Consider the following 71,793-nt stretch of genomic DNA (forward strand, 5'->3'; position numbering starts at 1 on the left):
TGTCTTTATCAGCAGAGTAAAAATGGACTAATACACCACACTAGGCAATACCTATGTTTGCTCAGCTATTTCCCCTTTCTGTGTGTCCTCTCTCCCTGCCTAAGCCACGGTAAGCAGAATATGACAGATATCATCAATACTTTTATGTGAGCTTCCATACAGAACATTTACCTTTTAAAAAAGAACAATAAAAAGATGCCAAATAAATAAATTTCTAATGCAGGAATTCCAAATATTGTAGCATGTGGTTAGAGGACATGCTTTGGAGTTGCCGAACCTTCTTGGAATTCTTTGAACTGTCAGTTCTGAGCACTAGGTCCAATATTTATTTCTAAGATTATGAGAGAAATTACTGAAAAATCCTGAAATGTGTCTCTCATATAACAAAGTTTAGAGCAGTGGTTTTCAGACTTCAGTGTGCATTAGAGTTACTGGAAAGCTTATTAAAACACAGATCAGGCCTGGCACAGTGGCTCACGCCTGTAATCCCAGCACTTTGGGAGGCCGAGGCGGGTGGATCACTTGAACCCAGAAGTTTGAGACGAGCCTGGGCAACATGGCAAAACCCCATCTCTACTAAAAACACAAAAATTAGCCGGGCTACTCGGGAGGCTGAGGCAGAAGAATCACTTGAAACTTCTGCTGCCGTGGAGGTTTCTGTGAGCCGAGATTGCATCACTGCATTCCAGCCTGGGCAACAGAGTGAGACTCGGTCTCAACAAAACAAAACAAAACACAGATTGCTGAGCCCCATCCTAGAGTTTCAGATCTGGTGGGTCTGGAATGAGGCCTGAGAATGTGCATTTCCAACAAGCTCCCAAGTGATGCTGATGCCGCAGGTCCGGGCACCACACTTTAAAGATCACTTTTTATATGTAAGAATAAACTGAGAAAGGTCGACCATGTGACGTAAAACCTCAACACTGCTTTGCTACAGTGCCAGAAGTTAAGCCTCACCCAGCAAAGATATGGGCTAGGGCTCCTTGAGACACAGCCTGGGCAATGGAGGGTGGGGGCTGGTGTCCTGCAGGTGAACCCACTTGTGAATCACAAGCCAGACTACAGCCAGGAGTCCATGAGTGCTCGGACCAGCTGAGGCTTGGGTAGGGTAGTGGGAAAACTTTTTGAAGTACAAATTTAGGGTTTCCCCCTTTCCCATAATTCCTATTACTCTAGAAGCTGTCCTACCTGTGCTTCTTTCCCCCAACTCTCCATTCCAGGCCACAGCTAGAATAGCTCTATTCTCGTTGCATCAGGGAAGGGATGATGTAATACAAGTAAAAGAAGAAGTCTATTCCCTGGCTTTCGTATATCTAAGTATGCAGGCAAGCTGGCTTGTGAGTGTATGGACAGGGCACCACACTCAGAGGGGCTCTGAGCCTGGGGTTTAATGCTCCTTGGTGACTGTCTGGATATTTTTAATGCTTTAATCTTTGATTTTGTATCTTGTAAAATCCAATGGGACAATGGCATGTGCTCCAGGGGCTTGGAGTCTTGACTTTCCTTCAGTCTTGCCTCCCACTTCCTCCAGGAATGGGTTCTCTGCCACTCACTCCCCTGTCTCTGGGTGCCACAGGCCCTACCTGCTTGGTCTGCCTCTCCTTGAGTCCTGCTCTCTGTCTCCTTCCATGCCTGTCTGTGGCCTTTTGGCTCCAGGCTGCTGGTGCCACAGCAATTTGGTGGACAATTCTGCAGAGTCTCTTGCCATTTCCAACCCAGGGGCTAAGTGTGTGCAAGCAGGAAGGTTGCAATCCCTTGGTGTTGCCTGCCTGCCCTGGATTGGTCCTGTGGGTCCATAGGAAGGGGAGACTGATTTTGTAATCCCCAACCTGAAATTTTCATTTTTCACCCGTTTCAAAAATGGCATAGCTGGCCTGAAACAGCCCGAGGAAACGTCTGCATTTTAGAGTGGCAGTCATGTAACAAAGTGTCAGCAATAACTCCACTGAGATTTTTCACTTTTCTAGTATTGCATGGGAACAGAAGACTCATCCTTTTCCCCTCAAAGAAGTAAAGAAATGAGCAGAGAGAGAGCTGGAACTATGGAGCCTTGGGTCAGAGATGACTTAGCCAGACTAAAGTCAAAATAGAAACAGCGATGCCTCAGGGGATGCCAGTACGGATAGAGAGTGACTCAGACTAGGTGAACCCCACAAGTGTGTACATGGTGTAAATTCCATCTTGACAGATTAAATTCCTGCCATGAGATGAAATGGGGTTTTGAAGTAGAAAATGAGTTGCATTACAGAAAAATAAAGAATATTAAATTTCTTAGCCAGGCATGGTGGTTCATGCCTGTAAATCCCGGCACTTTGGGAGATTGAGACAGGCAGATTGCTTGAGTCCAGGAGTTTGAGACCAGCCTGGGCAATATGGTGAAACCCTGTCTCTACAAAAGATACAAAAATTAGCTGGGTATGGTGGTGCCTGCTAGTAGTCCCAGCTACTTGGGAGGCTGAGGTGGGAGGATTGCTTCAGCCCAGGAGGTGGAGGCTGCAGTGAGCTGCAGTTACACCACTGCACTCCAGGCTGGGTGACAGAGCGAAACCCTGTCTAAAAAAAAAAAATTAATTTCTGCCACACCTGCCCCCAAAATGAGAAGAGGAGTTTTCATGCGTTAAGAGCATGCAAGAAAAGGAAACCTCTTACAGGCATGAGAGCTGGGAGAGATTGGTCAGACCTGGCAAGAAACCACTGTTCAGGAGACTTAAAAGAGAGCTCTAAAAGTCAGCCACAAAGGCCAAATTACCCCAGGGGTCAAAAAACATAAAGACTGAGGCTGGTCAGAGGAAGCCTACCAAAGAAGCAGTAAGTATGGATGCACAGTTTTCTTATAAGAGAGCTGTGTAAATTGCTCTTTAGAATATTTTGTTGTATTACAGACATATGTTCCTTTTGTACTTATCTGGGAGGAAACTTTCCTTAAAGCCATGTAGATAAATGGTTTGGAAAAAAAAAAATGCTGGTTGTTAAGGGCAATGCCGGGACACAGGGGAAAAATACTTGAAGAAAATTAACAAGAACTGAGTCTCAGAAAGACTGAAAAGAGTGAAGTGACCAAGAAGCCTGATTTGTATTGGAGAAAATTTTGTTTGATTGATTTTTTCTTTTGATCAATATCTTCTAATTTTTTCTTTTTATCGATATCTTCTAATTTTTCTACAACAAACATGCTTTAGTTGTGCAATTTTTACAAGCAGAGAGACCTCTACAGTGCAAGGGGACTCATAGTGCTTGTGGTAAAGAGGCATTTATGATTCTAATCTCCCTTTCTCTGCATTTGAGAGAAGAGGAGGAAAAAAAGGAGGAGGAAAAAAAAAGACAGAAAAAAACCCATAGTTTCATTTTCTTCCCCATTAGTTGAGTCCAGACGTAAATGAAAGAGCAAACATCTCCAGTGAGGAACCAGGAAGAAAGCAGAGGCAGGGAGGTCCCAAAGGGGACCAGGTCTTTAGAGGCCCAAAGCCTACCCTTAGGAGCCCTCCTCAAGGAGTTACTGCAGACTCAATAACAGCCTACCTGGAGGATGAACCACAGCAGGTTACTGTGCTTTTGGGATTGTACTGGTGGTGACAGGAGATGGATTTTGTGACCAGACTAATTCCATGCCAATAAAAATTCTCATATAACCAAATATGTTCCAGATTGCAGTAAATAATACAAAGCTCAGATAAAACAGAAACCACTGCATTGAAAGTGCAGGAATGGTTCCCCGGAGCTCCCTGGAACTGGATTTGACTAATGGAAGGTTTTAACTTCTCCAATGAGTGCCAAACCAGCCATAAGAGAGAACTCCTGATATGAACGCAATGCATACCTGTGACAGACCAAGACAGAATAAGCCATTCCAAAAGCTGAAGCACCCAGGGAAAACCAAAAGGGAGAAGAGAAATACAGACGCAGAAAAAAAAAAAAAATGGTATTTGATGACTCAGAGTAGATAACTGATTTGTTCTTAGGAATCAGGTAGGGTGACAAGAGGTTCTTCAGAAGGGGGTCAAATCTTGACCCATTCGAGAGTGTACACGCTACTTGGCCAGGTGCCCTTCTGTATTGGGGTGGCCTCTATGCGAAGAGAACTGGATTCTGGCTCTCAGAAGCTCATATTTCCTCTCTGTCAGGGATCTTGTTTAGCTCATGATGGAAATTTTGTCCTCATCAGCATCAGTTTTCAAAATTCTACACACTGATACAAAATCAAGAGGGAGGGAAGAGTCCCTTTGGGATGTTTCATATCATGAATCATCAGTCCCTTCCTAACTTTCCTGGGAATTTCATCCACATACAGAGGTCCCATTGACTTCTGTGGTTCCTGTCAAAGCCAAATTCAAGACTGGAAAAGATGAGCTGGAGTCAATTTCATGTTTTGGACTCATCAGCTAAGTTCTGTTGCAGTCAGGGGTCAGAGCAGCTTAGCTTTAAAGAGGCAGAAATAAAAGAGCTTGCTATTCAAATAGCTGGGGGTTTCTAGCCTGCTGATTGTAAATGGATCCAATGATTTACATGCAGACCATTGAGCAGGGGATGAATGAACAGCAGAGCTCTGCAGTGTCTTTTAAAATATGCAGTTCAGCCTGTTTTGGTGGTAAATGTAAACATGTGCAACTAAAGGAAGTGCTGGTGTCAAAAAGCCTTGCCAATTTTATTTTATTTTAACTCTACAACACACAAGGGAGAAACAGAGTTTAAGAAAGTTCATTCAAACCTGTGCAATCCAAGTGCTTTCTAGAGACATAAAACATTGGGAGTTTGAAAGACTTCTCTGACTTAAAGATGCAATAAGAAAAGTTATAGTTTTTTATTCACTTAGGCTAAAGCCTCTCTGTATAATATTGCTCACTCTTCCAGGAAGAGAATGGAGGAAAATTGACCATGGCATAGTTATCATAAATTTGTCCCTTGGAGGCATGTGTTCTATGTTATCTGTAAATAAGTCATAATACTTTGCTTCATTCACTCATTCATTCATAGATTCACTTTGTTCATTCAAAGAACATCTATTCACTCCCTTCTCTTTACCAGGCACTGTGCTAGGCACAGGACGTACAAAATTAAATAAGATGGATTCAGTTTCATGTCAGGTAGAGTAAGTAATATCTCTCCCACCAAATGCAGCTATAAAACCTGGATACATTGAGCAGGTATTTAAATATTATGAGAAGTAAATATTAGCAGGTAGATTGAGGAAAAGACCATAATTTGAAGTACCACTAAACTGATGGTGAGCTTGTGACTTTTTTTCTTCTGGTATTCCCTGGCCTAGATTTAAGGCAGCCTAAAACCTAGACGTGAGCATTGCCAAGAACAGAGAAGAGCTCCAGGAAAACCTTTTAGTCCTGACATGAGGAGTCCAAAAGGAGTCTCCTAAATTCTCCATTTTCTTTTGTCCTTCTTTTTCTTTTTTCTAATCACTCACATCACCCAGCCTGTGATGGATGGTAGGCACCTACAACTCAGGGAGAGGAACTTCCTTTCTGATTGGAAGAACTGTGGTTCCCAAACGGTGGCGCAAATGCCTGTTGTTTTTTTCTCTACCCTCCCACCACTTGGCGCCTGTATTAAAGAGTCTGACTCTATTTTTGATGTTTGACTGCTGACAGCTTTCAAACCTCACCACTCCCCCTTCCCCTTTGGCCCCACATCTGGGCAGGCTGATGTAAGAGCTCAGCTACTCCCTTGGCACTGGATAGAAGTTCAAACTATGTAAGAAACTCTCACATGCAGAAACTCTCACCCAGCCTCGCCTGCTAGCCATCATAAAAACAAGCCTGTACTCTTTGTTGGCTCTCTCAAGCCATTTTCAGATCAACTTGGGGACTCTTTCTGCTTTCCCCAGAAAGCTTCATTATGTGTGTGATAAACCTCTTCTTACTCTCTTGTTGCATGTGTGGCATCATTGATCTCAATATCCAAACCAAATTTTGTTTTGGGGAGGAGCCCATTTCATTTTGGTTGAGTGACCACAACAACCCTAGACACAGGCCCAGTTATGGGAAATGCAGAGCAGATTAGGCTCAAAGAGGGACACTCTAGGGAACCAGAATGTACCAGGGAGATCTCAGAGAGGAGAGAGCTGGGAAAGCAACCCCAATAAGTTGTTTTAAAACTTGAGAGTGGGTGCAGTGGCTCACACCTGTAATCTCAGCACTTCAAGAGGCTGAGCAGGGAGGATCCCTTGAGTCTAGGAGCTCGATACTAGCCTGGACAACATAGTGAGACTCTGTGCCTACAAAAAAAATTAAAATTAGCTGGGCATGGTGGCGTACATTTGTAGTCCCAGCTACTTGAGAGGCTGAGGTGGGAGGACTGCCTGAGTCCGGGAGTTCCAGGTTGCAGTGAGCTATGATCGTGACATTGCACTCCAGCTTAGGTGAGACAGCAAGACCCTGTCTCAGAAAAAGAAAAGGCAAAAAAAGAAGGAAAGAAAAGGAAAGAAAGAAAGAAAGAAGGAAGGAAGGAAAGAAAGAAAGAAAGAAAGAAAGAAAGAAAGAAAGAAAGAAAGAAAGAAAGAAAGAAAGAAAGAAAAAACTTGGGCTTAATCCCAAATGGTGCATGCATAGATCTTATCATAAAAAGCATATCTTTAGACTTTGAGAACTGAACTATGGGAGAGACGTGGGTAACCACGTGCCAGACTGGCCACTAGGTGGCATATACATCAGCAGGATCTGCATTGCACTGCAAAGCCTTTGCAAACAGAACTGACATTGAAGCTGCAACCCACAGAAGGCTGGTCAGAACTTGGAGCTTGAAATCAGCTGGTTTGACTGATGGCTAACGCAAAAATGTCAACGTTCCATCTGATTAAAATAACACCAAGAGTCTCATAAGATAATATTCAAAATGCCCAGGATATGATCCAAAGTTATTCAGCATACAAAGAACCAAGAAAATATCAATTTACGTGTGTTAAAATTTACAAAATTCACAAACTGTACACCAAAGAAAGTCAGTTTTACTGTATATTAATTTAAAAAATGATGCCATTTGCTTGCAGGAAGTACACAATCTAGTTAGGGAGATAGAATCATAAATGAATAACGACATGATGTTTAGAACCTTATGATGATTTAAAACAAAAACATGGATAGGATAATGTGGGAGAACAGAGGGATACCTAGCCCAATCTGGGATGTGGGGATCAGGAGGTTGAGATCAGTTTTCAGGAAGAACAGATGCTTTAGTTGATTCTGAAAGAACAAGTAGAAGAAGTTAGGCAAAGTAGAAGGTATTCACACCTAAATGAGGGGAAAAGTAGGGGTGGGAAATACAAACGGTTCTATTTTATTGGGGTACTAGCTGACAGGCAGGGAGTGACAGAAAAGATGGAGGATGCCCCAGGACCAGGTCATGGAAGGCTTCAAATACCATCTTATACCACATTTAACCTTATTAGAAATCCTACTGGGAATAAGTTCTTAGTTTTGTTAACATAAACATGATGGTCACGACACAATCATGGCACCCCTGTGGGCCTTGATCTCTCGTGGCAGAAACTATTGGTAAGCACCAGCATCTGTGTGGTCTTCTCTGTTTTGCAGCTTCCCTTGCAATGAGGTTGGCTGTGTGATCAATCCTGCCTATGGATGTGAGGGAAAGTGCTGCATGCCATGCTCTGGGTTTGGATGATAAGTATCTAGGGTGCCTTTCCAGAAGTTTGTTTCCCTTTCACATTGACCTTAGAGGCCATGTGTTGAAGGGCCATGAGACAAGATGGAAGGAACCTGGATCACTGAGTCATCACTTGACTGACCAGGAACATTTATGAAGTGGTTTGCACAAGTGTGCAATAAACTATCCTCCTGTTAAGCCACTGAGATTCCATACTTTGTTTTTTTAACACATTATAGCCCAGCTTATTTGACTAATAGTTTCTCCATCTCTTTTTCAAGAGCATGAATAGCATTCCTCCAAAGTCTTTTCCAGCTCCATAAATCCAACTTATTCTAAGGAGGCCCTCCTCCAGTCAGCTGGCTCCTTCCTGGTGCTTTGTTCAGGCTTCTTGGGATCTGTCCTACCTGTGTTCTTCCTCTCCAGGACAGTTCTATATCTTACCTTGGAGAAGGATCATGACACCAGAGGCACTCAGGATTGGATAGGCTCTCAAAGCTCACCTAGTCTACCTCACTTTCTAGTTTCCGAGTCACCTCTACAACATCCCTGCCAAGTGGTGGTCCAGGGTCTGGTTATTGAAAACCTCCAGTACCCAGAAACTCATTGCTTTGACCATACAAAAGTTCTTTCTCTCTCTACATTCTAAAAAGCACATTACACTGCCCATAATGACTAATCACCATGGACTGCGCCTAAGTTCTCCTTATTTTACTTTTTAAACGAATAAATACTGACTCCATTTAAATGAATGAGTAGTAATTGCATTTGAGATATCTGAGCCTATTCCTGACCTCTTCCCATTATGGTGAGATTGTTTCTTTTTGTTTGTTTGTTTACACAATGACTGTTTCTTTGATGAATTTGTGTGGCCTGTGTATGAATTCAGAAATTATCCTTTTTTTTTAAATCGAGATGGAGTCTCGCCCTGTCGCCCAGGCTGGAATGCAGTGGCAGGATTTTGGCTCACTACAAGCTCTGCCTCCCAGGTTCAAGCCATTCTCCTGCTTCAGCGTCCTGAGTAGCTGGGACTACAGGTGCCTACCACCACGCCTGGCTAATTTTTTTGTATTTTTTTTTTTTTTTTTTTTTTGAGACGGAGTCTCGCTCTGTCGCCCAGGCTGGAGTACAGTGGCCGGATCTCAGCTCACTGCAAGCTCCGCCTCCCGGGTTTATGCCATTCTCCTGCCTCAGCCTCCCGAGTAGCTGGGACTACAGGCGCCCGCCACCTCGCCCGGCTAGTTTTTTGTATTTTTTAGTAGAGATGGGGTTTCACCGTGTTAGCCAGGATGGTCTCGATCTCCTGACCTCGTGATCCGCCCGTCTCGGCCTCCCAAAGTGCTGGGATTACAGGCTTGAGCCACCGCGCCTGGCCTTTTTTGTATTTTTTAATAGAGACGGGGTTTCACCGTGTTAGCCAGAATGGTCTCAATCTCCTGACCTCATGATCCGCCCACCTCAGCCTCCCAAAGTGTTGAGATTACAGGCGTGAGCCACCGCGCCCGGCCAGAAATTATCCTTATGTCCATCAACTCCATGTGCCCACTAGCAGAGAGCTCTTTCTTTGAGAATATCTTGTCTGTAATGTCAAGGACAAAGTCCGATAATAAGTCATAGCTGTCCTGCAGTTCAAATCTTTGGAATCTTTAAGTCTCTATATGTCCACGGGAAATCTCTAAAACCACAAACATTTTTAAAAAGTCAATACAATGGAAGAAGAAAACAAAAATGAATATCCTTATCTGGATGGAAAGTTTTAACATGAAAGCTTTTTGTAGTGAGGGACTCTCTGCTATACAGGCTATTCAGTTCATAATGCTGGTTAATCAAACACAAAAGTACAAAAGGAAAAATTGACCTGGCGCATCAAAATTTCAAACTTATACCTTGCAAAAGGCTGCTGACAGCATGAAAATACAGACTGGAAGAAAACATTTGCAAACCGCATGTGACAAAGGACTAGTGTTTAGAATATATAAAGAACTCCCAAAACTAACAGTAAGAGAAAAAAATCCAGTTAGAAAATGGGCAAAAGACATTAATATAGTTTGGATATTTTCTTCCACACAAATCCCATGTTGAAATGTAATTCCCAATGCTGGAAGTGGGGTCTGGTAGGAGGTGTTTGGATCATGGGGGCACATCCCTCATGGCTTGGTGCTATCTTCATGACAGTGAGTTCCCATGAGATCTGGTCATTTGAAAGGTGTGTGGCACCTCCCCTACCTTGCTCCTGCTTTTGCCATGTGAAGCGGCTGCTCCTACTTTGCCTTCCACCATGATTGTAAGCTTCCTGAGGCCTCCCTAGAAGCTGATGCCGGAGCTATGCTTCCTGTACAGCTTGTAGAACTGTGAGCCAATTAAACCTCTTTTCTTTATAAATTACCCAGTCTCAGGTATTTCTTTAAAGCAATGCAAGAATGGCCTAATGCAGATATAAAGAGACATTTCACTGAATAGTGGCAAATAAGCCCACGAAAATCTCATCGTTAGCCATTAGAGAAATGCAAATTAAAACCACGATGAAGTCTTCTTATAGTGCAGCTGCCATTACCGCTGCCCTCTGCCCTCTGGCCCATCAATCTATCTGCAGCACGAGCAGCCTGCACCTCTACAGCACATCGGTCACTGGCTCCCGTAAAATCAAGTCCCAGCAGAGTGAGGTGACCTGAATCCTGAATAGGAAGCGCATCCAATACCAGCTAGTGGACATCTCCCAGGACAATGCCGTGAGGGATGAGATGCAAGTCTTGGTGGGCAACCCCAAGGCTGCCCCACCCCACATTGTCATGAGGACCACTACTGTGGGGACTTTGAGCTCTTCGTGGAGGCTGTGGAACAAAACATGCTGCAAGAGTTCCTGAAACTGGCCTGAGTCAAGCTGGCCCACAGTTCCCCTGCTGGACTCTATTACTACACTCTACTTACAGCTCTCACCTGGCCATGAAGGACCTTGTGACCAACTCCCTGTCATTCCTAACTTGACCTTAGAGTCCCTATCCACAACACAAACCACTTCTCCCTCCTTCTAAATGTAGTCTCCTCTTCTCCATTCAAAGGCAACATTCCTTACCCACTAGTCTCAGAAATTGTCTTAAGCAACAGCCCCAAATGCTGGCTGTCCCCAGCCAAGCGCGGGGCTGCTATCCTGCCTGGTACTGGCTGATGGGCACCCCTGTTGGTTCCATCAGCGAGAGCTTAGGTCCCAGGAGGACCCTAAGGACAATTAAATGTCCTGTTCCATTGGAAAACACACATACACACACACACAAACACACACACAAAACAAAAGAGAAAACCATGATGCAGTATCACTACACACCTAGCAGAAGGGCTAAAGTACAAAATAGTGACACCACCAAATGCTGACAAGAATGTGGAGGAACTGGATCACTCATCCATTGCTGGTAGGAATATAAAATGGTACAGCTACTCTGGAAAACAGTTTGGCAGTGTCTTAAAAAAACTAAACATGTACTTGTTACATAATTCCACTCAGAGACATTTATCTCAGGGAAATAAAAATGTATCTTCACAAAAACTATCTGTACACAAATGTTTATAGCAGGTTTATTCTTAACAGCCCAAATCTGGAAATAATTCAGATGGTTAAACAAACTGTGGCATATCCATACAGTGGAATACTGCTTAGCAATAAAAAGGAATGAACTATTGATACATGCAACGACCTGGATGAATCTCCAGAAAATTATGCTGAGTGAACAAAGCTAATCCCTAAAGGTTGCTCATGGTATGATTATATTTATATAACATTCTTGAAATGACAAAATTATAAAAATGGAGAACAATGAGTGCTTACCAGAGGATAAAGAGAAAGTTGCAGTGGGTGGGGAAGTGGGTGTGGTTATAAAAGACCCACAGGAGGAAAGGATCTCTGTGGTGATGAAAATGTTCTGTATCTTGATGGTATCAATGTCAATGTCCTGTTTGTGATATTGTATTAGAATTTTGGAAGATATTAACATTGGGGGAAACACCACTGAGGGAAACTCTTTGTATTATTTCTTATAACTGCATGTAATTCTACAACTATCTCAATATTAAAAAATTGATTTTAAAAACACTCCCCAGCCAGGCACGGTGGCCCACGCCTATAATCCCAACACTCTGGGAGGCTGAGGAGGGTGGATCATCTGACATCAGCAGTTTGAGACCAGCTGGACAACATAGTGAAACCCCGTTTCTACTAAAAATACAAAAATCAGCTGGGTGTGTGACAGGTACCTATAATCCCAGCTACTCGAGAGGCTGAGTCAGGAGTACCACTTGAACCCAGGAGAAGGAGGTTGCAGCGAGCCAAGATTTCACCATTGCATTCCAGCCTAGGCGACAAGATCAAAACTGTCTCAAAACAACAACAACAAAACAAAACAAAAAAACCCCACTTTTCACACCTAGGTTGCAGCCCATACCAATTAAATTACAATATCGGGAGAAGAAGTTAGACATCAGTATTTTAAAACATGTCCAGGTGATCCCATAGGCAGCAAATCTGGGAACCACTGAATTAGGCATCTCAGAAGCCTCTGAGATGTTTAAGAAGAGAAAGAAACAAAAGTTTTCCTGAAGTTCTCTTTATAGAGATATCTTTGTAAAAAGGAACAACATAGACACATCCTATTACATTTTGGCCATAGCCTCAGTCAGTATGAGGGAGAAGCCTTGGACATTTCTTATTCATCTGACTTCACTAATGAAAAACTTAAGCCTAAAAGTCAACATTACTAACTACTTTGCTACTGGAATAATTTACCAAAAATGTTTTGTTTATTTATTTATTTATTTATTTATTTATTTATTTTTTGAGGTGGAGTCTCACTCTGTGCCCAGGCTGGAGTGCAGTGGCGCGATCTCCACTCACTGCAACCTCTGCCTTCCAGGTTCAAGCAATTCTCCTACCTCAGCCTCCCCAGTAGTTGGGATTACAGGTGCGTGCCACCACACCCGGCTAATGTTTTCTTTTTTTAAAATTTTTAGTAGGGATGGGGTTTCACCATGTTGGCCTGGCTGGTCTCGATCTCCTAACCTCAAATCATCCGCCCGCCTTGGCCTCCCAAAGTGCTGGGATTACAGGCGTGAGCCACCGTACCTGGCCCCAAAAATGTCTTAAAAAGCCATTTCATGAATAATGCAATTTCTTCCCCTTCATCTTCATCCCAATACAGTAGATTTACAGTTTCTCTTTCTGGGGTTTTAGCCAGTGGTTGTCCAAAAATATTAAATGGGAAAATTCCAGAAATAATAAGTTTTAAATTGTGCACCATTCTGAGTAGTATGATAAAATCTCACACCATCTGCTCCAGTCCATTTGAGATGAAAATCATCCCTTTGTCCAGCATATCCATGCTGTATATGTTACCCTTTGTTTAGTCACTTAGTAGCCCTCTTGGTTACCAGATTAAAAAAACATAGTAGAATGTAATACAGTTCAATACTATTCAGTTTCAGGCATCCACTAGGGGTCCTGGAATGTACTCTCCAAGGACGAGAGGGCTACTGTAATCTTTATGAAGTGTAGCCTGAGAGGTGAGCTATAAAAATGCTCCTAGGTGTTCCACAGCCTGTGTAAGGTGTTACAGGTGTGTTATTCTGTTTTAAAAGTAACACGTCATCTACACCTGGCTGGCATTTCAGATCCCTTTAATATTCACTCCCCTTCTTTCTAAGATATATTTTTTTTCTTTTCTTTTAACACAGGGTCTCTCATGGAGTGTAGTGGCACAATCCTGGCTCACTGCAGCCTCATCCTCCAGGGCTCAGGTGATCCTCCCACCTCAGCCTCCCAAGAACCTGGGACTACAGGCACATGCCACCATGCCCAGCAAGTTTTTGGTATTTTTTCTAGAGACAGGGTTTCACCATGCTACCCATGCTGGTCTCAAACTCCTGGGTTCAAGCCATCTGCCCTTTGGGGGCTCAGCCTCCCAAAGCTCTGGGATTACAGGCATGAACCATCATGCCCGGCCCTGTCTAAGAAATTTCTTAGAGATCCCGCTTAAACTTGTTATAACAAGCAGCCCTCTTAGAACAAACTATAAAAAGAAAGGAGAGAGAAAGGGACTGAATTGTTTCTCTCATTAAACTTGTACCCAATTTGACCTTAACAGGGAGTGCGTCCTAATACATTGTTGAGAGGATTTTAGAAGGTTCCTGCGTTGCCTATTTTCAAGTAGTATCACACTCTATTTTTCAGTCTAAGCCTTCTCTTGGAAGTTTTTCTTTTAAATTAAAAACATTGTTTAAAATGTGTTATCAGAGTAACATTAATGTAATGAGAAGAGGCAACCTTATCAGATAAGATAATCTGTTTTTCCTGAAGGATGCCATTTTCATTGCATTAGGGTTGTTTGCTCATAGAGACCTGCAGACACATAGATTAACCCTGCACACCAAGTCTTCTTTCTCACCAAGCAAATTTTCTGTTTGATTTTTATACTCCAAGAATCACAAGTACAGTAGCATCTCCACGGGGACAAACAGAATAGGAAAGATTATCTTTAATATTTTTTTTTTTTTATTTTCAAGAAAATCTCTTTTAGAAAAGATGAAGTTGTCTTGTCCTTACATGCCAGTGAATGCATGTAAATCCATTTACCATAGAGAAGAACACAATTCTTTCACTGTTAAAGCCAAATAGAAGAGTCAGTAGTCATCTAAGACAGAGGCTCTTCTGGTCTTCAATGCACAGAGACATGTTGCTTTAAATTCAGTTAAGGGTAACCAATGAAAAACAAGCTACACACAAAGATTACCTCTCACCCCATCATGCAAAGTTTCCATTCAGCAACATCTGGAGACTGCACAGCCCATTTGATTTAAATAGAAGACTCAGAGGCAGAAACCATATTCAGCCCAGATTCTTTGTGAACATAGCTTGTTGCTGAACCAATTCACTCTGCTTCTAATTCACAGATCTTCAGCCCTAAGTAGCCTCATTTGGTTCTTATGAGGCACAGAGCCCTTTCCTCAACTAGGGCCTTTGCTTGTGCCATTCCTGCTGCCCGCATTGTGGCTCCCCTGGCTCCTGGCCTGCTGGCTCCCTCTCAGACTTCAGGTTTCAATTGAAATAACAGCCCTTCCCACTCCCCTTACTTCAGAGTTAGTCTCTGACTTGGCACCCTGTTGATTTCTGAGTCCTATTCCAGGGCTTGGCATCTCATAGTTACTTGTTGAATTAATAAACGTTAACTCCAAAAAATAATAATAAATACTTCCTCCAGTTAAAAAAGTAGATATTATACCATTTCTTAACAGAATATTAGTGACAAATAAAAACTGATCATCTTAGCTGGGTGTGGCAGTTACAACCACTTGGGAGGCTAAGGTGAGAGGATCACTTGAGCCCAGGAATTTGAGGCCACAGTGAGTTATAATCTTGCCACTGCATTCCAGCCTGGGCAACAGAGTGAGGCTGTGTCTCTTAAAAAAAACCAAAAAGAGTGTATTTTAGTTAAACATACACATGCCTGTGGTCATTAAATACCAAGACTATAATGATTAGCTCAAGCCATTGAGAAACAGAAGCTGCCTTCTAATGGTGACACGCAGTATGCTCAGGCAGAATTGTAAATGGGTGCCACATTGAATACCTGACCACTCTATTTCACAACTCTTCCTCCTCTGGATGCTTATATGCATTTATTGTCCATTCCATTCACCCATCCAACAAGCACTACTACTGCTTTAAGGCTCTTATGAACCTCTTCCACTAAATTCTAAGCTTCTGGAGACAGGGACAGCTCTTTTTAATAATAATGACAAATACTATTGAGTATCTCCTATGTGCTAGTCATAATGTTACGTGTTTTCCTGTATTAATAATGTATGTGGTGGAGCTTTGACTTAAACCTGGACAGAATGACAGCAAAGCCTGCACATCTACACTTTTCTTAAACCTGGATCTGGGCCAAGCATGGTCGCTCAGGCCTATAATCCCAGCTCTTTGGGAGGCCGAGGTGGGCAGACCACTTGAGGTCAGGAGTTCAAGACCAGCCTGGCCAACATGGTGAAACCCTATCTCTACTAAAAGTACAAAAATTAGCCAGGCGTGGTGGTAGGTGCCTGTAATCCCAGCTACTCGCGAGCCTGAGGCGTGAGAATCGCTTGAACCTGGGAGGCGGAGGTTGCAGTGAGCCGAGATCACACCACTGCACTCCAGCCTGGGTGACTAAGTGAGACTCCATCTCAAAACAAAAACAAAAACAGAAAACAAAAAGCCTAGATCTTAGCTGTTTGCATGATCTTTGGTGAGTTGCCTCAGTTTCCTCCTCTGTAAGACAGGGAGGATAGAGTATCTACCTCAAGGGTTGTTGTGAAGATTAAGAGAATTGATACTTGTAAAATGCTTAGAATAGTTCGAGGCACACAACAGGCATCATTAAATGTTTGTTGTTTGCTGTTGTTGTTATCATAACCATTATTGCTTAGAGGAAAGTCCCCTGTCTGGGAAACCCTCATTCCTTGTTTTAGCATGGAAAGCCCCATGTCCTTGGTAAAAGTTCAAAACGGGTCCATATGGCAGGCTGAGGACAGAGAGTCAGCCTGGTGCGCTGGTGGTCACTCTCCACTGTCCTGCATCTTTTTCAGAGCCAACCTCTGAAAAACTGCCCCTTATGTTTTGGAATTGCCACCCTCCCAATATTTCAGGACACTGTACTACTTAGCCAACAGGGTGTATGGAAATCATACACCTTTTTTGCACATTCTTTTATGTAGTAAGCTTGTCCAACCCGCCTTATTTTGTTGTTGTTGTTCTGTTTTGTTTTGTTTTAGGCTTTTAGCAGCCTGAAGCCATGGTTTTTAGTTTCTGTCTCTAGTGAAGCTGAAAAGAGGGATGAGGAAGGGGCTTTACTGGCTCAGCCAGAAACAGAAACTAAGAACCCATGACTGTATTCTGTCTCTTTAACATCCCTGATTGTAGACCATCACTCTATTTTCCCCATTTCCTGTTAACTTTTATAATTATCTCTGAACTCTGAGAGAACACTGTTTGGTGTTTGCAAATAACGTGCTAAAACGCCTTTCCTAGCTGAAAGAAACACTAGCATCTAGTGCCCCCTGCTGCCCTTTCATCGGAAAGGCAAGAAGAATGAAAGTTTGATTCATTGATAGTAAAAGTTTTACTTGCAGAGATTTCAATAGGAATCAGTATAAATATTCTAAATTATATTCACGTTTCATCTTTTCTTTGAACCTACTCCTTGACTTAGTTTTTTGTCTTGCTTTTGCGAACATTCATTTTTGCTTAATTATATTTTTCTCATTTATATTTGCTTTCCTTGAATTTCCTTTTGGTTGTTTTGCTTTTGGGAATTGAACTTGTCTTGGCTCTTTTTCATTTTGGCCATGCCTTGACACGGGGCGAGAGGCTGCGGGCTCGGCGGGCGGAGGGCGCATGGGAGCCTTTTGGCCCCGGGCCTGCACCTGCAGTCCTCCCGCGGGATCTCTGGGACCCTCTGCAGGGCCCTGGCTCTGACACGTTGCTAGAGGACAAACCCGCCGGGATTTAGAGTGCGGCCAATGGGACAGCGGTGCATGGCGGAGTATCAGGCAAAATCAGCCAATAAGCATGTAGTTTGGGCAAGGTGGGTTCGTCCCCTAACTCGTACCTTATGAAGTCCGCCAGCTGCTGCCACATAGCTGGGCTGTCCCAGGCTGAGGCGGTTGCCCGTCTGCAGGGTGTGTTAGAAGCAAATGAGAGGAAGAAGCTCTTGGGGACGCCGGGCGCCACTGAGAACCCATACGAGGCCACCCCAGACGGCGGGTCGCCAGGTGGGGACCAGAACGGCGCCAAGGCCGACCAGAAGAATGGCGGCAAGAACGAGGGGGACGCGGGATAGGTGCCGTGAAGTTGGCTGGACCTGTGGGATCGACGTCTGCGCCGTCCAGGAACCGCCCAGGAGAGAGCGCGGAGCCTCGGGAGGAGGATGTGCGCTCCGACCCGGGCAAGGTTCCCCATCCTTCCCTCCCTCCTCTCTCCTTCCCTCCACCTGGGCTCCGAGTCAGGATCTGACCGCGCGCTCTGCCCAGGAAGACTGAGTTCCTTGAGAGTGACACCTGGGCGCCGGGGAAGACAGGCATAGAAGAGACGACAGCCCTTTGATAAGAGGGTTTTTAGACTAACTTCCAGCTGTGCTGAGTGCATGGGGCCTGCGCCCTGAGAGGTTGCTTTTCCTTTTCCTCTCCCAGCCTGGGGGTTTGCGGTGGTGTTAAGTTCTGTTAGGGCCAAGGTGGATCGCAGTAAGGAGATAGAGTAGATTTGTGAACAGCTGTCGGAGGTAGAATCTTTGCAGACCCAGAGTGGGTGGGTGTAGACACTTTGCCATGGGTGGTGGCTTTATTTGTAATCCTCCCAGTGAAAGCTTTGGGAAATCCAGCCCTCCTAAACTCTTGGCTTCTTGTAAGACTTTCTCGTAAGCACATATCTTCGTCGTAAGACTTCTCGTGGCTATGTGTCTCACCCTACCGTTGGTCTCACCAACAAACCCGAGCTGGGATACCAGCAAAAAGGACCCAGTTTTTTTTTTTTTTTTTTAACCACATTTTATTTTACCACATATTTTTATTTTACCACATATTTATTTTACCACATATTTTATTTTACCACATTTGAAGAGGTCGTTGACCATCTCCCCAAAATGAATCCCAGCACTGGAAGACCAAGAGGGTTGACCTTTGCTATCTTGAAAAGTGCAGCCTGTGTAGAGAAGGTAAGCTGTGTATTCCATCAAAGGTCTGTGTGTGCGGGATTGCATTTCTAAGAGAAGGCATTCCTGGATCATGATCATTTTGTCTGAGCTGCATGTGGCTAAGTGCACTGGGGGAAGCAGAGTTTAGGAACTTGTTCCTGTACGGATTAAGTGGGAAGTGAAAAGTATTAAATATATGGGCTGGAGTGGTCCAAGAAGAGGAGAGTGGACATTCAGTACCTGTTTCTGTGCCTGTTTGGGCCCCTGCGCTAAATGCTTCACATATGAGAATTAGAAAAACACTCAAAGATGTCTGAGATAGGCATTTCAGTGCCATTTTACAGACGGAAAAACTAAGATGCGGAGAGGATTAAGCAACTTGAAGAGACCACATAGTGAGCAGAGCGTGGAACAGCAAGGATTTCAACCCCAGTAGCCCAGCTTTATGTCTGGAGTAAGCAAGTCTTAGATTGGGACTGTCAGGCCAGGAAGAAAAATCAGAGCATGGACAAAGGCTCTGATGGAGTGAGGACCGTTTTATATGTGTTGAGGTAAACCAGGTGGATTTCCATTTTGGAGGAAATTGGGAAGTCAGGCTTGGGTAGAGAGTGGTGTGTTTGGAGGGCGTGAAATATTTTGTGCATCTGTATTTTGTGCATGTGTATTCCACCTGTGGTGGAATCTTGTGGCTCAGAAAGAAAGAACCTCCCTCGGGTAATGCTATTAAGAAATGCCAAAGAGAATTGGAACCAGAGTCTACCTAACCCCCTTCTCAGAAGAAATTGTTCAGGTTTTAGCACCGAAAGTCTTACATCTTGGAAAACTGCACTGTCCCCAGTTTTAATGCTAAAAGTCCCTCATCCTGGGAAATCCCTTAGTTGTGGTTTTAGCACTGACAGTCCTGCTTCCTAGGAAACTCCTTACTTCTGGTTTTAGCCCTGAACGTCCCCAAACCCCTTAGTCCTTAACAAATCTGGATTTGATCCACCTACGCTTCTATTGGAACAGATCCTAGATCAGGAGCACAGGCTGGGTGGCCATAGCATGGACCCCCAAAAAGCCACTGTCATGAAGAAATATTCTGTGAAGAAAATCTTTGCAGGGCATTTGAACTCCCAAAGCCACTGAGGAGAAGGTAAGGGAGTACTTTGGTGAGTTTGGGGAGGTGAGTTTCTCCCCAGGATATGGTTTATTGTTCCCCAGCAGCCACCAGTGGATGCTTTTTTCTTTCTTCCTTCACTGGTGGAGTTATCAGTGGAGCTGCTTTCTCCTCCTTTCTTGCCTTTGGAGGGCCGCCTTTTCTGAGTTCCCTTTAGGGCCTGAGCCAGGGAAAGGCATTGGCCCTGAGCTTTGCCTGTGTTTCCAGATGGAGGCCATTGACCTTTCAGTGGATCTGAAGTCTAACAAAAGACAATGTCTTATTTTCATCACACCCCAAAGAAGAGGAATCTGTGAGAAATATTGTGGAGAAATTTAACACTATCAGTGGAAGCAAGGTGAGGAGTCTCTGCCTCTATGTGCCTCCCCTCCTACCTCTGGAGTGGTAGCCCTTTGGTTAATGGCAACCCAATAGGGTAACCAACCATCCCAATTTTAGCACTGAGAGCATTGTGTCCTGGGAGACCCTTCCCTGGAATGTAAATAATCCTGGTTTTAGCAACAAGTGTGGAAAGTTGGAGGAAATGTACAAAACTCATAAGTTTTAGAGGGTCTGAAAGCAACATTGTCTTTAGTATCAAATGGATATGGCACAGGTTATCCATCATCTTTAATTGTTGTCACCCACTTGACCACTGATATTGGCAACCATGATTTGTAGTTCAGAATGGTCATCCATCCATGGTTGCATCATTCAAAGTGATGTGGCTTAAGTGTATATAATGAATATTAACAGTTCATCTTTGACTTTGCCTGTGGATTAATTGGTGTGCTTTGTAACTAGATAGTGCCAGTTTAATTTTTTAACATTGTGAATATTGTGACCATGTTTTCTAAAAGGTCAGATGAGAATGATTATAATATCAATGCAACCATGATCCCATCACTGAAGAAGAAGGCTAAACAACTATGTAATTTTGATGATGGATGGAAGGACACATACTATTGAACTAGGAAGGTAAATAACCAAACAGAGCATACTGCATAATATGCAGGAAAAAATTTGAGATTGCACATGGTGGAGAAGGGGATGTGCAAGCACATGTGGAGAGCAAATCTCACAAGTAGGATGGGACGGGTGAATGCTTCTAAACCAATCGAAAATACTTTTGTTTCCCAAAAGACACCAATGTTCAGTCAAAAATAGCAACTGCTGAATTAGCATGGGCATACCAGGCAAACAAGCATGAATTGTCATAGCGTTCCTTTGATTGCTCTATGAAATTGAGTAAAGTTTCGTTTCCTGATTTAAGAATTGCAGCTAAAATACCCTCTGGACAAAGAAGAGGGGAAATTTTGATAACAAATGTGTTGGTCCCTTACAGTGTAAAGCGAATTTCTGTCATATCTCACCAACAATTCTGGTTTCTATAGTACATCAGTTTTAAGTAATATGCTGAATCATGGCAGCAAAAATATGTTTCCTCCAGCTGTTAGGTACTTTGACTTGAAAACAGAAGTTTCAAATCATCTTCTTCATTTCTATGAGGATTTTAATGAAACTGCTGAAATCATAAAATATTGTTGATATTTGTCTAAATACAAACTAGACTTAGCTCATCTATCTGCATATTTGTCAGACAGTACAGATGTAAATTTTGGCAAATTCTATTCAGTCTATAAACTTCTTACCAAAGAAAATGAAAAGATCTTATTCATTCAATGCCTTGTACATCTTATATACAGCACTGCTAAAAAGGGATGTGAGTTGCTTAAATGTGACATTGAGACTTTCATAATGAAAGCTTTTGGTTACTTTTCAATTTCCTCAACAAGTGCTGAAGCACTTAAGGAGATTTTTGACTTCACAGAAATGGAAGGTGATAACCTCTTTAGATGTGTGCCTACAAGATGGCTGTCATTGCAGCAAGCCATAGAAAAGACGCTAAAATGTTGGCCTGCCATAAGACCATATTTTCAAAGGACAAGAATAATGTCCTTTGACATTGTTTGGGATCTGAAAGGAGAAAAAAATCCAGAATCTGAAGTGGGCCTTAAAAAAATCAGTAAGTCCCTTGTGACTTTGATTTTTATGAATCTGTCTCTCAAAAGCCAGGGTGCCCCTGGAAGAACTGAGACAAACTGAGTTTCTGAACATTTGAAAATGAGGAGCAGGCTCAAGATCCACAGGGTGTAACCATCCCGTGAGGCCCTGCCTTAGCAGCCAGTCAGTGAGGCTCTTCGCCTTCTTTCCCTTTCTCTGATTCCACCTATATACAACTTACGAAAACTTGCATTACTATAGACTGGGAGTTTTTAAATTGGAATCTGTGAATCTAAAGGGGCCAGAGGATAGAAATCAGGAAATCTGAAAACTTCAAGAAAAAGTTTTCATTTCTTTCCGTCAGGAAAATAGGCAACAAACCACAGCAGTATTAGTACCTGTGTCTCTGTTGACACTAGGAATCACAGATATCCATGTTATAGATATCTTAAAATATTTATGTACAGCACCACTTTGAAATTATGGTAATAATGAGATCCACCCCCTAGGTCTTGTAATCTTTAATATGTTAATAAAGAAACACATCTATTATATGACAGATTTAAATGTTTAACAATTTGATTTCAATAAAATTGCATTTCAATAAAATTGAAATTTGCATTTCAATAAAATTGGCTTCCTTTGCAATCCTGTGTATTGTATTTTGTGCATTTCTCCAGACTGCCAAAGGGGTTGGTGACACATTGAAAGTTAAGAGTCTCTGCTGTGGATCATGCATAGAAAGCTTTACAAAATGGTTGAGGGGAATAGGCTTTCCTGCATCCTTACCTGGGCTGCAGCCTTTCCATCAGCTGGAGAAGGCAACAGCTAGTGCCTATGAGTTGAGAGGGCAGTAATCCCTTTGCGTAAGAACCATCCTGTTCCCACATATTCAAGGGTATGCAATTCCCATAATATACAAAGTTTTTCTTTAAGTTTAGGTGATACGCCTTGAGTAGGAATATCATGAGGCTGTTTCCAGCTTCGAGTGTGCTAGTGGCAGGGTGGAAGGGATCTGAGAGCATCTAGTCTTGGCCTATCTTAAATCCAGGCACTGAGGTCCAGAGGGGAGTTATTTACCCAGGTCACATCAGATGAAGATACTGAAGTATTCCAAGAGGGTTTTAGTTTTATTCCAAATAGGGTAAGTGTTCTGAGAGTGTGAGGAGAGAAGGGGAGGAGGCTGGGGTAAGGATGGACATAGAAGGGGATGGAAAAGAGTGCTGAGAGAACTCAGAACCAAGTTTCAGGCTGTCACTTTCTCCACGCCACATTCCAGTGCCTTGCCATCTACTCTTCTGTGAATCTTCAGGAATTCTATTAATTCCCCAGGACCAACTTAGACTTTCATAACTTAGATGTAGTTATATTAGTTCCCTGAAGCACTTTTACGCACAAAGAATACATGTAGCAAACAAACTTCACAAGATTTAATTTTTGAGTTTCCTTTTTTATTCTGAGGAATTCTGCTGTAATTCTCAGTGACACAGAACCTCTAGAGCTACTTCACTATGACAGCCTTCTTCAAATCTCTGAAGGGCTGTTACATAAGGAAGAGGGTTGGAGTTCTGTATTCAATCAAGAAGGCAGAAGAATAAGATGATAAGTTGCTACAGAGAGGCATAATTTAAAGTCAATTTAAACTGTAATCCCAGCACTTTGGGAGGCAGAGGCGGGAGGATTGCCTTGAGCTCAGGAGTTCGAGACCATCCTGAGCAACATAGTAAACCCCGTCTCTACAAACAAAATAAAGAATTAGCTGGGTGAGGTAGCACACACCTGTAATCCCAGCTACTCGGGAGGTTGAGGCTGGAGAATCGCTTGAACCCAGGAGGCGGGAGGCAGAGGTTGCAGTGAACTGGGATGGCGCCACTGCACTCCAGCCTGGGCGGTCAACTGAGATCCTGTATGAAAAAAAAAAAAAAAAAAGTCAATTTAAGGTTCATTCCTGGAATTGAGCAGATCGCTTTGGATTAGGCAAGATTTTAAGTGCTTTCCAACTCTGGAATTTATACCTTTCCCTGTAGATATCTAAGCCCAGCAAATCCTGGGCCCGAAGTTTAAAACTAGGATCCTGATCTCCCAACCACATCTAGACGATCCCATAGTGTAATGAAGGGTGCTTGGGCTTTGAAACCAGGCAAACTTGGATTCTGACCTGGGACAGCTAAGTCACTGGACCTCACCGAACCTTAGCTCCCTCCACTGACAATGGGGACAATCTGCTGGAGGGTGTGTAGGAGACCTCGGATTGCCTTTTAGAGGTTCTGGAAATGTCCCTTGAATGATGAATGGAGTTAACTTAAAAATCTTCGCCTTCTGTAATCTTGGCTACATCCAGATACGCTTCCTGCCAGTCCCGCTCCGTCAGGCGGGAGGCAGGAAACCCCGGCCCTGGCTCCAGGACAGGGCCGAAGGTAGGATAGACGGAGCAACGGGTCCGGCTACCGCCCGGATGTCGCAGCGCAGGGCCTCCTGGCAGCCTGACCTACAGGCCGACCCGATTCAGCCGGAGGGAATGGACAGGGCAGAGCCCTGCAAGGCTAGAAGGGACATAGCGCATGCGCGCGGCAGGGAGGGCGTCTCCGGCAGGGAGCGGCCCCTGTCAGCGCGAGACTGCTGGGCGCCGGGTGGGACAGCGCTGGCGCAGAGACTGCTTCCGGATTCCAGGTACCTCGCGTGGCGGCAGCTAGCCCCAGACTCCTGTCTTTTCAGCTGCAGTGAGGGCTCGGGGCTGCAGGTGAGCTGTGCATCCCGCAATGGAGACCTTCCTGCTCTGAATTTTCTTACAAAACCGCAGAAATATAAGGGGCGTTGCTTACTGGGCATCCCCTCCCCCGCGCCAAACCTGTATAGCAAACGATGATGCACAGGACCTTGAGGGGATTTTGCAGGGCATCGGTCTTACCTCCCCGGTATCATTTTTCTCCTCCTCCTGGGCATTTCCCGAGTTTGTGCCTTCCAGTATGCCTAAATATCCCACCTATCCTGCCTCCTACCTTCCTGGAGCTGGGGTGGTGGGGTGGGCTCATGGACCATTGCAAAATGCTTGGCAGGATTTTAACTTTCCCAGCACTACCCAGACCCCACTCAACAATGTGCCTTTTGTGCCCTCCAAGAGCTCACGGGTAGGTAACTGTTATATCTTTAGCATGTGAAAATGCTTTTTATATAACAGTTGACTGAAAATCTCTTAGTTCTCCAAATTTTGGAGGATTTGGGGCGGTCGGCCTTGTTTTGTACCTGGTATAATAAATCATTTTGCTGCATTGCATCCAAGATGCTTTCTAGCCCTTCCAAGGCTTGAGCATCGCATTTGTGATGAGAGCGTGTGATGTGCTGTGCACATCCTCTCCCACCTTATCCCTTTCATGTTAACACAGCCTCTGGCTTTAATGTGTGCTTCTGGCCTGGCCACATGGCTCCGTCATGGAAAAGGTGATTCTTTTGTCTGAATATCCTCTCTGAGAACAGAATCTTCTTACAAGCATTGGGAGTAGATTTATTTTGCCTCCTTAGAACAACAGTCACTTCACTAAGGAGATTAAGGAGCTGCCTGTTTCCTGGCAATAAAGCTGTATTGGGTAGCTCAGTTACAGAATGTCTTCAGGCAGAAGCTGTTCCTTTGGTTCACTCACTCATTTATTCATTTAACAAGTATTTTAAGTACCTGCCTTGGGCACCCTGGGTTTGCCCTCAAGGAGCTTGGCTGACTGAGAGGCGAGAGAATCCCAACCAAGGAAAAGAGTATGGAACCTCAAGAGAAGATCACAGGAAGAGCTGGGGGGCTCAGGATGGAGTGGAATTAATCTTTCACAACAGCTACTTGGCTTTAGGAGACAATTAGGTCTAGAAGTTACACCTGATAATGAAAGTGCTCTCATAAGCCTCAGATCTGTATGTAATGGTGTTTTCCTGTGTGTTGGGCGTCTCAGACTGAATACATTCCAAACACGTCCCATCATTCCTAACCACCTCCCTCTTCCCCGCCCGGCACACCTGCTGCTGTTCCCATGTTCTCTGTCTCAGAGAATAACATGAGACTTCCTGACTCCCTGCTTCTCCTAATGGTCTAAGCCAGATACCTAGGGGTGAGTCATCTCTGATTCACCCTTGACTTTCCCTTCCCTCCTCGAATTCAATTCTGCTGATTCTACCTCCTGAACCTCTGAAATCTGTCCACCTTCTCTCCATTCTCATTGCCATTTCTCTAGATAAGCTTACCCTTATCAATTAAGCTCTTGCTTACTTTACTGCAACAGCTTCCCGATGTATCTCCCTGCCTGACTTCACAACCCATCTTCACTACTGCAACTGGGAAGTGCTTGCTGGAATTTAAATCTGATTGTGAGGCTCCCTTCGGTGATCCTTCTCTGCCCCTAGGACAGAACCAGACTCCCTTTACAGGGCTTATGTGGGTGTACAGCCCTGTCTTTCTCACCAGCTCCCTCTCTTTTCACAAGCCCCTTGTACTTTTCATTTTGAGAACATGCTTTCTTGTGCCATTAGGGCCTTGCACACACGCTCCCTTCTGCCAGGAACACCCTTCCCTGCCACCCTCTTCACTTGACTTATGCTCCCCTGTAGGGTAAATGCACCTGACGGCAATAATTAAAGCATACCCTTAGAATGACCCTGTGTGGCAGATGAACCTGAATGCGTTTTCTGAACTAGGGAACCCAGGCCTGCCCAACCCAGAGATTTGTTTCTTGTCTATGAAGAACATCTGAGCCCCTGCCCCACCTGTCCCATAGAACAGGGGCCATATGGGGAATTGAGGCCTTGAATTTTGAGTTAAATCAAGGTTGCCAGGAGGAGGTCATTGAGGGGAGGGTGTTAAGTGAAAATGCTACGTAAATGGCATGATGTTTGCAAGCGGCTGTTTTCCTGCCCAGCTCACTGCCGCTGGACTCCCTCCTCTGTATGAAAGCCCCTAATGAAACCCCATGTCTCACTTGCTGGCTCTGGGTCTCTTTTGGCCTCTTGAACCTGTTGCCTTCCTTATTGAGGTTAATAGGGGTTTGGCACAACATCTCTCCAAGGTCCCAGCTGGAACCCTGTGTTATCTGGGCATTCTTCCTTAGGCTCCCAGTCCTTGCTGGGTGCCACTCCTTGTTATGGTACCCACACCTCTCCTCTTAGGGCTCATTCACACATCTGCCTCCTACAGCTGTGTTGTACTGGACCAAGGCCATGTCTAAGCACTTACCATTGCTTCCTGCTGCCTTGCACAAAGAAAATGCTCAATAAATAGCTGTTAAGTTGAATTGAGTACAAATATATGTTACGATACTATGATATGATTCGTTAAGTAAATCATAAATTCACTCTACCTCAGTTTTCTCAGTGTGCTGAAATAGTAATAGCCTTACACACGTCAAGCTCAACATAGATGTAGGGGTGACTGAGAAGAAGAATCATTATTTTTGGAGCAGCTAATATTTGTTGAGTGCTCAGTATGTGCAAGGCACTGTTCTAAGTGCTTTATAGTATTAACTCATTTAATTCTCAGAACAATCCTATAAGGTAGATATTTTTGTTATCCTTATTTTAAAGTTGGAGAAACTGAGTTATTGAGTTTCCACAGCTAGTAAGTGGCAGTGTCAGGTTTGAAGGTAAGCATACTTTAGAGTATATGGTTAGCTCCTTTAGAAAGTAGTAAGTAGGACCAAACATGAGAAGTTCATGGGGCTGAACATTGTAAGTTACCAGATGGAACACAGTGCCCCGTGGTCACAACTTCAAGCTGTGAAGAGCATGTGATTGATCCAGAATTGAAAACTCTGAAGAACATGTTTGGTTTACATATTCACTTTTTTCAGCAGCTAACCCAGTTACCGGAGGTGATGTTGCATAGTGGTTAGGACTGAGACTTCCCCGAGTCAGAAATCTTTGTTTTGCTGTATAACCTTCGGGCATTGCTTGCATTCTCTGTGCGCCAGTTTCCTCATCTGGAAAATGAGGATAATCATGATAGTACATACCACAGGGTGTGGTCATGATTACATGAGTTGATACATGCAAGGCACCTAGAAGGCCTTAGAATGGCACCTAACACATAGTAATTGATCAAAAACATTATAACCTCTCTTATTATTATTTGTTTAGCCATCATTCAGTCAGCAAACGGTTTTTGGACCCAGCTTCTCCCTACATGTTACATCCTACTGTACCACCTCTCGGGCACAGATGAACTCTCCTGTTTTAGTTCTCCTTCCTGTAGATGCTGAGCATTTTTTACTGTTGCCTCCTTTTTGGTGCTGTCATCTCCTGTGCCTGAGATTCTCTCCCCCATACCCTTCCTCATAGTAAGTTCTAGTTGATGACTTTGAGATCAGCTCAAAACTTCTTTTTTTCTTCTTCTTCGTCTTCATCTTCGTCTTTGTCGTCGTTGTCGTCTTCTTCTTCTTCTTTCTTCCTTCTTCTTTCTTCCTTCTTCCTTCTTCCTCCTCCTTCTCCTTCTCCTCCTTCTCCTTCTCCTTCTCCTTCTTCTTTTCTTTCTTCTTTCTTCTTCTTCTCTCTTTTTTTTTTTTTTTTTTTTTTGAGATGCCCAGGCTGGAGTGCAGTGGCTCTGCCTCCCAGGTTCAAGGGATTTTCCTGTCTCAGCCTCCTGAGTAGCTGGGATTACAGACATGCACCATCATGCCACGCCCGGCTAATTTTTTGTATATTTAGTAGAGACGGGGTTTCACCATGTTGACTACACTGGTCTTGAACTCCTGACCTCAAGTGATCCACCAGCCTCTGCCTTCCAAAGTGCTGGGATTACAGGGGTGAGCCACCTCGTCCAGCCCGTTTTTCTGTTCTTCTACGTTAATTTGTTACCAGTTGCTGTGGGGGATAAAAGGCCCATTAACCTAAATGATAAGCAATGAGAAAACTGTAAAAATATGCAAGGAATCTCATGTACCATTCCTTATATTTACAAAGATAATTACCTTCCCTGTGAAGGAAATATAGATGTGAGAAAGCTCAGAAATAAAGGCACCACTAGGAATCTTAGACCTTGAAAAGCTGTATGGAACTCTAGAACTCTTTTCATCTATTCTCTTAACTTGCAGGGAGAGTTCAGGGTGAGGGAGGGGCATGGTCTGAGGCCTGGTAGCCACATCTCTAGCCTGTGGCTGGCACACTATCTACTGCATCTGAGAGAATTGTGGGCAGGGTTTCAGTGGGACTTCTCACTACTGGGTATGTTTCAGCTGCTGCTATGATGCACAGTAGGATGTCATTGTCATCCATCTAACTTCATGCTGGGGCTATATTGTATTCTCTAGTGATTTGCCATTGATTAAGTGTGGATGTCTCTGCTACCACAGAAGAGTTGTCTTGCAAGGAAACTAATGACAAAGCCATTGTTTAAACTGAATTATTCAATCTCTAAGAAGACATCCATCTGTAAAGAATGAGAGGACTACTATCTGTACAAACATAAAAGAATTACAAGATGGAGTTGTGGAAGTTAAGGAATTTAGAGGAGGAAGAAGCCATTTGCACCAGATCACTTTGATAGTACAGGCTAGAGTTAAGGAAATTAGGAGGTAGTTAATAAGGGTAGAAGTCAGGGGAGAAGATTCAAAGGGAGGTGGGGTATAGGAGATAGTCGGGCTTTTGGGGGTGGACAGGGAGGGAGGACATTTCAGGCAGGAAAGTGAAAAGTGAAGATTGTAGTGTCACGGTTCAGTGAAGAGACCTGGCTGACCAGAGCAGAAGTTTTATTGGGGAAGTAGAAAGAATTAAACAGCTGGGAGTATGGCAGATCTTGAAGACAGGCAGAGGAGAATCAACTTGAGGTATCCCCTGGAGTGTGCTTAACAGTGATTAGGATGAAGGGGATAGTAGAGGGTTGGGAGAGGTGAAGTTTGAACCTCTTTTTTCCCTTGAGAGAGGGTCTCACTCTGTCACCCAGGCTGTAGTGCAGTGGCACAATCACGGCTCATTGCAAACTCAACCTCCCGGGCCCAAGCAGTCCTCCCAACTCAGCATCCCGAGTAGCTGGGACCACAGGTGCATGCCATTACACCCTGCTAATTTTTTGTATTTTTACTAGAGATGGGGTTTTGCCATGTTGCTCAGGTTGGTCTCAAACTCCTGGGCTCAAGCCAAATGCCTGCCTTGGTCTTCCAAAATACTAGGATTACAGGCATGAGCACCATGCCTGGCTGAACTTCCCTTTCTTTAGTAGATTAGAGAAATTAATTTCTGTAATTCTGCGGAATGCCTTTGTATTAGTCATTCTCACACTGCTCTAAAGAAGTACCTCAGACTTGGTAATTCATGAAGAAAAGAGGTTTAATCAACTCAATCAGGCTGTATAGGAGGTGTGGCTGGGGACGCCTCAGGAAACTTACAGTCATGGTGGAAGGCAAAGGGGAAGCAAGCATATCTTCACATGGCGTCAGGAGTGGGAAAGAGCATGAAGGGGGAAGTGCTACACACTTTCAAACATCCAGATCTTGTGAGAACTTTATCATGAGACAGTACTAGGGGGATGATGCTAAACCATTAGAAACCACCCCCATGATCCAATCACCTCCCACCAGGCCCTACCTCCAACACTCAGGATCACAATTCAACATGGGATTTGAGTAGGGACACACAGCCAAACCATATAAGCATATCATTTTTAGATACATTCCGTCCCCAAAACTTTTTATTTTGTATAATCTGTCCTTTCCCCCTTGCTTTAGAATTGCAACCTTGCCAATGGACCTGATCGGTTTTGGTTATGCAGCCCTCGTGACATTTGGAAGCATTTTTGGATATAAGCGGAGAGGTAAGCCTAACCCAAATTTTCATGAAAGGGAATTAGTGGGGGGTTTGAAGGTTGTGCTAGGTCATCTGAGGGTCTGTAAGTAGGATAAGAAGCTAAAGATGCCTTAGAGGTGGCTGAAGACCAGCGTGTCATGGAAGGGATTCATGAAAGGAAGAGGCTTCCGTGGGGTTGGGCATTACAGAGTGTTCCAACCTGGGGGTTCTGGGCCTCTTTTCCACCACAAAACTTTCACTTCACTTCATTATCAGTTGCATAGTTAATTGATTTAATTTCCCTCAGGACCATTGCTTGTTATTAAATAAGGATTTTTTTTTTTTTTTTTTTTTTGCTTTACATAATCATGGTACCAAAAAACTGAGTTCTGTTGATCCTGTGTGTTGCAATGAAAGCATTGTTAAATATTCAATTATCATATCCAAAGTTGTCTTTTCACCTTTGTCCAAAAGAGGGGGAAAAAAACTGAGGTAATCAATTAAAGGGTTTTTATGGAGAAAAAGGAAAGGTTAAGATTTTTTATCTTACTTTTATTTTAGAATCATTTATAGTCATGATGTCTCCTAGTTATGTTTCATATATATATATATATATGTACAGCCTTTAATCGTCTTTCTGACAAACCGTCTCTTACATTTTAATGAAATTTTTTAAATGAAGCTTTTTATTTCAAAGGGTATTGTATTTGTGGCAGTGGTTGACTTGAATTTGAGTGAAAAAGCCAGGTCTGCATGGTTACCAGTTAGCTTCCTTCATTAAAGGCTGCTAAGAAGTCAAAGACCAGAAGCACAGTATAGCTCTCATAGCTGGGGGGCTGGCAGGGTAGAAATGACCATCATCTATGATTCCTTAAAGCCTATAATTCATCTTGGATTTTTGTTCATTGTTTCCATCTTAATGTATGTATTAGAGGTATGTATTTGAAGGAGAAAAAGATGATGGCACCAAAGTAAGACCTATAAACCAACTACTCAGAGGTTGACGTTTCATAATCTACTTTAAAGAGGACTCAGTTTAAAATGCTGATAAGATTGTTTTTGAAAAAAAAAATTTCATTCTCAAAGACAATGTCTAAATAACTTCTATTACAGAATAGAAAAGAACATCTGGGCATTTTTGCCTGTCTTTATGAGAGGTAGAAAGACAGTGGGCGGAGAGGGGAGAGAGAAAGGGAGAGAGTGTGTGTGTGTGTGTGTGTGTGTTGGAATGGAAGGAATCATTTTACTCTAACTCACATCTCTTCAGTGTTTACCAGCTGGTGGGAACAAATGAAATTACATTAGCTGTGAGGTCTCTGATTTCAAGGGCTTGCTGTTGTCCACCTGCACAATATAGTTTCTTGGCCTCCTGCAAGAGCCCCCCACTAAGTGATCCTGGAAGCCCCCAAGGGTATTATGGGTTCACAAGGAAGCTCACTTTGTAGTATAATGTGAGTTAAAAGCACGGGCCACAGAATCAAGCATTCCTGCATTCTAGTCTTGACACTACCACTTACTAGCACTGATACTCAGGTGAGGTGTTTCAACATCTGGGCCTCAGTTCCTCACCTGTAAATTAATCTGTTAGGATTAAATAAGATGATGCATGGTACACATTTCACATGGTGCCTGGCATAGAATAAAGTTTTAATATTCTTTTTTTTTTTTCTGCTGCTACTGCCCTGCCAGTGGGTGGTCTGTGAACCAATGAGGCATAATACCTTTTTCTAGTTTTGTACTCTAGTTTTATATTATGTTCTAAGCTGCCAGTGGCCCAAATGTCTTAGAATGTGTGTGTAAGGTGAGTTAACTCTCCTTTGACTTAGAGCTTCCCTAGGTATGAGTCCTATGTAGCTGGGCCAGGAGAACCTTCTACAGGATAGTTATTGAGAATAATCTTGGGTGGGTGAAAGATGTGATGTTGAAATGGTGTTTGGTGGGAGGACATGGATGTATCTAAATCCTAAACTAGACCAGCTGTGAGACACAAGTGGGGTTAAAGGGAGAAGCTGATAGATTTTTATTTTGGTGGGGGTACAGTGGGGAGAGAGGGGAGCCAGTGGCGGGACACAGGATGCTGACCACTGTGCTTGCCTGGGCTCACCCCTCCTCCCAGGTAGGTCTCCAGAGAGGTGGATGACCAGGAAGACACTATGATACGGAGGCTCTTCTTAGGCCAGGTAACACTGAGTGCCCAGAGCGAAAGAGGGCCAGATGGCATTCCCTGCCTTCTCCCACACTAGGGCTGAACCAGACCTTACACCTTCCTACTCCAGTGGAAGGGAAGGGCACTGACACAGCCATCCCTCCAGAGAGGCTCAGGTGCCCTTGCTGGGCAGGCCGCTGTTCTGAGGACCACAAGAGCACCTGCAGGGAAGCTCCCAGAGGCATCTTTCAACTCCTTTTAAAACTCCTCTTCCAAGACTGCCCCACCCAGATCAGGCCTCCCAGGAAGTGGGAAGGAAAGAGTTTAGAGCTGCTTTTCTTGTAGCCCTCACTGTGGGGTACTGAGCTTGTTCTCAGGATCTTTGCTTCCTTCCAATAGCGTGGCTTTCTTGTAAAACAGCTCACAGTCCTGCCACCTTCCTCAGGCAAGATGAAATTTCTCAAGAACCTTTGTGGTTCTTGCTGCCGGTGAGCCTGCCCCGCTGTTTGCTGTCTGATCTCATCAAGACTGAAGTGTAGACACTGCCATTTCTCCGCATACTGTGTGTGTGTATGGTGGTGGTGTATGGTGGTGGTGGGGAGGGTGGGATGGGGTGATCCTAACAGTTAGGAAATCTTCAGGGTATACAGAAAAGAGCATCCTAGAATCTCTAGGTGGGAAAACACCTTAATGGTCACCTAGTTGTGCATTTCAGAAAATATTTTAATCTCTTTAACAATATCCTTATCTGGTATCTTCTGCTTGAACATGACCCATAACAGGGATGCATTAAATCAGTATTTATCAAGTGCTCCTATGTACCTGGCCCTGTGTCTCACCCTGGGGAAACAGCAATGAGCAAAAAGAATGGCGCTTACAAGTGAGTAAGGGCAGACTGACATTCAATCCATGAACAGCATATAAACGTATGATCAGGAATAGTGGAAGACTATGATGGGGGCCCTCGTTCAGAATGGTGGGTCAGAGAAGTCAACACTTAAGCAGACATCCGAAGGTGAGCTGCACTTGGCCAAGTGAAGAGTGCAGAGACAAGCAGTCTGCACAAGGAACAGTATGTCTAAAAGCCATGAGGAATAGAGTTTGGTATATTCAGAGAACTGAAAGAAGGCCAGGGTTCCCACAATATAGCAAACTGGATTATTTTTCCTAAGAGCTTTGGGAAGCACCGAGGGTTTTTAATTAGGAGAGTGACCTGTCCAGATGTGTGTTTTTTAAAAGATCATCTAACCATGTTTGAAGAATAGCTTTTGGGGGAAACAATGTGTAATTTAACATTATCTCCAACTGTAACATTCTAAGCCATTTTATATATATATATATATGTATGTCATGGATGATTGACACATATATATATATATGGCATGGATGATTAACCCTGTTTTACAACCGCTAAAACTTAGGGAGGCTAAGTGACTTAGCCAGAGTCCTTTAGCCAGCAAGTGAAAGAATTAGGACTAGAACCTAACGTGTTTGTCTTCTCATTCAGGATGCTGCTCTGGTGTGTGTGTGCGTGTGTCGTGTGTGTGTTGTGTGGTGTGTGTTGTGTGTTGTGTTGTGTGTGTGGTGTGTGTTGTGTGTGTGATATGTGTGTGTTGTGTGTGGGATGTGTGTGTTGTGTGTGTGTTGGGTGTGTGTTTTGTGTGTTGTGTTTATGTCTTTTGTGTGTGTGTTGGATGTGTATGCATGCATGTGCTGCAGTGGTTCTTAACCCTGGCTGCACATTTGAATTTCCAATGGATATTTTAAAAATAGAGATACTTTGACCCTACCCCCCCAAGGAATTTTAACCCAATAGATTCTAAATAGGGTGAGTTCCATGAAGCAAGGATTGTGTGTGTGTTATTCATAGTGTCACTGGCATGTAACCCACTGTCCAGTGCACAGAAAGTGCTTGATGTTTGTCACAGTGCTCTGGGGCGGGTGTATGGGTTGGGGGCTGGGAGTGTACTGGTGGGGTGAGTGCATGGGATAGGGACTGGGTAGCTGGGGTCAGTACTCTGGTTCTTCCTCTTTCTTGGTAGGGCCTCCATTAGTCCTTGAGTCCTGACATCTTGAGGCTTGAAGGTTTGTTAATTATTCAGGATGGAACCATTGCTTGGTTTGTATAGCACTTCTGTCTTTACCTCTATAAACTAAAAATACCTTTGCATCTTAGTTTTTATCATCACAACCTCATCGTAAAAAGGAGGCAAGGAGAATAGAAAAAATTTAAAAAGAAGGGCTTAGGAAGTTAAATAATTGCCCAAGATCATGCAATCAATGTCCAAGCCACCAGCACAAGGCAGGTTTTCTTATTCCCCCAAGTGACATCTGACCCCCTGCACTGCTGCGCCCACAGGACTCCTCTGCCTTGCATTTGGGTTCAGCAGGAAACAGTCATCTCCTAGAAAGTATCCATGAAGAGGCCTATTCTTAATTTGGCTTTGTCCAGTTACTGTGCCCAAGTAGGAATACATTTGAAGGTGCCTGTATCATGCTAGAAGTAATGGAATGAATTCCTTTCATTTTGGGATTCTCTTTGTGAGCCCATATTTTTTTCCCCTCCCAGGTGGTGTTCTATCTTTGATTGCTGGTCTTTTTGTTGGATGTTTGGCTGGCTATGGAGCTTACCGTGTCTCCAATGACAAACGAGATGTAAAAGTGTCACTGTGTAAGTAAGGCATTTTTTCCTGGTTACAGAGACTCAAACATTGGAGGTGGTGATCTTTTTGATACCCTATGCTAGATATACCTGAACATATTTAGTCAAATGGCAAATGGCCATATGCATGTGTTGAGGCTGAATACAACACTTACTCCTTTCTAGAAAGACCTGATAAAAAATGATGTTACTGCTACCAGGCCTTCCAACTCAGAAGAATATTTCTATAAAAACCTGTTACCTGAAAAATTGAATTAGGAAAGGCAAGGAATTATTTTCAGATTTTCTGCTAACTCTCCTAAATGCATATTTAGCATAGTTTTCACATTGCTGTGAGAATAACTAAAAAAGAGACAGCCTTGCATTGTTTCATTTAATTCACAAACAGCTTTTAGATTCTGCACTGCCTTAAGACTTAACCTAAAAAAGCAAGGCTGACACTTTTTTAGTTTCTTCCCTTGTTAAGCTTAATGGGAGAATATCCACAGAAAAAATGGAAACCTGTGTGTTTAAAGTCACCAGGACACTTGACTTTCATCTCACTTGAAAGAGATATACAGTGAAGGTTTAGAAAACTATGCCAAGGACATTTTCTCTAGTTGATTTATTATTCAAAGTGCCTTGGTCATGTATGGAAAAAAATATAAATGAAGACAAAATTGTTCTATATTTGAAGGAGAGAGAGATTTGGGTTTTTTTTTTCTTTAGTCATTTTTATAAGGGGGTAGGGATATTTTTAGTAATGAGGTTATGTTAGATGTATCAGCCAGATATAGTGATATTAGGATTTTTATTGATGTGCATTTAAATAGTTCACAAGTATTTGTTGTCAGTCATTTTATTTTTTATATCAATAAACAGTTTTTCTTTGAAAGCTGTTTTTAAACTGTGGCGTTGATGTCCTAATCTCTTACATAAAACTACCTCTCCCTTCATAGGCACAGCTCTAAAAAGGCTGACATGATGCTTCTGAATAAAATACTATTGCTTAGACTATTTAGTCTCCAGGCATCAAATTCTCCAAAATGGAATGCTACAAAACAAAACCAGTCAGCCTTCTTTTAAGTATTTTTTTTATTAATCAGATCTTACTTGTAAAAGATACATTAACTATTTTCTTCATATTCAGTTAACTGAACATTATTGAGTGTGTCCTGTGGGTCCAAGTGTACTACTTAGTGTTTCTGAGGGAAGTTGAATAAAGCTCAGTGCTAGCCTTCAAGGAGCATTCTTTGAATAGAGATTTAGGTTAGAAAAAGACTCTTAGCTAGGCATGGTGGCTCATGCCTATAATCTCAGCACTTTGGGAGGCCGAGGCTGGTGGATCACTTGAGACCAGGAGTTCAAGACCAGCCTGGCCAACATAGCAAGACCCTGTCTCTACTAAAAATACAAAAATTAGCTGGATGTGGTTGTGCGGGGCTGTAATCTCAGCTACTCAGGAGGCTGAGGCAGGAGAATTGCGTGAACCCGGAAGGCGGAGGTTGCTGTGAGCTGGGATCACGCCACTGTATTCCAGCCTGGGTGACAGAGCAAGACTCTGTCTCAACAACAACAACAACAACAACAACAAAAAAAAAAGAAAAGAAAAAGTCTTTCTCTTTTGAAGATATTTCAGGAATTGATTTTAACATGTTTGTTTACCCAGAAACCTTTTTGATGAGGTAGATTATGAAGTGTTTTTTTTTGTTGTTGTTGTTGTTTGTTTTTTGTTGTTTTGAGACGGAGTTTCATTCTTATTGCCCAGTCTAGAGTGCAATGGCACAATCTCAGTTCACTGCAACCTCCACCTCCCTGGTTTAAGCGATTCTCCTGCCTCAGCCTCCCAAGTAGCTGGGATTACAGCATGTGCCACCACGCCCTGCTAAATTTTTTTGTATTTTTAGTAGAGTCAAGGTTCCTCCATGTTGGTCAGGCTGGCCTAGAACTCCCAACATCCAGTGATACGTCCACCTCTGCCTCCCAAAGTGCTGGGATTATAGACTTGAGCCACCAGCCCATGAAGTGTTTTAATAGAGCACTTTATCTTTTCAAGACAATGGCAACTCAGTACCTATCCATTATAGTTGTAATGTTAGAAAGCTTTAAATGGTACCCACTGTTTTCCCACAAGCATGGATAACATGTTTGAAACTCTGGTTTATGAATTAGTTTGGTTTTCAGTTACAGCTTTCTTCCTGGCTACCATAATGGGTGTGAGATTTAAGAGGTCCAAGAAAATAATGCCTGCTGGTCTGGTTGCAGGTTTGAGGTAAGTAAAGCTATTTTGATCAATACTTTCCTCTGCTGTTGTTTTGAAGTGCTGAATTTTTGGGAAACATCAATTTTAATTTGAAAGATCAAAGTCCTTTTTGTTACAATAAGCATGACAGTAAAAACCTTAAGATAGCGTGGATTCAGTGGGTCTTTGATATTGATGTACCCATGAACATTCTTACTGGCTATGCATAGTGCTGCTGTAGTATCGAGTCACAAAGCCATACTTGCCTTTTTCAGAAGAAAGAGCTAAACTCAGCCTCATTTTTCCTCAGGATTCACCCATCTGCAACAGTAAATGTGTTCATTTAAATCTAATACTCAGTCCCTTTTAGAAAGTTTGACAGAGTGACAGTGTGATACAGTTATTTCAAGTTTTTAAGGGAGAGAAATTTAATATTTTTAAGAGTTTTTAAGAGAGAAGTTTTAATATTTTTTAAAAGATAAACAGAGCGCCTCAAGTTTCTCTTAATTTGATCCAGTAATTCTATCCATGAGATTAAGCATATTACCAAATAAAAATTTAGAGATAACATTTTACAAATTTCTCCGGAAAGTTAGCTTTATATGTTGAAAGCTATAAACATGTTTATTTCCTTTGATAGACATTTTCACTTTTTGGAATTTATTCCAAAGCAGTGAGATATGCACAAAGACTGATGTTCATTGTAACTTTATTTCCAATGAAAACACGATAGACTGAAAAATTAGGAACAACCTAACAGTTCACCAGTAAGGAGATGTTTGAATAAATGTTTTGTCCATTTAATGGAATATTGAGTGAGCATTACATTTTTGTGTTTTCAAAAATGATTTGGTGTCATTGGAAAATCTTAGTGACATAAGTAAAGTATAAAAACAGGATAAAAAACAACCAAATATAGTGTGATTAAAAAAGTATTTGTGTATAAAAAAACAGGAAGGAAATACTTCAAACTATTAGTAGTGTTTTTCTGTGGGTGGTAGCGTGATGAATAATTTTAATGTTCCTCTTTCTACTTTAGTCACACTACTACTTTTTCTAGTCACACTAGGAAATTCTAGTGTGACTAGAATTTTCAGGGAGGGGAGGAGGAGTGTGATTACAAAAGACGGCTTTCCAGTTATAGCCCTGTTCTAAAAGTGATACTTGGTGGTGGGAAGAATCAGAAGTAGGGTTTATGGGCTGGGTGTGGTGGCTCACGCCCGTAATCCCAGCACTTTGGGAGGCTGAGGCAGGTGGATCACTTAAGGTCAGGAGCTCAAGGTCAGGACCTCAAGACCAGCCTAGCCAACATGGCACAACCCCATCTCTACAAAAATTAGCCAAGTGTGGTGGCGGGCACCTGTAATCCCAGCTACTTGGGAGACTGAGGCAGAATTGCTTGAGCTCAGGAGGTGGAGGTTGCAGTGAGCCAAGATTGCGTCACTACACTCCAGCTTGGGTGACAGAGTGAGACTCCCTCAGAAAAAAAAAAAAAAAAAAAAAAAAAGGAAGTAGAGTTTATGGATCCAGAAGAAGGCCCCAGTTAATAGAAAGTAGCTGAGATTAAATTAGTAACTCCCCTAAGTTGGTCCTCGATTATTTTTTCAAGTTGCTTTATTTTACTGGCTTTTGAAAGTTTGTTTCTTCCCAAACCTTTCTCTTGTAAACCCTCATCCAAGGTTTTCAGGACAGCAGGTTCTGATTTTTCCTTATTCATTTAGCAAACATTTTAAAGTGGCTAATTCAGTTATGTCTGGGATGTTTTAATTCTCCAAGGGGTTGAACTGGGAGAGTCCCCAAGCCAAGATGAGTAACACCAATGGGTAGGCGAGTGCATGGCCCTTTCTGTCTTATGCCAGATAAAAGTGACTCTCCTTTTGTCTTTGTTTTATTTTAAATCCAGCCTTATGATGATCCTGAGACTTGTCTTGTTGCTGCTCTGAGCATCCGGAGGAACAGAAAACTAAGTTCATGTCATCCTGCTGTAATGGGCAGAGCATTTTTTTTTTGTATTTAAAAGATAAACTTCAATATGGAATGCTAGAAACACAAATAGCACTGTCACCTCTAATATGAACATTAGTTTGAGGTAGTTTTTTTCTAAAGCAAAGTTTTAACTGTTTTCTAATTGTCAAGCGATGTTTTCATTAAAAGTGTCTGATGAATCATGATATGCGCTTCCATTTGCTGTGTCTATTTTCTATATATTTGGTATTTTTTGAAAATTCCGAATACTCATGTCTCAAGTAAGCTTAAACTACAACTTGTCACATAAAGCAGTTCTTAAGTGGAGTTCACAGAATGCTAATGTATCTATTTGTCATTTGTGTTATATTTGAAATTATTAGAAATTATACTTGGGGCCGGGCGTGGTGGCTCAAGCCTGTAATCCCAGCACTTTGGGAGGCCGAGATGGGTGGATCACGAGGTCAGGAGATCGAGACCATCCTGGCTAACACCGTGAAACCCCGTCTCTACTAAAAATACAAAAAACTAGCCGGGCGAGGTGGCGGGCGCCTGTAGTCCCAGCTACTCGGGAGGCTGAGGCAGGAGAATGGCGTGAACCCGGGAGGCGGAGCTTGCAGTGAGCTGAGATCCGGCCACTGTACTCCAGCCTGGGCGGCAGAGCAAGACTCCGTCTCAAAAAAAAAAAAAAAAAAAAAAGAAATTATACTTTTTCCATTTTAATTGTATTGCTGCCAGTGCTATTTTTTTCTTTAAAAAATTTTATTCTTAGTACACTCTTACGTCCTAACAGAATGTATTCAGTATTCAAATAAAAGACATTTTGGTTCAAACCTGTTTCTTTCATGTTAGTTTTTCCTCTGAATACTCAAATCATCTTTGACATTTAAATGTTCAATTATTAACAAAAAGGGTTGAGAAGGAGGGCTTGTTTAAGCCAACACTCCACTTCCTCAGGAGTAGATATTTTTTCTCTCTTAAAGAGTAACAATTCTGAAACAAAACCAATTTTGTTTCAAATTATCACTTTATTTTTAGGCATAGTTATAACTTTTAACGTCCAAGGCACTTTTAGGGTCCAAACTGAACATCAGGAAACCCAAATCCCAGCCCAATTCTTCCACCCATCTGATGCTCTTTGGAAGGTCATTTCCTTTCCCTCTGACTCAGTTTCTCGTCTTTAAGGAGGAATTGAACTAAATGCTCGACCCCTTAGAGCTCTAAAAATCTACAGTTCCTATCCTGTTGGCTCTGTGCAGTGGTGTCATATTTCAAACCCTTTCTTTAAGTGAAAGTGTAGGGTCCTCAACTGATAACAGCAGAGTTCATGTGGTTCTGTTCCATCGGTTACCTTTCCCAACTGACTTTCAAGGAGGTTGTTAAGCTTTCAGTGATAAGTAATTCAATTAAGGGCAGAAAAAAGCTCTACCAGTTGAACTGACTAGGAAATCTAGATAAAATTCTTTGACGTACTTAAAACCCAATTTAAAGAAGAAGAAAAAAAATCCCTTGAATCCTAATGGTGGCAAAGAGGTTGTTACCACAGGCAAGGCTGGAAAAAACCGTCATCATTGAGGTGCTCTGCTCACTCACTAGCTGTCAGAGATGATTGAGGAGAATCTTCAGATTCCGACTGACAGCAGCTTATAATAGTCAAAACTGATTATGATACTGAAGTAGAAACTAACTGTGAAATTGATCCTAGAAATACATGCCGTGTCTGCAGAATATTCTAGTGATTGAAAATTTAAGAAACTAGTTTGAAGCTATGCTGTTCCCTGGACTTTTCCCAAAATGTGGTAGAAGTGTATGATGGTGATGTGTGTGCTTTTTGTTTTGTTTTGTTTTGTTTTTAAAGAAATCTTTGACATTCATTTGCACATTTGTGATTTTACTCTTTTGCAATACGTAGAAGGATTCATATTTGGATGGTTCTGATTAATTGGTGTTTTTTTGTCTTATGAAAAATAGAAAAGGCTGTCTAGCTTACAGGTATTAGGCAGTTTATGTCTTCATGTTTCATTACTTTATTACATTAACGTGGCTTTATGATGTTTTTATGGGTCTGCTACAAATGCAGAGTGAAATATTTACTATGTTTCTTAGACTTCATTTGTTTCATTTGTTAATACTCAGCTACTGTACTAGTCATGTTTTTAAGAAACATACCACGTTCCAATTTAAATGTGTTCTTCACAGTCTCAATGGATTCTTCATCCGGTGGAGACTTCCTTTGGCTTCCAGGTTAGAGAAATTTATTAATTGTGGGGATGTGGCTGCTTCTGGCCTTGAATTTCTAAAATGCAAAAGAACCCTATCCATGAGAGAAGAATATAGCAAAACAAAGTAAAATGCAAATGATCCACATTCTGGTGGAGGTGGGGGATAATTGGGATTTTCACATATTGTGTGGCATTGCAAAGTGATACTGCCACTTTGCAAGTTAGCCATATTTCTCAACCACAAAAATATTCACAGGCTATTACCAAGTGATTCCATTTTAAAAATTGTATCTTAATGATGTAATCTTAAATGTGGAAAAATCTACACCTACAAAGATGTTGTTGCAACATTATTTATAAAAACAAACATTCTAAAGCATCCTGGTATACAATAAAGAGAAGTCCTCATTTTTCTTATGCCAGAAGCATTTTTCATGTTATGTAATCTTTGAAAACATAACTTTAAGTGGCTGCATAGAATTCTATCCAATGAATGTATCCTCATTTATGTAGACATTTCTCAGGTATGAGACATTTAAGTTGTTTATGATTTTCACTATTTAAAATCAGGTTAGGCTGTGGCACGGGTGAAAGTGGCCACTTTGGCAGTGACTCATCCTCGCAGCTAATGGGAAACAAGCGTGTTCTAGAAAGCCGGAGACTCCAGCGACCCCTCTTACCAACATCATGGCAGTCCCAGGTTGCAACAAGGACAGTGTCAGAGCAGGCTGTAAAAAATGTGGCTTCCTGGCCACCTGACTTTTGAATGCTGCAACTTTCTCCAAGTAGACCCCAAAGGGACGTAGTGAAGATTGATGAATAAAATGAAGAACTGAATAAATTGCAGGTATTATAGGAAAAAAATAAATGAAGAGGAGAAGAAAAAGCAAAGAGAAAATCAATTTTTTTAAAAAACAAAGAGGTCTTATTCATCCAGTTCCACTGAAGAGGACATTGCAAAAGAAACAAAAATATCAGAAGAAAGAAAGAAAAAAAAAGGCCGGGTGTGGTGGCTCACACCTGTAATTCCAGCACTTTGGGAGGCTGAGGTGGGTGGATCATGAGGTCAGGAGTTCAAGACCAGCTAGTCAACTTGGTGAAATCATATCTCTACTAAAAATACAAAAAAAAAAAAAAAAAAAAATTATCTGGGCATAGTAGCTACTTGGGAGGCTGAGGCAGGAAAATCGCTTGAACCTGGGAGGCAGAGGTTGCAGTGAGCCGAGACCACACCACTGCACTCCAGCCTGGGCAACAGAGCAAGACTCCATCTCAAAAAAAATAAAAAAGAAAAAAAAAGTAAATCAAAAAAAGAAAGTTGGGTGTGGTGGCTTACACTTGTAATCCCAGCACTTTGGAAGGCAGAGGCAGGCAGATCACCTGAGGTTGAGAGTTCAAGACCAGCCTGGCCAACATGGTGAAACCCATCTCTACTAAAAATACAAAAATTAGCCAGGGGTGGTGGCGGGCACCTGTAATCCCAGCTACTTGGGAGGCTGAGGCAGGAGAATCTCTTGAACCTGGGAGGCAGAGGTTGCAGTGAGCCGAGATTGTGCCACTGTGCTCAGCTTGGGGAACAGAGCAAGATATCATTTCCAAAAAAAAGGAAAAGAAAAAAGGAAAACCATTCTTCAACCCCTATTTGTTATGAATCCTCCAAAAAGTAACTGAGGCTTTAGCTTAAGCCATTAAATTTAAAGATTTGTTTAAAAATTATTTGCCCTTCCTTGGAATTTGCTATATATTATGCTTTGCAATAAATCGCAGCCTTTTCCATATAGACATTTTTCATGTGTGGTACCATTATCCCTCTAGCAATATATTTTTAATGTGCTATGACTATAAAGTTTTAAATCAGTCTTGCTACTTGATAGCCATGCCCCAAGTATAGCTATTTGTACATACTAAACATATCATTTTTGGTGTTTGTGTCTTTGTGTGTTTGGCTGGTATTATTACTTCCTAAGTTGATTGTAAAATGGCTTTACTACAGTCAACACAGGTAAAATCTACCTACTTGTTAATGAGTATTGCTGAATCAGGTGTCCACCTTCCAGTAATGAAGCTAGGTATGGGGTAATGTTTTGCTCTTGACACTGAAAAATTTAATAGCTTTGTAAGATATATAAAGATAGCGAAATTCTGTACTGTTTTTTAAATCTCTAGGGTTTTTTAAAATATAGAAGATGAAACTGCTTAATGGTCTTGATTAGGACTTTTAAAATGAATGGTGTCTGTGGGAAGATGATCATGAAAACATTTAAACAAAGTTTCATTGTTTTATGAAATGCAGAGTTTCTAATAGCTGCCTCCTTTGTTTTTGTAACAATTAAAATATTTCTTTTTTGTTAAAAAGATTATTTTGAACATAATAAATGGAATATACATATAATCAAGAAAAGTTTCAAAAATAGACTCCATTGTAAAGCAATGAGGCAGACTAACAATGTCAAAACATGTTTATAATGTAATATGGGTCAGGTGCAGTGGCTCATGCCTGTAATCCCAGCACTTTGGGAGGCTGAGGCAGGAGGATCATTTGAGCCCAGGACTTCAAGACATCTGCTTTCTCTTATGTTACGTTTTAGTTTACCACATTATATTGAAGTTACCAGTCTATGCGCTTGGTTTCGCCAGGACATAGCTGCCTTGAGGGCATCTTCGTATTTCTAGCACAGGCCTTAGCATAAAGAAGTTAGTAGGTTCATAAATGATGGTGAATGACTGAATGAAAGAATAAGTGGATAATACAAATTCATTCTCCCTGCAGTTCTTGGGAGCTATTTGGGTACCATTACCTGTAGCAGAGGAAAGCCCAAGAGGACACTGGGTTTGCACTCTTCAGTCATTAAGATAATTTTAGGTTGCTGTGTATCAGCCCAGCTCAGCCAATTGCACACAAGAAAATCTTGTCAGTGGTCTCTCAGTGCCTGCATGATGGTTAATAAGGAAAAGGCAGAGGATGAAGGACACACCTAACATATAATTTAAAGTCAGCTTGATTTGGCAGAAAGTCTTCTAGAAGTTAAGAGACCTGGCTGCTAATTTGTTCTTTGCCACTGGCTAGCTGTGTAAGCTCAAGCAAACCCCATTTCTCTTGGGCTTCATGAGGTGAAAGGAATGGATAAGAAAAACAAAAAAACAACAAAAAAAAGAAAGGAATGGAATAGCTTAAATCCTCCAGACTTATTCTGAACATAGGAAACAGCTTTATCTCATGTGCTTGTCTTCTTTTCACCTTCTCTCCCTGTACCTATCCTGTGAACCTCTGTAGAGTGATTTTCGCACCACACCCTCCATTGGTGGCTCTTCCGGGGCTGATGGTATTTTCTCCTTGCACCATCTCAGGGTGTGTTCTTTGGTGTGCTGCTCTTTGGAAGGTACTGTGTTTGCAGGGGGAGTGTCATTCTCAGAGGGGCCCAACCCTCATTTTTATAAGCAAATTGTCTTCAAATAGGGCTGTAAATTACGACTTTGAGTCAAAATTGATCAAATACAAAATGAAATGTAAGTTTGGAGGAGGTGGTCACTAAGGTACATTCCAGGCCATAGACTTCATGATGTTTTGATACTTGAGCAGAGACCTGAGTACAGGTTCCAACTTTATTAGTTGTATGACATTGGGCAAGTTACGTTGCTGCTTTAAGATATAGTTGCTTCATCTGTAAATGAGGAAATAATTTATTCTTATTTACAGATGAAGCAACCACATGGTATCTTGTGGAGTTATTATGAAGATTAAATGGATTAATGCATGCACATTGTATAGCACGGCACTTGACACTCAGTAAAGGTGAGTGATTATTATCATTAGCACTGTTCTTAGTGCAGTTACAGTCCCATTTTTAGTTATGAGAAGTCTGTGCTTCATTGTATCTTACAACAAAAACTTCATGCATTAGTTTACCACATGGTGGTGGTAAACATTCACTCTGTTGTCAGTATTTGTAGGATAAAAGATCTTAAATTACATGCCGATTACAAAGGAATATATTATCTTTGAAATACTTTGGAAGGAAACAATATGGGGAAAACCTGGGGGTGTAGAATATTCACAGTTTGATCCAGTTGGAGCTAGGAACTCACCAAGTGTAATTAAGGGAAAAGTCTAACTGAGGAAGTTAGGATATCTGTCATCTATGCCAAATACATAAGTATCAACGAGATAATCTATGTTACATGATTAGGCTCTAAAATTGTTGATCATGATAAATATATTCAAATATATGTATTAAATCATTTAATGAGAACTATTGTTATTCAACCCAAAAAGGATAGATTAAACCAGCATGACAGGTGAGTTTGAAAAACTTATCTGGTTCTTTTTTCTTTTCTTTTTTTTTTTTTTGAGACGGAGTCTCGCTCTGTCGCCCAGGCTGGAGTGCAGTGGCCGGATCTCGGCTCACTGCAAGCTCCGCCTCCCGAGTTCCTGCCATTCTCCTGCCTCAGCCTCCCAAGTAGCTGGGACTATAGGCGCCGCCACCTCGCCCGGCTAGTTTTTTGTATTTTTTAGTAGAGACGGGGATTCACCGTGTTAGCCAGGATGGTCTCGATCTCCTGACCTTGTGATCCGCCCGTCTCGGCCTCCCAAAGTGCTGGGATTACAGGCTTGAGCCACCGCGCCCGGCCTGGTTTTTTTTTCTTTGTTTTTACCAAGCCCTAACATTTTTCATCATCTTTTCCTAGACTTACCAATATTATAATCAATGCACCTGGAGGTGAAGAGCATTGATAACTAAAGAAGTCATCCAACCCTGACTAAGTGCAAGCTTTAAGACAGCATTTTACAGATGTTAAAAATGTAGAGACATGAATGCTGAAGCATTATGTTTAAAACAATTTTTAAACTTTTGGAATACTGCATAGAATTCTAACCTTATAAACAGCCCTGAGTCCCAGGACTGTCCAGTGTATTTTAGAAATAATATCCATCCCCTCTCCCCCAGCTCTCCCATTAGTGTGGGATTTCCTCCTTTAGAATCTTATTTATTAGGCCCTATTTTAAAGCAGGTAACTGAAATTCTATCAGCACCAGAACCACAAATAGTGCTGAAATTATGCATACAATTCTTTAAAAAATAAAATCCAGAAGACCAGGGTGAGAGGAAGGATAGCAGATTTGTCGTATAACTGCAAGTGTGGGAAGAATTTTGAGCTTTCACAAAGGGTTTGGAGATCTTTACTGATAAAATTCTTTGTCTATTTTTACTATCGTTTGTTTTTCTCCCCCTTGATCCAAGTCATAAAGCAGGGCAGGAGTTGGTTGCTTACCTTCTCACAAACAGGGAAGAATCTTGTAGTGGCTTTTTCAAGGATGTATGCAAGATTCATCTCCTCTTCAGGCAGAGACAGTGGCAAGAACATAATCATGTTACTCAGGTCGTTCAAGCCTTCTACATACATATGAATCCTAGAAAAAGGATGGTAATTCAAAAAAGAGTTACAGATAAAGGGAACTCTCATTTCACGGGCCAAAGAAACATTTTAAGTAGTGCCTCAGTTTCACCCGCTTAGTTATCAAGTGTTCTCATGGAGCATTGTTCCAGGAGCTAAAGCCAAGCGTTTTCAGCAGCATACTGTTCCTTTAGATCCAACTGGGAGATAGAAAAGTTGTAGGATCAAAGTGTGTGAGCAATTATATGTATGTGACTGTCAATTATGTAACACTAGTGTTAATAAAATACATACACACAAAGTATTAAAATAATCCCAAAGCAGCAAATTGGGCAAATATCATTTATGGCTATTTAGTTGTTGTAATAATAGATCACCCATGCTGCTATGGGTGATGCATGTGGAAGAAGAGGTAATAAGGACCTCTGCACTGCCAAACACATCTCCATCTGGATTGAAGGTTCTCAAACATCATAGAGCAATTTCATAGAACACAAAACTTACACAAGTTCCCACTTGCCACCACCCACATCTCTGTTGCAGAATGTATGGAAACATGGATGTTATATTTGACAAGATACCATGACATAGTGAGACTACTGGTGTGGGCCTTGGGAAACTTTGGTCTGGGTCCAAGATGAGTCTCTTAATCTTTTTGAACCACAGTTCCTTTAACCTACAATAGCAGTGCATGTCTTAAAATGGCCTCAGATTCTTTGCTACTTCTCCTATTTAGAGTAAGTTTCATTCTCCCCTTGAATCTGAGTGGGCCTCAGAGACTTGGTTGGCCAACAGAATGTGAGGAAGTAATGTCCTTAGATTTGTATGTCTAGGACATAAGTCTCACAGCTTCCACTGGGTCCTCTTGGAACATTTGCTCAGAGGCCAACCAGCTACTATGTACAAAGTCCAACTACACTGAGAACCTCATGCCATGTGGAAGCCCAAGCTAGTCCTGTGAAGAAGGCATGTGGAGAGAGACAGATGCCCCATTAGGCCCATATGGTCCAGCTGTATGGCAGATGTACTTGATAGCAATACCCTGAGAATGGTCCTAATGGTCTAAGAAGAATTTGTGTTTGGAGTTCCAAGCTAAGGAATCCAGGAGTGGCCCACCTAGAGATTCATTCCTTATCTATGAGGAGCATCTGAACCCCTGGTCCATCCCGTGGAATGCAGGCCATGCAAGGGATTGAGGCCCTTTGTTCTGGGTTACATAAAGGTTGCCAGGTGGAGGTTGCAAGGGAGAGGGTGCTAAGTGAAAATGCCATATAACCAGCATGCTTTTTACAATGGTAGTTATTCTCCTGTCCAGCCTGCCACCACTGGACCGCGTTGTATGTAAGTCCCCTCAATAAATCCCAAGTCTTGTTTGTTGGCTCTAGGTCTCTTCTTTAGACTCTCATACATGGTGCCATCCCTATTGAAGTCAATAGGGATCTGGCATGACACCAGCTCTCCCAATCCAAGTGCCAGACACATGAGTAAGGCACTCCATGAGAGACTTGGAGAGAACTACTCGGCTGAGCCCTGTCAACTCAGCACTGTGAGAGATCACATTCTATAGCAACAGATAACCAGGAGAGTACTATTCTGAGCATTAGGATTGTTGTGGGTTTATACGGTTGAAAGAGTTTTGAAATACAAAGTTTGTAACATGTACAAGGTTTTATCATAATAATATACCAATGAAAGCACTAATAGTAAGTAATTCATTTTCAGTTTATATGAAAGATCTATTTAAAAACTGTTTTTCATTAAAAGGAACCAGAGCTTCTTAGAGAAATGACTGAGTCCAGGTCTGGAGCAGGAGATGTTCAGAATTAATTGGGATTATCATCTTATACCAGATAATAAGGAAGTTATCAGAGACCATTAGGGTCAGACCAAAAATTCCCATTGACTCCCATTGGCCAAAGGTAGGACAATTTGAGCACAAATAAGAATGATACCTGAAGTTAATTGAAACACATCAAAGATGTTTTGAATCGATGAGTTCATAATGATATGAAAACAACACTAATTAACAGGTCACTGCAAATGAACCAACTCATTATTTGGAAATAGTAAACAAAGGGAAAGAATCAAGCATCAGTTTTGGAAACTGTATGTCCAAGTAACCACAGAGTAGAAGAAAGGATGTTTTTTCTTTTCCTTTTTTTTTTTTTTTTTTTTTATTTGTGACAGAGTCTCACTCTGTTGACCAGGCTGGAGTGCAGTGGCACAGTCTCAGCTCACTGCAACTTCTGCCTCCTGGGTTCAAGTGACTCAGCCTCCCAATTAGCTGGTATTACAGGGGAGCACCACCACACCCAGCTAATTTTTGTATTTTTAGTAGAGACAGGGTTTTGCCATATTGGCCAGACTGGTCTCAAACTCCTGGCCTCATGTGATCCACCTGCCTCTGCCTCCCAAAGTGCTAGGATAACAGGCATGAACCACCGTTCCTGGCCCTTGTTTTTCTTTTTTGATGTTTTATTTTGCTTGTTAGCCCCTTTCTTGTGTTAGCAGAAGCTTTTCTTTATAGAAATATTTCAGGCCGAGCACAGTGGCTCATGCTTGTAATCCCAGCATGTTGGGAGGCTGAGGCAGGTGGATCACAAGGTCAGGAGTTCAAGACCAGCCTGGCCATCATGGTAAAACCCTGTCTCTACTAAAAATACAAAAATTAGCTGGGCGTGGTGGCATGTGCCTGTAATCCCAGCTACTCGGGAGGCTGAGGCAGGAGAATTGCTTGAACCAGGACCTGGGAGGCAGAAGTTGCAGTGAGCCAAGATTGTGCCACTGCACTACAGCCTGGGTTACAGAGTGACTCCGTCTCAGAAAAAGAAAAGAAAAGAAAAAGAAATATTTCAGATAATAGATGCAGAAGGAATGTTAGCACTGAACACCAGTGGCTACTGATATCATAAAGAATAGACAAGCAGATATTTTATGTTTCCTAACAAAGGAACACAACGACACCAAAAGTAGCCTTGCAAAAACCACTAGAACCTGAATCTGATAAAGCCTCTAAACCCAACTACCAATTTATAAAAATACAGAGACAGGAGAACATGTTAAACTACACTGCAGGGAGGCTGCAGCAGAAATTTGGTTTCTAAGTCAGTGAGAAACTACTAGAAAGCAAGAGAAAGCTTTTGTTGAGATTTAAAAATACAAGATCAATTTAAAAATTTTTACTACATTGAAATGTTTAAAGCTAAGTTTCTGAAAACGTGCATTTTTGAAATAAAACAATAGCTTCAGAAATTTATTTAAAACACATCTCATTTAGTAAAGATGGATTATTTGTTGTTTACCAATTAATGGTTTTCTAATTCTGTGCAATAATTTGCAATTTAGGGTTGCTGTTATAAACCCCAGGTAAAATAAGACTATTTTGTCAGTTTGTCGATGGGTCTGCCTATTGTAAAAGGACTGGTGTCTGCACCAAGGAATTTACAAATGTCTGGGAGGCCAGGGGGCAGATGTTGGTGTGACCAGAGATTAATGAGGTAGTTTCCAACAACCGCTTCCAGAATCAATTGCGTGGGGTTAGAATGCTCCTCCCTCGAAAATTTTGAATCTGTGTTCTGGTGATTTACTCTGTGTGCCACTTCCACCTTGTGGAGGGAAACACAAATTCACAAGAAAGTGGTAGATGTACTTTACTAACATCTCTGCTTTAGTAAATAAAGAAACAATAAACAGCTAATAAAGAGCTAAATATAGAACCAGAAAATTAAAGAAACTGTGTAATTGGCCATGAATTAGTGATTGTCAAAGGTAAATTTTGTGTATAGAGTTTATTATACTAGTCTCTTTCCTTTGATATGTTAGATTTTTCTATAATACAAAGTTAAAAAACCAGAAAAGAACTTTCCGTTAATCTATCAGAACTACGCTACACATGACTGCTAATAAGCTTAAAACCTTTTTTTTTTTTTTTTTAAGTTTTATTCTAAGAAAGAAGTGATTGTTGTACCAGGCTTGCTCCTTCAGGTTCCCTCCATACAAGTCATACTTTGCAGGTATGTATCTTAGGATGGCTCTGGTTTCTACCAAATTCATTCCATGAGTTTCCACCATGGGCAAGTGTTGTCCATACATCAGGGTTCCACCTTAAAATACACAAAGGAAAGCTGGGTTATTTATTGTCTGTGATAGTAGTAACTGTTTTCGTTAAAGGTGCTACAAAATGGAACTATGTAATCAAATATTTTTAGAGGCCAAGTAAAAGGAGAAATATTTACCCATTCATTCATACAAAAATGTGTAGAGTGCAAGAAAATGATGTTGAGTACTCTGGTACAAAGTTTTCTCTCTGGCCAAGAATTGTCCTTTCTCATTCCTTATTCTCCTTTCCTATGGTCACCCTCTTTTTACCTCTGAACTACCACAACCTTTATCTACCCAACATGCTCTTTCTGGTTGTTTTCCTGAAGCCATAAGCCTCTGCCTAAAACCTTTCTGTTATTCCCCATTTTCTTATAGGAAAATAAGCATAAATATTTAAACTGCCTGGAATTCAAAGCATGTCTTGACATTTGCCTCCTTGCACCTTCTTCTACACATGGTTTCCCAACGTTCTCCCACATCAGCCTTCCATATCCTACCCCTCCCTTCTTGGAATCCCAGTGATCTCCCTTCTGGCTGACAGCTCTCTCTGCTTTGGGCTTCCTTTTTCAATCTTCCCAAGGAATCTTTGCATTAAAACCAACCAACCAACAGACCAACCAACTAACCAACCAAGCAACTGTAACTAGAGAGAACAATCGTTAAATTTAAAAGACTGGAGGTACTTTCTCTCTTTCTCTCTCTCTGCCTCAGAATGGCAACAGTAAGGCTGGCTCTGCACTTTTCCCATTTAACACCTGAAGTTGAGGCAGTTCTCCTTTCCATTGGTTTCAGGGTCTAGCTGGGAGACAGAACCATATCAGGTACTTTAGCACAGAGCATTAAATATAAAGGAATGAATTGTATCTTGGGGAACCGAAAGCAACAAAGGAACAGTGCAGTATCATGAAGTTGGCAACTGCTAAAGAAGACATTATCCCCAGGGCAACAAAAACAAAGGAATGGGGTTGGAATTATTGCAGCTTAGAAACTTGGAGGCAGGGCTCCTCCTAGTTGCAAGATCCAAGCACTATCTTCCTTATATGGAGATAGGATATGGATAGATACTGTTTACATAATTCTTACTGCTCTTATTTAGAATATGAGGGAGAAAGAGAGAGAGAGCCTTTCATATTAACAGAGAGACCATCTCATCTCTTTGGTCTAATGCAACATCACAAATAACAAGGCGTTTATCTCACCTTGGATTAATTTCTCAAATTCTTCATGTGTTTCAAAAAGGTTTTCTTCAAATTGAAAAATGAAAGAATATAAGAATATGTTGCTATTAATGTTTTTATTGTTATTACTGTTGATATCACAGAAAAGAATAGAAAGTAAAAGGCCTAACCACCAATTAAACCAATATTTCAATTAAACCAATAACTTCAATAAGTTATTGAACCCATGCTGTTGTTTTCTGGATCTTATGAAAGCAAGGAAGTTTTTAAATAAAACCAAAGCAAAGGGTTGACTAAACTCAGCTGACTGAGAAATACCTATAGTCTACTATTGTGCAGATATAACTTGCCTGGTAAACTTTTCAGCCACAAATTGAACGCAGGCTACTCCCCTTAATTGGCTCAGATAAGTTACTCTCTTCTAATTTCAGTTTCCTAACATGTGAAAATGAAGCTAATACCCACTGGTGGTGCTGTCATGATGGTTAAATGACACAATGTATAACAAAGACTAACTCCCGTCTTGGCTCAGTATTTCACCATTGTTACTTTTTTTCTCATAACTTTCCCTTGGGTGGTGTTTCTTGCCTCTTATTTCCAGTGCTAAAGAACAGGCAAATGTTTGATTGTCTCGTTACATACCTTCTCTTTAAGACAAACAGGCTTAGACATAGGAATTACGTTGTGGCTAATCTTGGAAGTTATTTGGTAACAATCCAACAATAAAACACAATTAACTTAAAAGATCCTTTGTTGCATATTTAAGGAAACATAAATCAAGCTATCTTTTCTTACTGCTCACAAGAGTTTTTACCAGTGTTATTGTTAGATTGTCACCAATTAACTTCTGGATACTTTCACTTTAAAATACATTTACCAATTAAATGTGTATATTTTGTAGAGTATAATTTTAACATAAAATTGAAATACAATCAGTTTTCCTGTATTATTAATATTTTCTTGCATAGACATGTAAAAACCCAACAGAAACTGAAAAATATTATTTTTTCCCAGATGGTATTCTATCCATTTTACAATAAAAAATAATTTGAAATGTTAAATTTTACAATTTGGAGTAATAAAAAATATTCAGAGAAGATGCCAATACATAGCTTCCTGGTCATAATTCCTAAATACTTAATGTTAAATAGTGTTAAACCTTGATGTCCTATCACTCTCATTCCTATACCTGAAGACTAGCATTAACTTCAACTCTCAAATATAAGAGCAAGAGATGTTTCAGTCTCAGGGAATTCTGCCATTTTTATAAGACAAAGAAGATGGATGTAAAACTCTCTTCCCTTATTTATTTAAAAATATTTTCAATATTATTGCACAAGTGCTAAAACTCATTGTAGAAAAATGAGAAAATATGGATAAAAATTTCCAGCCACCCAAATGGCCTTTCTCTAAAAATGAGCAGATATTTAGTAGACATGTTCTTTTCCTTATGACTATGTCTTAATGAACAGAAATGCAGCATTCAGCAATAGAAATTGGATGCTTACGGCTGGGCGCGGTGGCTCATGCCTGTAATCCCAGCACTTTGGGAGGCTGAGGCGGGCGGATCATGAGGTCAGGAGATCGAGACCATCCTGGCTAACACAGTAAAACCCCATCTCTACTAAAAAAAAAAAAAAAAAATTAGCCAGGCGTGGTGGCAGGTGACTGTAGTCACAGCTACTCGGGAGGGCTGAGGCAGGAGAATGATGTGAACCTGGGAGGTGGAGCTTGCAGTGAGCCGAGATCGCATCACTGCACTCCAGCCTAGGCGACAGAGTGAGGCTCAGTCTCAAAAAAAAAAGAAATTGGATGCTTGCTAAATTTAAAAATAATTTGTATGCAAGGGTAGAGTGTGAGTGTGAATATGGGGAGGGAGTTCTTCTTTATCTCCTCTGCTGTTTGTTTTGGTTTTGCAAAATAAGTTCTCTCTGGGTCTGCTTAACAATCCCCTATACTAGATGTTTTCTCTTTACTACCTTTGATGCTCCAAAAAACTTCCAACGTTCAGAGAGAGAGTTGGTGGGTGGCTTTCTCTCTCTCATATTTTCACCAGAAAAAAAGGAAAGGCAGCGGCTGACATAATAATATTGGAGCTCTTCGGCCGGGCGCGGTGGCTCAAGCCTGTAATCCCAGCACTTTGGGAGGCCGAGACGGGCGGATCACGAGGTCAGGAGATCGAGACCATCCTGGCTAACACGGTGAAACCCCGTCTCTACTAAAAAATACAAAAACCTAGCCGGGCGAGGTGGCGGGCGCCTGTAGTCCCAGCTACTCGGGAGGCTGAGGCAGGAGAATGGCGTGAACCCGGGAGGCGGAGCTTGCAGTGAGCAGAGATCCGATCGGCCACTGCACTCCAGCCTGGGCGGCAGAGCGAGACTCCGTCTCAAAAAAAAAAAAAAAAAAAAAAAAAAAAAAAAAAAATAATAATAATAATAATAATAATATTGGAGCTCTTCTTAACCAAAGCGTCCCTTGATGCTTAGGAAGACCAGAGAGGTTAAGTGACTTGCCTAAAGTCTTTCAGCTAAATGATAGAAGAACCAGAGCTAGGCTGCCCTCTCACCAAGCCTACTACATCTTCAATATTATCATCTTCGCAAATGTGTAATTTTATGTAAATAATTATTATAAAAGGAAGTCATCATATTCCAAAGTTGATAACAAATATGAGAATATGAATTCTCATATTTATTTATTTATTTATTTATTTTTTTTTTTTTTGTGCGCTTTTTATGGATTTTTTTTTTTTTTTTTTTAATTTATTTATTATTATTATACTGTAAGTTGTAGGGTACATGTGCATAACGTGCAGGTTTGTTACATATGTATACTTGTGCCTTGTTGGTGTGCTGCACCCATCAACTCGTCATTTACATCAGGTATAACTCCCAATGCAATCCCTCCCCCCGCCCCCCTCCCCATGATAGGCCCCGGTGTGTGATGTTCCCCTTCCCGAGTCCAAGTGATCTCATTGTTCAGTTCCCACCTATGAGTGAGAACATGCGGTGTTTGGTTTTCTGTTCTTGTGATAGTTTGCTAAGAATGATGGATTCCAGCTGCATCCATGTCCCTACAAAGGACACAAACTCATCCTTTTTTATGGCTGCATAGTATTCCATGGTGTATATATGCCACACTTTCTTAATCCAATCTGTCACTGATGGACATTTGGGTTGATTCCAAGTCTTTGCTATTGTGAATAGTGCTGCAATAAACATACGTGTGCATGTGTCTTTATAGCAGCATAATTTATAATCCTTTGGGTATATACCCAGTAATGGGATGGCTGGGTCATATGGTACATCTAGTTCTAGATCCTTGAGGAATCGCCATACTGTTTTCCATAATGGTTGAACTAGTTTACAATCCCACCAACAGTGTAAAAGTGTTCCTATTTCTCCACATCCTCTCCAGCACCTGTTGTTTCCTGACTTTTGAATGATCGCCATTCTAACTGGTGTGAGATGGTATCTCATTGTGGTTTTGATTTGCATTTCTCTGATGGCCAGTGATGATGAGCATTTTTTCATGTGTTTGTTGGCTGTATGAATGTCTTCTTTTGAGAAATGTCTATTCATATCCTTTGCCCACTTTTTGATGGGGTTGTTTGTTTTTTTCTTGTAAATTTGTTGGAGTTCTTTGTAGGTTCTGGATATTAGCCCTTTGTCAGATGAGTAGATTGCAAAAATTTTCTCCCATTCTGTAGGTTGCCTGTTCACTCTGATGGTAGTTTCTTTTGCTGTGCAGAAGCTCTTTAGTTTAATGAGATCCCATTTGTCAATTTTGGCTTTTGCTGCCGTTGCTTTTGGTGTTTTAGACATGAAGTCTTTGCCCATGCCTATGTCCTGAATGGTACTACCTAGGTTTTCCTCTAGGATTTTTATGGTATTAGGTCTAACATTTAAGTCTCTAATCCATCTTGAATTAATTTTCGTATAAGGAGTAAGGAAAGGATCCAGTTTCAGCTTTCTACTTATGGCTAGCCAATTTTCCCAGCACCATTTATTAAATAGGGAATCCTTTCCCCATTTCTTGTTTCTCTCAGGTTTGTCAAAGATCAGATGGCTGTAGATGTGTGGTATTATTTCTGAGGACTCTGTTCTGTTCCATTGGTCTATATCTCTGTTTTGGTACCAGTACCATGCTGTTTTGGTTACTGTAGCCTTGTAGTATAGTTTGAAGTCAGGTAGCGTGATGCCTCCAGCTTTGTTCTTTTGACTTAGGATTGTCTTGGAGATGCGGGCTCTTTTTTGGTTCCATATGAACTTTAAAGCAGTTTTTTCCAATTCTGTGAAGAAACTCATTGGTAGCTTGATGGGGATGGCATTGAATCTATAAATTACCTTGGGCAGTATGGCCATTTTCACGATATTGATTCTTCCTATCCATGAGCATGGTATGTTCTTCCATTTGTTTGTGTCCTCTTTTATTTCACTGAGCAGTGGTTTGTAGTTCTCCTTGAAGAGGTCCTTTACATCCCTTGTAAGTTGGATTCCTAGGTATTTGATTCTCTTTGAAGCAATTGTGAATGGAAGTTCATTCATGATTTGGCTCTCTGTTTGTCTGTTACTAGTGTATAAGAATGCTTGTGATTTTTGCACATTAATTTTGTATCCTGAGACTTTGCTGAAGTTGCTTATCAGCTTAAGGAGATTTTGGGCTGAGACAATGGGGTTTTCTAAATATACAATCATGTCATCTGCAAAGAGGGACAATTTGACTTCTTCTTTTCCTAACTGAATACCCTTGATTTCTTTCTCTTGCCTGATTGCCCTAGCCAGAACTTCCAACACTATGTTGAATAGGAGTGGTGAGAGAGGGCATCCCTGTCTTGTGCCAGTTTTCAAAGGGAATTTTTCCAGTTTTTGCCCATTCAGTATGATATTGGCTGTGGGTTTGTCATAAATAGCTCTTATTATTTTGAGGTACGTTCCATCAATACCGAATTTATTGAGCGTTTTTAGCATGAAGGGCTGTTGAATTTTGTCAAAAGCCTTTTCTGCATCTATTGAAATAATCATGTGGTTCTTGTCTTTGGTTCTGTTTATATGCTGGATTATGTTTATTGATTTGCGAATGTTGAACCAGCCTTGCATCCCAGGGATGAAGCCCACTTGATCATGGTGGATAAGCTTTTTGATGTGTTGCTGAATCCGGTTTGCCAGTATTTTATTGAGGATTTTTGCATCGATGTTCATCAGGGATATTGGTCTAAAATTCTCTTTTTTTTGTTGTATCTCTGCCAGGCTTTGGTATCAGGATGATGTTGGCCTCATAAAATGAGTTAGGGAGGATTCCCTCTTTTTCTATTGATTGGAATAGTTTCAGAAGGAATGGTACCAACTCCTCCTTGTACCTCTGGTAGAATTCAGCTGTGAATCCATCTGGTCCTGGACTTTTTTTGGTTGGTAGGCTATTAATTGTTGCCTCAATTTCAGAGCCTGCTATTGGTCTATTCAGGGATTCAACTTCTTCCTGGTTTAGTCTTGGAAGAGTGTAAGTGTCCAGGAAATTATCCATTTCTTCTAGATTTTCCAGTTTATTTGCGTAGAGGTGTTTATAGTATTCTCTGATGGTAGTTTGTATTTCTGTGGGGTCGGTGGTGATATCCCCTTTTTCATTTTTAATTGCGTCGATTTGATTCTTCTCTCTTTTCTTCTTTATTAGTCTTGCTAGTGGTCTGTCAATTTTGTTGATCTTTTCAAAAAACCAACTCCTGGATTCATTGATTTTTTGGAGGGTTTTTTGTGTCTCTATCTCCTTCAGTTCTGCTCTGATCTTAGTTATTTCTAGCCTTCTGCTAGCTTTCGAATGTGTTTGCTCTTGCTTCTCTAGTTCTTTTAATTGCGATGTTAGAGTGTCAATTTTAGATCTTTCCTGCTTTCTCTTGTGGGCATTTAGTGCTATAAATTTCCCTCTACACACTGCTTTAAATGTGTCCCAGAGATTCTGGTATGTTGTATCTTTGTTCTCATTGGTTTCAAAGAACATCTTTATTTCTGCCTTCATTTCGTTATGTACCCAGTAGTCATTCAGGAGCAGGTTGTTCAGTTTCCATGTAGTTGAGCGGTTTTGATTGAGTTTCTTAGTCCTGAGTTCTAGTTTGATTGCACTGTGGTCTGAGAGACAGTTTGTTATAATTTCTGTTCTTGTACATTTGCTGAGGAGTGCTTTACTTCCAATTACGTGGTCAATTTTGGAATAAGTACGATGTGGTGCTGAGAAGAATGTATATTCTGTTGATTTGGGGTGGAGAGTTCTATAGATGTCTATTAGGTCTGCTTGCTGCAGAGATGAGTTCAATTCCTGGATATCCTTGTTAACTTTCTGTCTCGTTGATCTGTCTAATGTTGACAATGGAGTGTTAAAGTCTCCCATTATTATTGTATGGGAGTCTAAGTCTCTTTGTAAGTCTCTAAGGACTTGCTTTATGAATCTGGGTGCTCCTGTATTGGGTGCATATATATTTAGGATAGTTAGCTCTTCCTGTTGAATTGATCCCTTTACCATTATGTAATGGCCTTCTTTGTCTCTTTTGATCTTTGATGGTTTAAAGTCTGTTTTATCAGAGACTAGTATTGCAACCCCCGCTTTTTTTTGTTCTCCATTTGCTTGGTAAATCTTCCTCCATCCCTTTATTTTGAGCCTATGTATGTCTCTGCGTGTGAGATGGGTCTCCTGAATACAGCAGACTGATGGGTCTTGACTCTTTATCCAGTTTGCCAGTCTGTGTCTCTTAATTGGAGCATTTAGTCCATTTACATTTAAGGTTAAGATTGTTATGTGTGAACTTGATCCTGCCATTATGATATTAACTGGTTATTTTGCTCATTAGTTGATGCAGTTTCTTCCTAGCCTCGATGGTCTTTACATTTTGGCATGTTTTTGAGATGGCTGGTACCGGTTGTTCCTTTCCATGTTGAGTGCTTCCTTCAGGGTCTCTTGTAAGGCAGGCCTAGTGGTGACAAAATCTCTAAGCATTTGCTTATCTGTAAAGGATTTTATTTCTCCTTCACTTATGAAACTTAGTTTGGCTGGATATGAAATTCTGGGTTTAAAATTCTTTTCTTTAAGAATGTTGAATATTGGCCCCCACTCTCTTCTGGCTTGGAGAGTTTCTGCCGAGAGATCTGCTGTGAGTCTGATGGGCTTCCCTTTGTGGGTAACCCGACCTTTCTCTCTGGCTGCCCTTAAGATTTTTTCCTTCATTTCAACTTTGGTGAATCTGGCAATTATGTGTCTTGGAGTTGCTCTTCTCGAGGAGTATCTTTGTGGCGTTCTCTGTATTTCCTGGATTTGAATGTTGGCCTGCCCTACTAGGTTGGGGAAGTTCTCCTGGATGATATCCTGAAGAGTGTTTTCCAACTTGGTTCCATTTTCCCCCTCACTTTCAGGCACCCCAATCAGACGTAGATTTGGTCTTTTTACATAATCCCATACTTCTTGCAGGCTTTGTTCATTTCTTTTTCTTCTTTTTTCTTTTGGTTTCTCTTCTCGCTTCATTTCATTCATTTGATCCTCAATTGCTGATACTCTTTCTTCCAGTTGATCGAGTCGGTTACTGAAGCTTGTGCATTTGTCACGTATTTCTTGTGTCATGGTTTTCATCTCTTTCATTTCGTTTATGACCTTCTCTGCATTAATTAGTCTAGCCGTCAATTCTTCCACTTTTTTTTCAAGATTTTTAGTTTCTTTGCGCTGGGTACGTAATTCCTCCTTTAGCTCTGAGAAATTTGATGGACTGAAGCCTTCTTCTCTCATCTCGTCAAAGTCATTCTCCGTCCAGCTTTGATCCGTTGCTGGCGATGAGCTGCGCTCCTTTGCCGGGGGAGATGCGCTCTTGTTTTTTGAATTTCCAGCTTTTCTGCCCTGCTTTTTCCCCATCTTTGTGGTTTTATCTGCCTCTGGTCTTTGATGATGGTGATGTACTGATGGGGTTTTGGTGTAGGTGTCCTTCCTGTTTGATAGTTTTCCTTCTAACAGTCAGGACCCTCAGCTGTAGGTCTGTTGGAGATTGCTTGAGGTCCACTCCAGACCCTGTTTGCCTGGGTAACAGCAGCAGAGGCTGCAGAAGATAGAATATTTCTGAACAGCAAGTGTACCTGTCTGATTCTTGCTTTGGAAGCTTCCTCTCAGGGGTGTACTCCACCCTGTGAGGTGTGGGGTGTCAGACTGCCCCTAGTGGGGGATGTCTCCCAGTTAGGCTACTCAGGGGTCAGGGACCCGCTTGAGCAGGGAGTCTGTCCCTTCTCAGATCTCAACCTCCGTGTTGGGAGATCCACTGCTCTCTTCAAAGCTGTCAGACAGAGTCGTTTGCGTCTGCAGAGGTGTCTGCTGCTTTGTTATTGTTTTCTGTGCCCTGCCCCCAGAGGTGGAGTCTACAGAGACAGGCAGGTTTCCTTGAGCTGCTGTGAGCTCCACCCAGTTCGAGCTTCCCAGCAGCTTTGTTTACCTACTTAAGCCTCAGCAATGGCGGGCGCCCCTCCCCCAGCCTCGCTGCTGCCTTGCCGGTAGATCACAGACTGCTGTAATAGCAATGAGGGAGGCTCCGTGGGTGTGGGACCCTCCCGGCCAGGTGTGGGATATGATCTCCTGGTGTGCCTGTTTGCTCAAAGCGCAGTATTGGGGTGGGAGTTACCCGATTCTCCAGGTGTTGTGTGTCTCAGTTCCCCTGGCTAGGAAAAGGGATTCCCTTCCCCCTTGCGCTTCTCAGGTGAGGCAATGCCTCGCCCTGCTTCAGCTCTCGCTGGTCGGGCTGCAGCAGCTGACCAGTACCGATCGTCCGGCACTCCCCAGTGAGATGAACCCAGTACCTCAGTTGAAAATGCCGAAATCACCGGTCTTCTGTGTCGCTGGCGCTGGGAGTTGAAGACTGGAGCTGCTCCTATTCGGCCATCTTGAATTCTCATATTTATAACCAAGGTATAAAATAAAGCTTTCCAAAAAGCATTGTTTTCCTAAACATGCTTTGCTTTACTTATTTTTTCCTAAGCACAATTTGCTTACAACTTACAATATTTATGAAGTGTGATGAAAAATGCATATGTTTGTGATTTCAGTTTCTCCTACAATTTTTCATGTCAGGAACTCCAAGGTAACTTAGGCTATCTGATCTGGCCAGGCCCCAAGAACTCAGAGAGGCAGAGCTCAATCTCCAGTTCCAGCAAGGGCTTTACCAGGGTAAGCCCTGAGAGGAGGTGGGCGGACCACGGGAGGGTGGCAGGTTGGAGGGAGTGGTGGGTTTGTGGGGAATAGGAGGCAGGCCAGCCTGCTGGCATTCAAAATTCTAGATCTGGACATGAAACCGTATGGGGTACATCCAGATTTCTCAGACTAGATACTACCTGAGGAATTTTCTGCTACATTTTGATTGAGTTTCGCCAGATCACACCAAAGAGGTTTCCCTCCTGAACTTTTTATCCAAAGATAAGCAAAGCACAGCCATTTCAGCAAAATTGTATCTCCTAGAGCATAATTATTAAACTTTTGAAAATTTACTCTGACTCACAACACACGGAAATTTCAGGCTCAGGAGGTGGCTATTGGATACAGTCATGTGCTACATAATGTTTCAGTCAACCATGGACTGCTTATACAGTGAGATTATAATACTATATTTTTAGTGTAATTTTTCTATGTTTAGATACACAAATACTTTTTTTTTTTTTTTTGGAGACAGAGTTTCACTCTTGTTGCCCAGGCTGGAGTGCAATGGCACAATCTCAGCTCACTGCAACCTCTGCCTCCCGGGTTCAAACGATTCTCCTGCCTCAGCCTCCCGAGTAGCTGGGATTACAGGCATGCACCACCATGCCCAGCTAATTTTGTATTTGTAGTAGAGATGGAGTTTCTCCATGTTGGTCAGGCTGGTCTTGAACTCCCGACCTCAGGTGATCTGTCCACCTAGCCTCCCAAAGTGCTGGAATTACAGGTGTGAGCCACCACGCCCGGCCTCACAAATACTTATTATTGCATTACAGTTGCCTATAGTATTCAGTACAGTAACATGCTGTACAAGTTTGTAGCCTAAGATAATAGGCTATACCATAAAGCCTAGGTGTGTAGCAGTCTTTACATCTGAGTTAGGGAGAATAAACTCTGTGTTGCTCACATGACAAAATTACCTAATGATATATTTCTCAGAATGTATCCCATTGTTAAGTAATGCATGACTGTCTAGAATTTCCATCTAACTCTGACAAACCATAGTAATACCAACCCTAAGTCTAAAAAATGGTGAGGAATCAGAAGATCCAAGAAAAAGCTTCATACAGCTCAGAAAAGAGAATTGGCCTTTTGTCGTTTTGTAAAAATTCGGTCATCAGACGAAGCAATGACAAATTCAGCTTTTAAAAAATCTATACTAAAAACTATTTAATGACCTCCAAAGATACCGGAGTGTTTTTGATAGGTAGGCTTTGGATTCACATTGTCTTCTGTGCATGTTTTATCATATTTTATTCGGATCTAATGCTAATGCCACAATACCTAAACATTGAAATTTTGAAAACAATTATAAAGGAATGAACCAGTCTTCCTCCACCCCCCCCCATCATTTGTCCATCCCTCATCTATCCATTTCAAAAAGGACAAATTGCAAACACATAATATTGATTGTAAAGAGGAAAATACAGAACAGTACACAAAAGGAGCCATTTATGTAAATTATTTCCAAAGGCCCACAAATCAGAGGTTGGTGAGCACACATAGTAAGTGCAAAAATATAAAGACTGGACTGACTGGATAGAGGTTGCTTAAGTGGAGATAGAGGTGATGGTTCAATTAAATTTTAGACTTATTTGTTAATATAGTATATTTTAAACAAGATTATATTAATATATTAACTGTGGAGTTTCTTTTCTTTCCTTTTAGAGACAGAGTCTTGCTCTGTTGCTCAGGCTTGAGTGCAGTGACACGATCATAGCCCACTGCAACCTCAAACTTCTGGGCTCAAGCAATCCATGTGCCTCAGCCTCCTGATTATCCAGGACTACAGGCATGTGCCACCATGTCCAGCTAATTTTTAAAACTTTTTTGTGGGACGGGGTCTTGCTATGTTTCCCACGCTGCTCTCCAACTCTTGGCCTCAAGGAATCCTCCTTCTTTGGCCTCCCAAAGTGCTGGGATTACAGGTGTGTACCACCACACACAGTTCTGCCTGTGTTTTTTATTTTTTATATTGAAGATAAATATGACAAAACATTAATAATTGCTCATACCAGGTAGTGAGATCATGTTTGTTTATTGCAATATTCTTTGTACTTTTCTTTGTGTACTTTCAAAAATTTCATTTAAAATTTTAAAATTCAAACCAAAAGATTTTTAGAAAAAAAATGGTGATGAATCTTTTACAAAGATTTTTTTTGGCATTATTGTAGCATGATCAGATTACATAAAATTGTACATTTCACAAAATATTTAAATATAAACCATGTTCTGGGCTGCGTTCATATAAAGTATCTCAATTTCTACAGAAAAAATGAACTTAGTGCCTTCTGTCAGGAGTAAAACAGTATATAGAACATTTTAGTGAATATCAAGTCATCAGGGTTACTTGCTGTCCCCATGTTAAACCACAGTGGAGCTGGACATAACCTTAAAGAACATTCCCTGCTCCTTCATCTTTGAATCTAAGAGACCATTTTGGAATGACTACAGAAACTTTTTTTGAATGGGTTACAGAAGAGGCTAATTCCTTATATTTACAATTAATATGCATATAGACAAAGATTTATTTTTGAAAGGTGTTTATGAACTTCAATAGCTTAGCTTTTAAGTGTGTTGAGAACAGGAGTTTTTAAAACCCCTTTAAAAAATAGGAGACATATTTTTGGCAGTGAATGATATGCTCTTGTGTCAGTACCTACAAGTTTGTTCTTTACTTTTAAAGAAAATGATCTGTTTCTTATTATTCTTGAGACAAATGTAGTTAAATGAATGCAACACCTGGCTGGTAAGAATGAAGTGAGAAGAAGCAGAGTTCCTTCCTTCCTTCCTTCCTTCCTTCCTTCCTTCCTTCCTTCCTTCCTTCTTTCCTTCCTTCCTTCCCTCCCTCCTTCCTTCCTTTCTTCCTCCTTGCTTCCCTGCCTCCCTTCCCTCCTCCCTATTCACATTTTTCCTTCTTTTCTTTGCTAACTATATAGAACTTTATTTGTATCATCTTGGGTGGGCTTAGTATCAGCAACCAGTTATCAAGTATTTGGGCATTTATTTGAAAGAACTATGTAATTCACAGCCCAATGTTTAAAGATCATGTGGTGAAAATTGCTTTTTTTTCTGGGAATCATATAAAGAGTTTTCTACAACTTTTCCCTAAGTAAGTGCTTAATGACCCCAAGACAAAAATAATTTGAATAAATCCACATCTTACCTCTACTCCAGCTGCAGCCAAGAGCCATCGGATGCATTCCATCCTGCCTCTTCCATTGAAGTAGTGAAGCCGGGGCTTCCCCTCCATGCTTAAGGATTTCTGAAAATCAACATAGAGACTGATTGAGACTCCTCTGCACAGAGAAGCATAAACACAAGTTTACAGAGCAGCACAAGGTTGATCACAAAGCTGCGGACTTGCAACTCATGCCCCAAATTAAAGCTGCTTCTCAGCTGCAAGGCTACTTGCATTCTGTGTTCTTTCTCACAAATGGAATTCATCCTCACAAATTGGTGTTCTAAATTTCTTGAAAACAAAACAAAACAAAACAAAAAACTAAATGAACAACTGGTATATTACTTTTAAATAGAAAGAGAGTGAGGAAGCCAGGCAGGTGGAAGGAATTCAAGAGTAAGGCTGACCAGCTTTTCTTCCTGCATGAAGGGGTAAGGTTTTAGCATACCAATCTTTTCTCTCTGTTTGTATACGGATCTTCCTTCCTTTCCAATCAAGACAAGCCCAGCCTGGAGAAACTGGGTGGAGTTAGGGGAGGTTGAAGTTTCACTCCCCAGATTAATCTTGGTATTTGAATTATTGCATCTTCTGAAACCTAGAATCAGTATTCAAGAGGATTTTCAAGGAGTCGCTGGGACTTCAAACAAAAGCACAGAATTAGACAAAGTGTGCCTTTTCCTACCTTTTTTTTTCTTTGGAAAGGTATTATGTTTTTTAGAAACATAACCCATGGTCATTTTGAAGAAGTTAAAACAGTACAGAAATATGGAAATTAAAATCCCCCCATCCCCACCCCAGAAGAGTCTATGAAGCTTGTGGGGATTGAGGGGTAGCCTTGGTTGGGTGCCAGGCTCTGGACATTCAAAGGCAGCTTGAGGTACCTGGAGAGGGAGTCCTGGGAAGCACAGGGGACTGTGAAAAGGGGTAGAGTGGCTTTAAAGGTAGAAGTGGGCCAGGCATGGTGGCTCATCCCTGTAATCCCAGCACTTTGGGAGTCTGAAGTGGGAGGATGGCTTGGGGCTAGGAATTTGAGACCAGCCTGGGTAACATAGTATGAACCATCTCTACAAAAAAATTGAAAAAATAAAAAAAACAAATTAGCTGAGCGTGATGACATATGCCCGCATTCCAAGTTACTTGGGAAGCTGAGGCAGGAGGATCACTTGAACCCAGGAGGCTGAATCATCAGTGAGCCAAGATCATGCTGTCAGAGGTGTTTGAACTAGAGCAACTCCATCTTGAATAGGGGCTGGATAAAATAAGGCTAATACCTATTGGGCTGCATTCCCAGACAGTTAAGGCATTCTAAGTCACAGGATAAGATAGGGGGTCAGCACAAGATACAGGTCATAAAGACCTTGCTGATAAACAGGTTGCAGTAAAGAAGCCAGCTAAAACCCACCAAAACCAAGATGGCAATAAGAGTGACCTCCGGTCATCCTCACTGCTACACTCCCACCAGCACCATGACAGTTTACAAATGCCATGGCAATGTCAGGAAGTTACCCTATATGGTCTAAAAGAGGAAGGCATGAATAACCCACCCTTTGTTTAGCATATCATCAAGAAATAACCATAAAAGGGGGCAATCAGCAGCCTTTGGGGCTGCTCTATGTAGTAGTCATTCTTTTATTCCTTTACTTTCTTAATAAAGTTGCTTTCACTTTACTCTGTGGACTCGCCCTGAATTCTTTTTTGCACGAGATACAAGAACCCTCTCTTGGGGTCTGGATCGGAACTCCATTCCTGTAACATCTTTCTGGCAACGCAGATGGGAGTATAGTGTGGAAACCCCAACCCAAAGGCTAACTTTGGGTAAGTGGTGAGGTCTGGTAACATCTTTCTGGTGACCCACGGAAGGGACAATACTGAGGAGACCTCTGACCCAAAGGAAATAAACTGCAGCACTGATTGGCTGACTTTGGGTAAGTGGTGGGGTACCTTTGTAAATAATGGCATTGGGTTAGAGGCCCAACTTAGGGGAGTTAGAACCGCTCCTAAGACAGAGTGGGTTAGAGGCCCCTCTTAATAAAAGACAAGGATACTTGACCGACCTTGGGTTAGAGGTCCAACTTAGGAGAGTTAGAGTGCTTTCTAAGATTTAGGGGTTAGAGGCCCCTCTTGGTAAAGTCCCTTTTGGCTAAGAATAGGTTTGGCACTATGGGACGTTATCTGCTATTCTCTTTGGATTAGTCTGTCTTGCACTCTTTGCTGATGGCTGTGGGTGACAGGATTAGGCATGCACAGGATTGTGGGACATGGGGAGCTTTTTCTTCCCTAAAAAGGGAAACTTGAGAGCTGATGAAACTGCTGGAAAAAAATCCTTTCACTGCTGACAAGCAGCTGCCTGAACTTTTCAGTGTCAGCTGTAATGGGTGGGTCTTTCTCTGGCCTCCCTGGGCATTTCACTCTTCGCCTTCCCCATCCTACCTCAGGCAGTGCTCTCGCTCTCAACTGGATAAATGAATGGTAAAAATTAATGTTTTTTTCTCTGTAAAGTTTTGATTAATGGGGAAAAGGATTTGCAAGGTTAATCTTAAGCTTTAGAAAATCTAGTGTGCTTTGTGTGTCTTTCTGCATTCTGTAATGGAGAGGAGTACTTTAGGCTAGAATGTGGGCCTAGGACCCCTATGAGTCTGCTGTTCAGGACACCCCAGTAAACTGGTCCTTATGACCAAGTTATTTCCTTGGGAGCTTGACCTTGTAACCATGTGGCCATGCTTTTTCTTTTCACAATGGTGGCCTGGGTTCAGAGTTCAATTCCAAGCTTAGAGAATAAGTCCTTTATCTTATTCATGTGATATAAAAGAGATTTAATCATTTGGCTTAAAAATAAGTGCTTTAAATCAAATTTTTTGTCAGAAAAGTGAAAAGTGTAATGCCTTTTATTTAGTTCATGTAACTTAAGTAATCTTTGGGAAATAAAGGGAGTTTTAAAGATTATTGGTAAAATAAAAATGTCTTCAAAAATATAAACATTTGGTCTAAATTATGCAAGTCAGATATTAAATAAGCATTTATGACCTAAATGCTTTAAAGTCATAAACTGCTTCTTTGACTTTTGAAAATTGTTCAGTTTACCCACTTTGGAGCATTAGATTCTAGATAAGGCCTGGAGATATGTGGAAAGCCATGCCACCTAGCTGTGCTAGAAAGAGTCAGCCCTTATCTGCACTTCTGCCTGGTGTGTTCTAGGCCAGGCTCCACACCTATTGCATAATTAAAATAGCTTACTAACCAGGTTTTTCACCAAAAGTAAATGTTTCTAAGAGTTAACATTGAATTTGTAATTAACACTACTGAAGAAACAATTCTACACATAAGGCATATAGAATAGTGAAATGTGTTTCTGGTAAAAAAAAATTATAACAAGCCATGAGAATGTGGATTTTTTTTTGCCCAGATTAGAAGGTTAAAGGATTGTTTTAAGTTAGATAGAATAAAGCTGAAGGTTTAAGCAAGTTGTGGAAGTTTGTGAAAAATTAATCTCGTAAAAGAAATTCTGTGTGTGAACACATTGGCTAAAGTTAAAGGGGGTATTATTCAGTTTTTCTGTAAACTAAACATTGGAATAAAAGCAAAACAGGTTTTTCTTAAAGCAAAAACCTGCTTATGATCTGCTCCTTAACAAAAATTTGTAAAGAGTTATAAAAGCTTTATGAAAATTTTACCTTATGGTCAAACTGATTAAGATTAAATACATTTGTCTATAAGATTTTATTAAGCATTGAGATTGACATCAATAATGCACTAATGTAACAGTGACATTTGACTTATTTGGTGTAAAAGTCATACAGGAAGCATTGTCAAATATGAAATGGTGTTTGGTTTTCTTTGGGCTGTATTTGTATAAATGTGTTATTGGTATATGTATCAAAATTATGGAAAATCCTATAATTCTTATATGACTTAGTGTATGTTATTAATAATTATAATTGTCACATAAAATCAATTGTGCCACAGAGATAACCAAATTTCTTTGTCAATCGTGTTTCTGAATGTGGCTATGCTAAGATGTTTTGTCATCCACAAACAATTATTGTCTTGTTTTGGTCCTCTTTAGAAGGTGGTTTATAATCAACTGTAGAACTCTACCAGGTGTTCTTAAATGGAAGTTTCTGATAACTTTGGAAATTGTGACATTAAAATAGAGGAAGCAACTTTCAGAACTCTCATGGGGAGCTGAAATGTTCACAAATATCAAGCAAAACAGGAGATAACTGCATGGACTAAACTAATGGAAGTCTAAAGTAATCTTTTAAACTTTTTGCTTAAAATGTTGCTAATCCTTTGTTTTGTTTTTCAGATCAAGGAAACTTTTCAGTTATTTGTACCTTTTAGTAATTAAGGAAAGTATATGCCTATGAACAAAACTTGAAGCATTTTATTTCTCTCTACCTAATTTCTCCAGAATTTGGAAACTATTTGTGAGTATTCTGAATTTATGGCGATATAGTTATTTGCATAACTGCAATAAAAATCTGTTTTCTTTTGCAACAGGAGATACTGGTTATTTTACCAAGGCTTTAACTAGAATTGTGTGTTTTCCTTTAAAGAATTAAACTTGCCTTACAGAGCCAATAAAAGTCCCTTGGGAGAAATGGCTTTATACCTTGTCTACACAGGGTTTCTGACCTGTGGTAAGTAAAGAATGCCACTTTCTAACAGGCCCAGGAGCCGTTTTTTGATTTTCCAAGCTATCTTGAAAACTCAAATTAGAGGAATTTACTCAACTTGTAGGTATTTGACGGTACAAACCCATGGCAGGGCTCAGCTCTAAAAAAAGTCTTATCTAAATTTTTTTTTTTGAGATGGAGTCTTGCTGTGTCTCCCAGACTGGAGTGCAGTGGCATGATCTGAGCTCACTGCAACCTCCGCCTCCTGGGTTTAAGCAATTCTCCTGCCTCAGCCTCCCCAGTAGCTGGGATTACAGGTGCCCACCACCATGTCCAGCTAATTTTTGTATTTTTAGTACAGACAGGGTTTCACCATGTTGGCCAGGCTGGTCTCGAACTCCTGACCTCAAGGGATCCACCTGCCTTGGCCTCCCAAAGTGCTGGGATTACAGGTGTAAGCCACCATGCCTGGCCTAAGATTCTTTCTATTGAACAGAGTTCCATCAAAGCCAATTTAAAAAGAGCTAATGTGAAAAATAATTATTCTTGCTGCACTTTATGCAAATAATGAGGCCAAGTATATATAAAGCAAAGTGGTCTTACCATAGTGTGTCTTCAGTAAAAATGGAAAACTGGAGAGAGAAATATTATGTTTCAAGAACTATGGTACACGTGTTATTAAATTCTAGTCTCATCAGTTGTTTTTATGTTTGTTTCTTCAATTTACGCTATCCCTGCTTATTCTTGTGAACCAACCAGTGATCTCTAACTGCTGATCAGAAAAAACAAAAGGGATGGGCAACGTAAAAATCTCGATCACTATTCAAAATCTGGGTACATTGGAATCAGCTAGTGAACCCATATCAGCTTGGTTCCAACAGTTGCCCAGCTCATGGAAAGCCTTCTAATTTAGTTCACATGGGGTAATTTTACTTATTTTGCTTTACTCTTGTGAAATATATTGCTGTTGTACTCTTTGTGTGGGAATGCAGGACAAGCTTAGTGAGTGTTTTCTTAAATTGAACACTTATTAATCTTCCAGGTATCACCTTTTGTCAGAACTCAAGAATCATGAATGACCCTCACTATACCAATGCTTTCTGACTGAGCTCCTCTCTAGCCTGAATACAAGAGACCTTAATAATTAGGCCGGAACATCATTGCCCCTATTCAGCCTGAAGAAGTTACAGAAGATGGATCTTCCTCCCTCTGCCACCCTTAGGATTAAGGAAGTGGGGAAAGGTCAGAGGCGTTTGAACCAGAGCAACTCCATCTTGAATACGGACTAGCTAAAATAAGGCTAAGACCTACTGCGCTGCATTCCCAGATAATTAAGGCATTCTAAGTCACAGGATGAGATAGGAGGTTGATACAAGGTAGAGGTTGTAAAGCCCTTGTTGATAAAACAGGTTGCAGTAAAGAAGCCAGCTAAAACGCACCAAAACTGAAATGGCAACGAGAGTGACCTCTGGTCATCCTCACTGCTACACTCCCACCGGCTTGATAGTTTGTAAATGACATGGCAATGTCAGGAAGATACCCTATATGGTCTAAAAAGGGGAGGCATGATCCCAGCACTTTGGGAGGCTGAGACGGGCGGATCACGAGGTCAGGAGATCGAGACCATCCTGGCTAACACGGTGAAACCCCGTCTCTAATAAAAAAAAAAAAATACAAAAAACTAGCCGGGCGAGGTGGCGGGCGCCTGTAGTCCCAGCTACTCGGGAGGCTGAGGCAGGAGAATGGCGTAAACCCGGGAGGCGGAGCTTGCAGTGAGCTGAGATCCGGCCACTGCACTCCAGCCTGGGTGACAGAGCGAGACTCCGTCTTAAAAAAAAAAAAAAAAGGGAGGCATGAATAATCCACCTCTTGTTTAGCATATGATCAAAAAATAACCATAAAAATGGGCAACCAGCAGCCCTCAGGGCTGCTCTGTCTACAGAGTAGTCATTCTTTATTCCTTTACTTTGGTAATAAACTTGCTTTCACTTTACTCTATGGACTCGCCCTGAATTCTTTCTTGCTTGAGATCCAAAAATCCTCTAGGGACCGCTTTCCTGTAACAATGCCACTGCACTCTAGCCTGGGTTACAGAGTGAGATCCTGTCTCAAAAAAAAGGGGAGCGTCTTTATCATATGAATGAGAGCGGATTTATCTTGCAGCGTAGCAACGCAACTGGCTGATTTTTAAAACAAGCACTTCTACACATTAAGAGCTCAGCAAAATTAATGAAGAAAAAATGTGAGATTGAAACTATTACTATTTTGGAAGACAGAATGAAAACAATTTGACCTAGGCCTATCTGCTGCCTATTAGAATCATCCGAGGGGCTTAAAACACAGACATACACACACGCACACACAGAACTTTGGCCTCCCATACACACAACCTCAGCCCTATTCCAGAAATTAACCCCTCGGCTCCATGTTCCAGAAATCGATCTGGAAGAGGACCCTGATATCAGTGGCTTCTAAAATCTTCCCAGGTGATTTTAACATGCAGCCATGATTGAGAACCACGGATCTGGACAATGATGAACAACAGCTGCTAAAACTACTAATAGGGAGCTTGACAGTGGAAAGATCAGGCTGACAACACTAAACACTGAGCATCATTAACAGGGGGACAACTAGACACGAGGGTCCCTCTGATGTGACACAATGGAAAGTATGCAGTGCTGCCTGAAAAG

At 41.5% G+C, this 71,793-nt stretch overlaps 1 protein-coding gene, 1 long non-coding RNA gene and 1 pseudogene across 6 annotated transcripts; all 3 read left to right on the forward strand.

Annotated features, from left to right (window-relative positions):
• Positions 1-10,133: 10,133 nt before the first annotated feature.
• On the forward strand, positions 10,134-10,486 carry LOC112622585 (annotated as a pseudogene).
• Positions 10,487-18,251: 7,765 nt separating this feature from the next.
• Positions 18,252-22,029, forward strand: LOC112623076. Of its 2 annotated transcripts, XR_003119086.1 has the most exons (3): positions 18,252-18,341; positions 19,329-19,455; positions 19,687-22,029. It is a non-coding gene; the product is annotated as an uncharacterized LOC112623076 (long non-coding RNA). The 2 variants fall into 2 exon arrangements; XR_003119085.1 differs by having other exon boundaries at positions 18,272-18,341; positions 19,329-22,029.
• A 2,009-nt stretch (positions 22,030-24,038) lies between these two features.
• On the forward strand, positions 24,039-39,410 carry TMEM14A (transmembrane protein 14A). Of its 4 annotated transcripts, none has more exons than XM_025382456.1 (5): positions 24,039-24,202; positions 30,153-30,238; positions 34,926-35,027; positions 37,182-37,269; positions 39,143-39,410. In XM_025382456.1, the coding sequence occupies exons 2-5, from the start codon at positions 30,169-30,171 to the stop codon at positions 39,180-39,182; spliced, it is 300 nt and encodes a 99-aa protein (XP_025238241.1). In that variant the 5' UTR covers positions 24,039-24,202; positions 30,153-30,168; the 3' UTR covers positions 39,183-39,410. The 4 variants fall into 4 exon arrangements, with proteins under 4 accessions (XP_025238241.1, XP_025238240.1, XP_025238243.1 ...); XM_025382455.1 differs by having other exon boundaries at positions 24,044-24,202; positions 37,170-37,269; XM_025382458.1 differs by having other exon boundaries at positions 24,058-24,202; positions 37,188-37,269.
• The last annotated feature ends 32,383 nt before the right edge of the window (positions 39,411-71,793 follow it).

The sequence above is a fragment of the Theropithecus gelada genome, chromosome 4 (genome assembly GCF_003255815.1).
Source record: "Theropithecus gelada isolate Dixy chromosome 4, Tgel_1.0, whole genome shotgun sequence".
Classification (NCBI taxonomy): Eukaryota; Metazoa; Chordata; class Mammalia; order Primates; family Cercopithecidae; genus Theropithecus; species Theropithecus gelada.

Bases quoted from the DNA above. Each gene is read 5' to 3' on its own strand.
- TMEM14A (XM_025382455.1), top strand. From the start codon at position 30,169: ATGGACCTGATCGGTTTTGGTTATGCAGCCCTCGTGACATTTGGAAGC. The intron at 35,028-37,169 runs GTAAGTAAGGCA...TTTATGAATTAG, and splicing joins AGATGTAAAAGTGTCACTGT to TTTGGTTTTCAGTTACAGCT. The intron at 37,270-39,142 runs GTAAGTAAAGCT...TTTTAAATCCAG, and splicing joins GGTCTGGTTGCAGGTTTGAG to CCTTATGATGATCCTGAGAC.